Below are 72089 nucleotides of genomic sequence, written 5' to 3' on the forward strand. Positions count from 1 at the left end.
ATGATAGCATGCAAACAATGACAGGAGGGGAAAAAGTGAGTAAACCCTCTGCCTAAGGAGACCTAAAGAGCAATTGAAACCAGTTTTTACCAAACATTTTAAAGGGTATGACAACACCTGGGGAAATGCTAATATTCCATCATTTATCCATCAACGCATGCCTTTTGAATTCATATCATGCCACTTCGTGTAATTACACACATCGCAACACCAAGAAAATGATAGAAATTAGGTTGATTGATTGTCAAGCTAAAAGGACCCGCCCCCGAGATGCTGGAAATCTAGCATATTGTGTGCATGACGTCACTATAGGGAAACAACCGGCTCAGTGCTTAGTACTGAATGGCGGCGATGATGACGGACAATTTTGTTTCTATTTGCAGCGACGAATCCGACATAACGAACATTCTTCTAATGGTGACGAGGAGAGTTATGAACCTTTCTTTGGTGTTTTGGGTTATCAATTTGAGCCCAAACGAAAGCCAATGCAGCCTAATGAAAGGATCATTGAGGGGAGCAATCACACTGATGAAACACCGGCGGCAACAGAATCACCGAATGGTTTGTTTTGCATTTCTTTTTGTGAAGCTGATACACCGTGACCGCAAAATAAAGTAATGTATAGAATAATTATCATTTAATATGCTATCATCGGTTTCGCTCTGCCAACCGACACAAATATGAATGGGATTAGAGGATTTGTTCTATATATTTTACGAGCGATAATTTATACATGTGTCCAGTCCTATATCCAATGCGTGATATGTTTTTTATTATAAAAGAGTACTCACTCTGGCCATTTCCCTCCTTTGCTTTGCCTGTGGTGGTGAGGTGGTCTCATCAGAGCCAGTCATCGTCCTCTTTCACCGGGCACCGCATCTGCTTTCAGCAGCAATTTCTTAGCAAAACCTGATTTCATTTGCCCATAGTTCGTATAGCTTTCAGGTGTAAAATGCGCACCACACAAAACCGTGCCGGAGGCTGGGTCTGCAAAATTAGCCCTCTTAGCACTGACGAACTTTACTCATTGTCTGCGTAGTCCAGCTCTTTTTCTCGCGTTCGGGAACTCATGGGTACTACATTGCGACAAATGGCTATTTGTAAACCACATAGCATGACAGGTTTGAACCATTTTAGCGATTTTTTTGATAAAACACGAACGCCTCTCTCTCGTCGATAAACAACGATGGCACCTGCCTCGACCTTTTGTTTCCTTGTTATGACGTCTCCGCCCCATTCGGCTGTTTCCGGAACACTTTCGGAAATGTTTGTCATTTTCGATCTATTTTCGATAATTGCTCATTAATGTGATTGCTTTTTTTGTTAACTTTATCAATATTTGTTACCTTGGCACATAACGGTTCTATTGATGTCTCACACCCCCTTTGCGTTTTCATACCCTTTAAGTCAGGTGTGTGCCCAATCACTGATGAGTGGTTTAAAGCTGCCCTGCCCACTATAAAACACATACCTGAAAAAAATGTCTTGATGAGAAGAATTGTCTGACGTGCATCATGGCTCGGTCAAAAGAGCTTTCTGAAGACCTGCGATCAAGGATTGTTGATTTGTATAAAGCTGGGAAAGGATACAAAACCATTTAAAAAAGTCTGAATATTCATCAATTCACAGTCAGAGAAGTTGTCTACAAATGGAGAGAGTTTGGCACTGTTGCTTCTCTCCCAAGGAGTGGCCGTCCACCAAAGATTACGCGCAGAATACTCAGAGAGGTAAAAAAAGAATCCTACAATGGCTGCTATCTATGTGAACACATCAACTATATGTAAAACTGTGGCCAAGAATGGAAGAACTCCATGGAGGAAGCCACTGCTGTCTAAAAAAAACATTGTTGCTCGTTTAATGTTAGCAAAAAGGCACTTTTTGCTACACTCCACAGAAAGTTTGGCAAAATATTTTGTGGACTGATGAAACCAAAGTTAAATTGTTTGGGAGTAACACACAATGTCATGTGTTGAGGAAAAATGGAACAGCTCACCAACATCAACACCTCATCCCCACCGTGAAGCATGGTGGAGGGAGCATCATAATTTGGGGCTGTTTTACTGCCTCAGGGCCTGGAGAACTTGCAATCATTAATGGAAGAATGCGTTCAATTATCAGGGTGTTTTGCATGAAACTCTGAGGCCTCTGTCAGATAGTTGAAGCTAAAACGAGGATGACTCCTGCAACAAGACAATGATCCAAAACACAGAAGGAAATCAACTTCAGAATGGTTTCAGAAGAACAAAATACACATTCTGGAGTGATCAAGTCAAAGTCCAGACTTGAAGCCCATTGAGATGCTGTGGCATGACCGAAAGACAGCGATTCATGCCAGACATCCCAGGAATCTGACTGAACTAGAGCAGTTTTGTTGAGAAAAATGGGCCAAGATTAGTCCTGATCGATGTGCCAGACTGATCTGCAGCTACAGAAAGCGTCTGGTTGAAGTTATTGCTGCCAAAGGGCGGCCACAAAATATTAAATGTGATGGTTCACTTATTTTCCCCCTTCTGTCATTGTTTGCATACTATCCTCATTAAAATATGAAAACCTATGAATGTTTGGGTGGTTTTAATTCAAGTGGAGACTGTTTTTTCATCTGTGTGATTTTGACAAAGATCAGATCACATTTGATGGTGATTTTATGCAGAAATGTGAGAAATTCCAAAAGGTTCAGATAAGTTTTCATACCACTGTATATACAGTATATATCAGTAATAATACATAATAGTAACAATCACATATGTAACAATTATTATTAGGGCTGTCAAAATTATCGCGTTAACGCGCAGTAATTAATTTTTAAAATTAATCACGTTAAAATATTTGACGCAATTAACGCACATGTCCCGCTCAGACAGTATTCTGCCTTTTGGTAAGTTTTACAGCAAGGTTTTTTGTGCTGTCTAACAGCGAACTCTTGTAGTCGCTTTGCGACATGGTTTATTGCTTTCTTGCCAGTTCAATATGGCTGCACGACATCTCGGGCTGACGCCTACGTTGTAATGTTGTGCTTATATGATCCTTGGACAAGATTTTTCCGTAAGTATGGTTGTTGTAAAGATTGTACATATTATGTTAGTAAGCGAAATGTTATATTTTTTGTATGAGATGCTTTTTGTTTATGTTTAGTGAACCTGTATAGCGTGCTAAGCTAACGTTGTTGCTAATGCAATGCTTGTGGTCTAAAGAAGACAGTGGTTTGAGGCCATTTTATTAATAAATCAGATAAAAAAGGAAGAAGTCTGATTATTAAGGCGTCGTTCACTAGCTGTCTAGCTTTGGAAAAAGTAGACGCTTCGGAGTGAGGACAGCATAGACAGATTTAAATGACAGTAGAGTGAAATGCCCACTAGTACCGTATGTTGAATGTATATATCCATCTTGTGTCTTATCTTTCCATTCCAACAAATTATTTTACAGAATATATATATAATTTACAGAAAAATATGGCATATTTTATAGATGGTTTGAATTGCGATTATTTGCGATTAATTACGATTAATTAATTTTTAAGCTGTAATTAACTCGATAAAAAATTTTAATCGTTTGACAGCCCTAATTATTATACATAACACATGTAACATTTGCACAGTACATACAGTATACCCAAGACATTTAGAGATCTCTTTCTGTGTATCGTGACCAGACCTGATGTTTATAAAACAATTTGAATCTCTAGATACAGTACTGGCACAGCTTATATTGTAAATCCAGACTGTTCCAGAGTTTAAACCCACATACAGGCACACAGAATCCTTTACGAGTCGTATAAAATGTTGGTCGTGAAAAGTTGGCAAATCCTCTCAAATTATGAGATTGCTCTCGCACTGTAAAGATACATTGCAAGTTGAGGGCTAATGATTTATGAAATGCTTTAAAAAATATAAATTTGTTATATTCTACAAGATCATTAAGGTATTTTTTTTACAGTTTGGATTGAGTAAATAAATTATGGTTGTGATCTAAGAAAAACTTACTTTATGTATAATCCGGATTGCTTGTTTCTTTAATATAATTAATGGATTTATTGCAAGTGTTTCCCCACACTTCGACAGTACTTCGATAGTCAATGATGTATCGTCGTGAATCATTTTTATTGTCACCATCTTCAATTGAAATAGTATAGTATAAAAATAAAATAAACTCCACAATGCTGGTTTTTCGTAAATACATTACACAGAACAGCCACTATTTGTCCCAATAACAACCAACCAGGTGATAAATCACCACACAACACTAAAATATGGTGTAGAAACAATTAAATCATTGACATTTTCGCCATGAAATTAAAATATACCTAATAGTGGCATAAAATTACCCACATCATTATACATTCTGACACTTGAACGAAAGATCTAGGAAAACGTAACGTTACAAGCTGTGAAATCATGCAGCGACGTGCTCACGGTTTCTCTCGTGTGGCCAGCAGCCACGATGGCTCTATGGGAACGGAGGCGCTGCTCAGCAGCTTGTTCCTGTGCCACTGCTCCAAACAGTCAAGCGCCTCGGGCTCAAAATCGTTCTCAAACTTGTTGGCAAACATGCTCCCCTTCTTGATTAGCCACGGCAGGTCCTTCAATCCGTAGACGCATATTGATCGTACGTAACGACCTGGTAAAAAAGAGGAGGCCTTTTCTTACGTTGCATCGGCTACAGCATTATCTTCACAGACATGATCGTGACTTTTGGGTGAAAATATGAAGTTACACTACCATTGCAACCATCATGTGCCCAGCCACTCTGGTCCTTCCACTTGATTGCCCGGATGTTTCCTTCCCAGCCACCAGCGACGTTACTACCTGGTGCCTCTTCAAATAAAACACAGAAACAAGGCAGAGTGGGTGGTGTAGTCGTGTACTGTACAGTCCCTGACAAAAGTCTTGTCGCTTACCCATTTTGTAGAAACAATTGCCAATAACCTGACTTTTAATGATTCAATTGGTTTCAGAAATGGCTCATATAAAAGCTAAGACCCTCCCAAATGATGTTGAATGTACAAAAATATATTTGTTTCACTGAAAAAAGATTTATCATTCAATGAAGACATAAAGGTCAAATTTTGGCAAGACAAAAAGTTTTTTCGCCTACAGAAAGTAGTGTGAAAATTGAACAAAAAATGTACTTCAAATACAAAAATATGTTACATAACATAAGCATATTAAGTAGTGGTGCTGCGAGATACAAATTTAATATTTTGTATGACTTCCATGGGCTTGAAGGACTGCATCCATGCGGTTCGGCAAGGATTCATACAATTTATTGATGAAGTCATCAGGAACATCAAAGAAAGCAGTCTTGCAGGCCTCCCAGAGTTCATCAACATTCTTGGGTTTCCTCTTCCATGCTTCCTCTTTCATCCTACCCCAGACATGCTCAATGATGTTCATGTTTGGTGACTGGGCTGGCCAGTCCTGGAGCACCTTGATCTTCTTTGCCTTGAGGAACTTTGAGGTAGAGATTGAAGTGTGCGATGGAGCACCATCCTGCTGCAGAATTTGTCCCTTTTTATTGTTAGGAATGTAAGAGGCAGCTAAGATTTGTTGATATTTCAGACTATTTATGTTGCCTTCCACCCTGCAGATCTTTCGCACACCACCATACTGGATGTAACCCCAGACCATGATTTTGCCATCACCAAACTTCACTGTTTTCTGAGTGAATCTCGGATCCATGCAGGCTCCAGTAGGTCTCCTGCATTATTTGCGGTGACTGTGGTGTAATTCAATGGAAGATTCATCTGAAAAATCTACCTTTTGCCACAAAACAGTGAAGTTTGGGGTGGCGTGGCTCAGTGGTAGAGTAGTTGTCCCCCAACCCAGAGGTTGTGGGTTCAGTTCTCCGCCCTGATGAACTCGTGTAAGTGTCCTTGAGCAAGACACTGAACCCCACGTTGCCGGTCCCTTGCCATCATGGATGGCGAGATAGAGTAAAGCGCTTTGAGCGCCTTGAAAGGTGGAAAAGCGCTATAACACCATTTACCACCAAGTTTGGTGGTGGCAAAATCATGGTAGGGGTTCCATTAGGGTTGCCACCTTTCATAAATAAGAAATATGGGATGCCCCCCTCACGCCCAAAGCTGTACAGGCAGAGAGAAAAAGGACATCCCCAAAACTCCTAAAATGCATAGAAATGTATCTATTAATTTATACTCCGTATTAGTTCAATACTGAACGCAACATTTAATTCCGAATTTTGGATCGTTCCTTATTTCAAGGGACAGGTGGCAACTAGGGATGGGAATCGAAATCTGATTTCAATTCCGAACCGGTTCCTAGTGTTTCGAGGCCTTGACATCACGATGAAAAAGCCTTAACGATCCCTTTAACGATTCCTAAAGACGCGTACCGCGTCATCACGTGATGTGACGTGTCTTGCTGTCCAGACGCATCCTGGACGCATCAAACTAGCATGGCGCCAAAAAACACTCGCTTTGGCTACACTTCACCAGGAAAGAGGGTGAAAATGAAAGGTTACGATAGTTTAGCACGAGCATTGCAGCCGTAAACATAACAATGACAACACGTAGGTTCAAACACTCGAAAGTGTTTCTACACTTCACGAGGAAAAATAACAACAAAGTGACTTGCAGTCATTCAGGCATGAAAATCACTCACCTTTTGGCTTAATTCGCCATTTTGAAGTCAAAGAGGGTGACATCCTTGGAATTGTGTAGATCTGAGGAGAACATTTTTAAGAGGGGGGTCGTAATTCCATCTAACTAACTAATGACATGTTTTATTAAAGTTGCTAAGCCTGTCGTGATATGAAATGAGTCCATTTGTCGCAATAAAAATTAGGGCGATAATTTTCACGGCTGCGTTTCATCAATGCGTGCGTGCATGCATACATTTGTGTGCGCGTGTGGATGACTATTAGTTAATTTCACAGACGTTTATGATGATGATTATGTTTGTAATCAAAACGCCATAGAATTACAGTTCAGACATACAAAATAAGGAACCACGTGTATATTAAACACTGTTATCATTAGCATTGCTACATTGAGACTAATGTGGGAAAAAAAGACGACCTACTTTAGCCTGCTATAAAACATTGGCAGTCTTTTCCAAAACGCAAACTTGCGGTTAAAAGGTGACACTTCAAACATGAAAAATCGCTGGTTAACATCATTTGCAAATGAAAAATTGAGAAAAAAAAAACAAAAAAACTATGAGTGACAGTGACACCACAAGCAATGACGAAAAGTAATTTTTAGCGGAGTGTGAAGCTGTTAGCGGTTTAGCGAACATACTTCCAGTGTACATTTCAAAATAAAAAAATACGCCACGTTCATATACATAACGATTTCTGGAGTTAATCCCACATACTTCAGAATTAATACTATAATACTCCCTCCCCGGGCTGGCTGGGTGGGGGCTGTGGCCCTGGGTTGGCGCCCGTGCGGTTTCTCCGCCCGTCTGCGTGGCTGTCGCGCGCCCGGTGGGGCTTGCGTGCTGCTGGATGTGGTAGGGCATGCTCGGGTTGGGGGTTCCGGTGCCGGGATTGGCGATGCGGCGGCGTAGGGTTGGTTGCCAACGGGCTTACACTCATAAGAGATTCACACAATTACTGGGTTCTAGATCACAGAACTGATTTGTGTACACTCTACCCCTTTCAATCACTTAGCTTAGTCTTATAGACACCCCCACCCCCATTCTCCTCTTTCACTGGCCAATTGGCCCCCACATGGTGTAAACCGGAAATACATCTCGCTGACGATAGCACCAGCATATTAGTAACTAGTTTAGATGTTCAATGTATTTCTTGTTGTTGTTTATGTGTTTCTTTTCTTTCTTCTCTTGTATTTCTTTTCTTCTGTCCCCCCATAATCCCTTCCTGTTCGCTGCTTTGTCATAATAAAAAGGTATTTTGAAGGATCACAATGGGAGTATGTCAGACTCTCCATGTGAAACATTAAAACTGTTCAGAATCCGGGCACTTAGACTTCCATTCTCTGTGTCAAACAGCTGAACAGGACAGGTTTAAAAAAAAAAAAAAAAAAAAAGAATTAATACTATAATAATAATAATACTATAATAATAATAATACTATTATATATAGTAGTATACCATAATAATAATAATGCTAGATTTTTTTAAGAATTGTTTTGAATAATGTTGGAAAGGCTAAGTCAGTGTTCTGAATCTCTTTATATTCCATTCTTTTGCACTAGTTAATGCTATGAGCATTTGACCTCATTGTTAATGTGTGATTAATTATTGTTATTTACATGTTTATTTGTACTTCAATAAAGAATTTAAGTGTTCCAAAATGTTTCTGTGAATTAATAAGTGTCAAGAAAAATTTCATCGCTAAATTAGTAACAAAAAATGTATATAATTTTTTTTTTATTAGCCAACTGTGTAATCGGGAGAAAATTAGTCGTTTGGGACAGCCCTACCGGAACATATTTCCTCCACACCCTTGTCACCTTTTTAACCCCTGACCCATTTTCATGCCTGGTCATTGCAAGGTGGAGATAACTGCGTCGGAAGGGAATACGACCAAAATGCCAATATATAGTAATATTTTTTATTTCTATCTGAAAAATGTTTCAGTAAAATGTTACACATTCTTTGTATTTGCCACATACTGCCACAGTTAACATTGAGGCTTTGGGCCTCTTTTGACCTCGTTGTGAGTTTGTAAGGTTGCGACTTCTGATTCAACAAACTGGATGTCGATCAAAACGTTTGTTCTTCTTTTTCCCCAAATTAGAATCGATAAGAGAATCAATAAAGAATTGAATCGTTAAGCAATATCGATAATGGAATCGGAATCGGAAACCTCGTAAAAATCGGAACCTAACAATTCCCATCCCTCGTGGCAACCCTAGGTTACATCCAGTATGGGGGTGTGCGAGAGATCTGCAGGGTGGAAGGCAACATAAATAGTCGGAAATATCAACAAATCTTAGCTGCCTCTTACATTCCTAACCATAAAAAGGGACAAATTCTGCAGCAGAATGGCGCTCCATCACATACTTCAATCTCTACCTCAAAGTTCCTCAAGCCAGATCAAGATCCTCCAGGACTGGCCAGTTCAGTCAGCAGACAAGAACAGGATGAAAGAGGAAACATGGAAGACGAAACGCAAGAATGTTGATGAACGCTGGGAGGCATTCAAGACTGGTTTCTTTGATGTTCCTGATGACTTCATCAATAAATTGTATGAATCCTTGCCGAACCGCATGGATGCAGTCCTTTAAGCCATGGAATACATACAAAATACAAAATATTAAATGTGGTTCTCGCAGCACCACTACTTAATTTGTTTATGTTATGTAACATATTTTTGTATTTGAAGTACATTTTTCTTTAATTTTCACACTACTTTCTGTAGGCGACAAAACTTTTTGTCTTGCCAAAATTGGACCTTTATGTCTTCATTGAATGATAAATCTTTTTTCAGTGAAACAAATATATTTTTGTACATTCAACATCATTTGGCAGGGTCTTAGCTTTCATATGAGCCATTTCTGAAACCAACTGAATAATTAAAAGCCAGGTTATTAGCAACTGTTTCTACAAAATGGATAAGCGACAAGACTTTTGTCAGGGACTGTAGATGATGAACATAACAGTGTTACATAGAGGTATATCTACTTGATTTTTTTTTTTTTTTTTTTTTGCTAAACCCTGTGTGAAGTGTGCACTACAGTGGAATGTTATTCAAAAGTTGACACTTAAGACTTTTAACCATTTATAGCGCAAATGAAAAATGTAAATACTGGCAATTGTTATATATTTTATTATTATTATATACTTTTGCATTTTAATTTAAGATAAAAATACATTCATGAATTAATGGTGTAGCAAAGTTGGGGTTAAAAGGTATCACGGATAGAAAGACATGTAGTTCTTAAAAGATAAATGCCAGTACGAGTTATAATAATTTGATATTTGATAAAACCCCTCTTAATGATTTCGTTTTAATAAAATTTGTAAAATTTTCAATCAAAAAATAAACTTGTAGCTCGCCATTGTTGTTGACGTCGCAGGGCGGTGATGACATACCTGTCAACCCGAGGCCGTTGCCAATCTTACAAATAGTGATGTATGCCCTTACAAATTGGTAACTAATCTTACAATGTTTTATATAGCGTGCAATAAGAAACAAATATAAAACTCAATTTTAAAAATAATATTAATTTATTGGTAATATTGTCACATGTAACCTGGTGCAATCAAAGAACAAACAATATCTTCAGCTACATCATGATTACTAAAATTTAACAGTGACTTTTGTTATAATTGTATGCGGTACTTTTGGCAATTTCTATAATGTCTTTTGATGGCTGCACTTCATGGCACTTCAGCTCACTATTCAGTTTGACTTGAAGGTAGTTCATTCGTGTGTCCAATTATAAATTAAAAAGGTCAATTGATAAAATTAACTTACCGATGCAATCTTTGAGGCAGGGAACATTTCATTTGCTAATTCTGAGAGATGATCAGCAATAGTTGCAGGCAGGTTAGTAACTCAGTTACCTCAATGTAAGAGTAATTAGTTACTTAGCAAAGTAACTGGTGTTACCTTTCTTTTTTTTTCCATTCAAAAAACAAAAAAACAAACAAACAAACAAAAAACAGTAACCTTTTCTATTTTTGGAAGTCATTTCATATTGTGACTCAACGTTAAAGTTGTTCCAATTGCTCCCGTTTTTGCATTAGGTCATTTCCGTCTACCTTCGACATGTGAAAGTTTTGAAACTGTTCCATCATTTAAAGATAGATTCAAGTCAAGATTTTGCCGATTTAGAAGTATTTTAGATAAAAAGTTACTTAGGTTCGCTCTGAAGGTTGGCTACAACAGAGCCTTTCTGAGAAGTCTACTGCTTTAAGATGGCGGCTGCTTACTAAGGCCGCCGAGTCTGTCATTTGGCATCTATTTCTATATGCATGTGATATCTAGCATGGCATCAAGTGGGTGTAGATTGTAGGCTGTCGGCTACAGACAGGAAATATTGGCGCCAACTAGCCTAGCATCGCGTTTGCAACAGCGTCACAACACTTGTCCCTCCTTCCCACTCCGACTCTTCTATCTCCGTGTCTCTGACTTCGCGCGTCATTCAACCAACATAGTAACGCATAGTAACGCACACCTTTTTGGATTGGCATTGTCTCGTTGCCGAAAAGGTGACAAAATCCGAATGCACAAAAAACTTACAGATTTTAAAAGTACACATTTTAAAATCAGTGCTCTTTTGTACAAATTACGCGGAAACCATACAACTTGACAGGTATGGTGATGTCACATGGCCACACTTCGGTACTTCACAGTGTCACTCTTCAACTATGTAAGGTAGTGATTCAATTACACCACAAGGTGTCGATGGTGACTTTTCAATTAATAAGAGCTCAAGCCAATGAGTGAGTTTTGTCCCTCGACTGATGGGTTCATTGTGATTTACGTTCATTTGAGTGTTGTCTTCACACAAACAAGAGTCCTGGTAATGGCTCCCAGCATCATAGCTTGTGTATTGTGACTAAATATTGCCATCCAGTATATTTGTTGAGCTAAACGAATTGCTAAAATGTTTCAATAGAATTTGACCAAAGTCTTAGTAAGTTTCATGTGTATTTTGAATATCTATTTTGATTGTGAATTTGTGAATGCCAGTTTTCATTGTATTGTTGTTTAACTATGTGAGAATAGGGCCTCCTTAATACAGATTGAAGCACTTTTCTTTTTGTGAACATTATTTTTTGAGCGATATGATTATTATTTTTGTTGTATTTTCACTATATGATACTTATGTTTGTTGTGAAGGACTTGCTGAAGCTTATGCCAAGAGACGGGGCGGTCCGAGCTACGAATCTGAACGCCTGTGTCCACTCTCCTTTCTATCTGCCTTACACCCCACTGTGGATTAAAGGAAAACAACGGGGTCAGCCAAGGGACAAAACGCACTCATTGTCTTGATCCCTAATTAATTTAAAATTCGCCATTGACACCTTGTGGCGTATTTAAATCACTACCTTACGTAATTAAAGAGTGACACGTTTAAAAAGAAATTTTTTTTTAAAGTGACACGTGGAATTCTGGCAGCGTGGCCATGTGACTTCACCGCCCAGCGACGTCGACAAGAAGGGCGACCTACTAGTTAAAATAATTTTAGAAATTTTACTGAAACGAAAACATTAAGAGGGGTTTTATTATCAAATTATTATAACTCGTACTAACATTTATGTTTTAAGAACTACATGTCTTTCTATCCGTGGTACCCTTTAAGAAGCCTATGACACTCTTCTGTTATTGTTTTGATTTTTACGAGCTGTTTTTGGTTATTAAATGCAGCCTCGGCATATGACTAGCGTTGTATCCCGAGACTCATCCCGGAAGACGGCAGCATGACAATACTAACTAATAGTGTATTGCACAAATGCTATTTTTAGACCGTGACGTCGCCATCATAACGCGGAAGTGGGACATTATAAACATGCCCTCGCATACAACGCATATTATTTCTGCTCGTTTTCTCCGGTAATCTTTCAAAAAAGAACATGCCGATCAAACACTGCTGCTATGGAACTTGTAGAAACTAGACATTAGGACATATGAAGGATGTTTTATTCATATATTTCCCGAAACCAAAAACTCGGAAGAAAAAATGTGAAGAATGGATGAACTTGCACAGACGTCCAAAAGAGCAGCTTAACGCCAGCAAGGTGAAGCCATTCACATTTCATATGCAGTAAACATTTTATTGGAGGCCATGGTCCTTCAGAGTACGAAGAGGTAAGCCATTTTTATATTTTTACTTATTTTTTAGTGTGGCGTTTTGCCGTGCTGCTTCTGTCTGACAATGAATGACCTGAAAAAAATTAAAATGGTATCTGACCGCCACTGTTACCTTTCCTTTTGTAAAAAAAACAACTTTAGCAAGGGGTAAGTGTAAATAAATTGTTAGAATTAAGATTTGTTATTAATGAAAAAATTAAAAGTGTTCGTTGGCTGTCACTGAGTAGCATTTGCGATCACTACACAAAACTGACAATATAAATTACCCCCAAGAACGGTCAGAGACGTAAGACAACCAGAGGATATAATATATAAGAAAGACAGGGCATATGGTGGTAAAGGATAGCTTGAAACAGGAGAACGTCATTGTCAGTGGCGTAAGGACAAAGGTGTGGTTCAAGTCGGCTCTTTTTCAGCCCTTGACACTCAAGCCATCTCTTTAACTGAACATTTGTATGTTCTTCCACATCTTTGCTAATGAATTTGGCACCAGAGACATAATTTTCGGACAGAATTGGTAGGTTTAGGTCAGTAAACATCTTGTTCGTACACTATTTACATGCATCTAGCATTAGGGACAAACGCGAGCGTGCCCACCCCCCCTTAGCAACAGTTGCTAATATCAATATTAATGAGTGGAAGTAACGTGAAGCGTGCAGTACGCTGTTGAAACAGCCCTGGTTTACCTGGGAGGTGGTTGAGTGTCACCCAGTAGTGCTCATCCGGACTGTACGTGTCTCTGGACCACTCAAGGAGATCGCGGGCTTGAGGACTCTCCAAAACAAAGTCAACAAAGTCTCTTGTGAGCGCATAGTACGCTGTACCGAAATAGATTTGCATGTTATGAGGAGGCGGGGCTTTCTTCACTTTAGACTTGACAAAATCTACATGGGTCTCATTGTGTTGAAACTGGGTCCGCCACCTGATATAGTCAGGCTGCTTTATCCCCGGAGTCATGTTCAGTTCCTGCCATATTTTGTCTTGCAAGTGGCGTACCAGCTCTAGGCTGCTCATAAGCGGGAACTCCTGCCCGCTTAGATTGACCACCTTCCTCCAGCTGACTTTAGATGTGACCAAATCTCTCATGCAGTTCAAGTCCGCCTTCAGGCGCGAGAAGCCCCCGTAGATGACTGTCTCACTTCGGCTGGACAGGAAAACATTCTCAAAGCAGCTCACCACATTCTGCACGGAGGCTTTGTACTCCGGTGGAGACTTTTCATCCACATGAATGCAGTAAACGTTTTGTGGTGTGTAAATGGCCCGCAGCAGCCGGACTAAAACCTCTAGCTCTTTGTGGACAGTCAGGATGAACGCCAACGGGTAGGCCTCCTCCTCAGCGCTCAAAGGTCTTGTGATGAAATGAAGGTCTCTCATCAATTTGGAGCACTGAAGTGTGTCTTTAGTAATGTAGCTTTTGATCTATTGAGAGAGAAAATGTGTGGCATGTTCATCAGGTTAAAACAATCAAACCAAGATCTTAAAGTGCCTATGACACCAAAAGCATGCTTATTTCATATTTCACAAAGAATTTTATGCTCCTGAATGAAATGGACCACTTGGATGTGTGTGACTTCCGGCTCCAGTCTCGGGTGGAGGACTTGTGCGAATGTGACGTCACCCGGGTCAGCATCTCACAAAACAGCAGTGCTTTATAGTTGAATCTTTTTAATGGTTTTATCATAACAAAGCAACATACAATAGCATGTATACGAACAAACAAAAACATAATATTAATGCTATCCAAAGATCGACATGGAGGCAGAAGTCAGTGCACACACTCACTGACAAAAAAATCCAACAACAACATGGACACACCGTACATAGTCTGGGATACAAAACGGCTACTTGGTTTGGAGTTTCCACTCCAAAGACTCAGGGGAAACACAGGCTCTGTGGGTAGGTAGGTAAGCAAAACTGGACCGGAGTGCATTTCATAGGGGGTATAGACCCTACTCACATGACGTCACAACCACGCCTCCGCGACATATTGTCCGTCAACTCGTCGTGTTGACGCATTACCGCTACGTAAATTCCTCCTATTATGGCGTGTTTTTCTGCTCGTTAACATTAATAATCAAAATGGGGAAGGTGTGTGTGGCGGTTGGTTGCAATAACAGAGAAGATAGACGGTGAGACTTGAAGTTCTACCGTATTCCGAGAGACCCGGAGAGGAGAGCGAGATGGACTGCTGCAATTCGACGAGAAAACTGGGCTCCAAATGATTAACACAGATTATGTAGTAGTCATTTTATATCTGGTAAAATGCATTTAATATATATTTAGAGGGTTTTGGGCTGACAACCACAATCAGGGCCGGAGTGGGACTCATTTTCGGCCCTGGAATTTCATGTCTCAGACCGGCCCACTCATTTAAAATAATGTCATTATGCATACACGTGTTAAGTTCAGTGTTCTCTAAAGCCGTGTACTGTAATTCTGTGTATTCCAATTCAGTGCAGGTAATGGTTGTTTAACAAGGTGGCTTTATTTTAACAAGTGCAACAGAACATCATTTTGAACAAATTTAAAAATGAATTTTTAAAAAACTATATTAAATGATACATTTGAAAAATAAATAAATATGACCTTTTCTGCAACATCAAATATTATAAAAATGAGTGCTTACAGATAAAACATAGCAACATAACAATATGAAAAATAAAGAATACGTATTGCATATTGTAACAACTTCTATGGATACTATTATCCATTTTCCATTTCCACTTTAAAAACGCCACGTAACAGATTATATTAATTCTAATGTTCACTCACTGACTGGCAATCCTACCTATGGAGATAGAATAGTGCCAAAAGAAGTGAGGTTGTAAAATGAAAATTATCCCTGTAAAATGACCAATTTTACCTAAAAAACACTTGTATTTCCAAATTTTGCGTTGTGTAATAAACATGAAAAAAACACAATGAAAAAAAAATTCTACAAGTGTTTTTTTTCCAATTACAAGTGATTTTTTTTGTTCTACTGGTGTTTTTTTCTTCGCTACGGGTTAAAACTTACCAATTACAAGTGCACAGGTTTTGTCACATTCTTGTCGAGTTTTATGAGCCAAAAAAGATACTATTAACCTAGTTTTAAAATAAATAAAAATACCTGTAAAATGACTAATTTTAACTTGTAAAACAAAAACAACAACTTGTATTTCCAAATTTTGCGTTGTGAAATAAACATGAAAAAAAACACAATATAAAAAAAATTCTACAAGTGTTTTTTTTTTCATTTACAAGTGATTTTTTTGTTCTCCGGGTGTTTTTTCTTTGCTTACAACCTCGCGAGTTTTGTCTCCCCCTTGTCGCGTTTTCAGAGACAAAAGTCACTTGTAACCAAAGATGAAAAAATCTACTTGTACATCGAAATAATCTGTTGTAAAACACAAACACAAAAATATCATTCCGAGTCGTGGTCAAAAGAAGACGTTAAGAACACAATCTAGTGAATAGTTCTTCGGGTGTTTTTTCTTTAATGATCTACAAGTGTTTTCTGAGCATGTACAACTAAATTTCGGGGTAAGCATGTGAGCCAAAATTCTTACCAATCAGAACGGCGATTGATCAGGAGGAGGGCGGGACACACCATTGCCGACCTGCTGGCTTCTGCTTCCTCTTCCATATGACGGCAGATGATAGAAATATCGAAACACCTTAGGTAAGGAGTTTACTTTATTTTCTCTTGGGTGTCATGTACTAAAAGGATTTTTCAAGCTAATGTAATCCCTATTTAAATATCAGTTGGTTTTGCATTTAAAATAGGGACGAACATCGATGGCGAGCCAATTACCTACGGTTAGCAATGTTGACTTCGAGTGTTGAGTTGATACGGTGTTACAAGCATAGGAAGAACTCGAAAGACATGACAGGAAAAACGCCAATTAACGACGGCGCGTACCGTCGCCCGTGTGATAGATTCCAGAAAACTAGAGATATTATCGTTTTAATTTGATAGTGTATATATATATATATATATATATATATATATATATATATATATATATATATATATATATATATATATTGTGCATGAGTGATCAGTACAGGGCATTAACGCGATTGGAACGGGGCGCCATTAATATAAGGCAAGTCGGAATTGGCTAATTTGGTTTTATTTTTTTGGCTTAAAATGGTAATATAATAGATCATTGTGCAAGCATATTTCATATAGATGGCGTTGTGCTGAGAAAGTATAGCAAGCAAGACACGCAGGGCATGGTAGATTTTTACATGGTAGAGATTGTAATAGGGAATGGGACGTACTACGTCACTGTTTGGACGCGCCTCCATGCTGGCAATATGATTTACTTCCGGTTCGGCAGAGTCAATGCGGATTGTAACGTGTGGTAGTGCTAAGCTAACTCTTTCGGTGTTTTAGAAAGAAAATATGGGTGCTTATTGTTGCGTTACCGGGTGCAACAGCATCTCCTACGACAAAAAAAGGGGTTAGGAAAAATGGACTCACTTTTCACCGTTTTCCTGCATGGAGGACCAAATATCAGATCACGAAGGTACGACGGATGGCTGGATTGCAGCGGTTCATCGGAAAAGCATTTCTTATGATCATATTTCTGCTGGAATGAGAGTGTGTTCCTGTCATCTCTACTCTTGTAAGTTGAACGATTTATCCACTTTTGGTTTCAATACGTTTTTCTTTTTTTACACCGTTGTGTAAATCTGCCTCGGTAGCAATGCTCGCCTACTACGACTCACCTACCTGTTGTGTTCCTAGGTAAACCTGCTGACAACACATCCCGATTTGTCACCATCTCTCTTCTTGGATCATTTGACAAAGAAAATTTGTTCAATGGAGTGGTTCCATTTGTCCTGTGTCGGACTCAAACAAGCCCCTGCTGCAGACGCCATCTGGGTCTGCCCTTCTCGTCGATGAACTGCGGGCTTTTAACTTGTGAAAATGCAAGAACTGTAATGCACATATTTATTCTGCCTGGCTATTTAACTATGGCCAGTGACGTATTATTATTATTATTATTTTTTAAACCACTTTGACAAAGACACGTTTCATTGTAATGTTGAATTTATATATTCTATTATTATTTTTAAATTATAATATTCTTATTTGCACTTATGGAGACTTTAGACTGTCAATTCAAATAGTGTTGGAAAAGTTGCAATACCTAAAATAGAAATGCAAGAACTGTAAAGTACATATTTTTACACCTTTATTTACCTAAGGCCACTGGATGTTTTTTAACTGCTTTGAAAAAATACAGGTTTTGTTGTGATCTTGTATTTATATAGTATATAGCTTTTTATAATGTATTATGTATTATAATATTTGCTGCCCCCTGCCAGAGTGTGGGCCATTTTGTACTAAAAGGATTTTAAACTGTCAGTTCAAATACTGTGTTGGAGACTAGTACTTGCAATACTTAAAATGGAAATGCAAGAACTTTAAAGCACATATTTATCCTGTCTGGCAATTTACCCAAGGCCAGTAAATAGTGTTTTAAACTGCTTTGACAAAGACACGTTTATTGTGATCTTGTATTTGTGTATTACTTATAATTATATAATATTTGCTGCCACCGTCAGAGGGTGGGCCTTGTTTGCACTAATTTAAAGATTTTAAACTGTCAATTAAAATATCGTATTGGAGAAATTGCATTACTTGAAATAAATCTATTGCAACTTATCAGTCCCAGTTCTTGTCTACAACACTGTCCAAAAATTGTCAATGCATATTCCAAATAGAATAACAAAATTAAGTCACCTGACTTTGTAATTATTACACCTGTTTATTATGAAGACCTGAAGTAAACAACAAGCAGTTACAGTTTGTCAAGAAGTTGTTCAAGTCATGTTTTGGTATTCATATTTTATTGACTTTTCACAACAACACTTGGGATCGTGTTTGTAAGAGCAGAGCAAACTGAAGTTTCAGCGTGCACTCTTCGCCTTTCCAACCTCTCATAACGCTCCGATGTGGTGCGCTTGACCTTAGAATAGCCCAAGAAGAGATATGGTGACCAATCGGGATGTGTTGTCAGCATTTTATATGCAGGTTTTCCTAGTAACACAACAGGTAGGGGAGGAGGAGTAGGTTAGCATTGCTACCGAGGCAGATTTACACAACAGTAAAAAAAAACACACAAAAAAAACCGTATTGAAACCAAAACGGATAAATCGTTCAACTTACAAGAGTAGAGATGAGGGGAATACTCTCATTCCAGCAGAAATATGATCATAAGAAATGCTTTTCCGACGAACCGCTGCAATCCAGCCATCAGTCGTGCCTTCGTGATCTGATATTTGGTCCTCCATGCAGGAAAACGGTGAAAAGTGAGTCCAGTTTTCCTCGCCCTTTTTTTAGTCGTAGGAGAAGCTGTTGCACCCGGTAACACAACAATACACACCCATAATTTCTTTCTAAAACACCGAAAGAGTTAGCTTAGCACGACCACACGTTACAATCCGCATTGAGTCTGCCGACCCGGAAGTGAATCATATTGCCAGCATGGAGGCGCGTCCAAACAATGACGTAGTACGTCCCATTCCCTATACAGGATGACCCAAAAAAAAGTTTACACTCAGTTGACTGCTTGTTTAAAAGCCATTGAAACATATCTAAATAGGTTGTCATGCTTAAGTGATTCATTAAGGTCACTCAATGCAGCTGGTAATCTCTCGTCTCTACAATTCCTGTGCTTCTGCTGAAAATGAAGAAAACTTTAGCTGTACCTGAATTGCTGCGTGCCGGTCTGACACCTACTGAGATTGCAGCAAATCTGAGAATATCCAGATGTGCAGTCTACAAAGTTAAAAAGAAGCTGAATTGAAAATTGCCCATTTTTGCTGTCATTTTGCCTGATTTCAAAAAATTGATTTTAAAAAATCTGGCTGATATCCCGGGACGGTTCCACTTCTGAGGTATACTAGACTACCCCAAGACTCAAACTAAAGTACTCTGATAAAATTCTGATATTTCATTTCAAAATAAAAGTACTTTGAAAATTGCCCATTTTTGCTGTCGTTTCGCCTGATTTCAAAAATTAATTAAAAAATATCTGGTAGATATCCAATTTTCAAAGTACTTTTATTTTGAAATGATACATAAGAATTTTATCAGAGTACTTTAGTTCGAGTCTTGGGGTAGTGTAGTATACCTCAGAAGTAGAACCGTCCCGGGATATCAGCCAGATTTTTTAAAATCAATTTTTGAAATCAGGCAAAATGACAGCAAAAATGGGCAATTTTCAAAGTTTTTTTAATTTTTTTTAAATTTTTTTTTATTTAGAAATGATGCATCAGAATTTTATCAGAATACTTTAGTTCGAGTCTTGGGGTCATCTAGTATACCCCAGAAATGGAACCGTCCTGGGATATCTACCAGATATTTTTTAATTAATTTTTGAAATCAGGCGAAATGACAGCAAAAATGGGCAATTTTCAAAGTACTTTTATTTAGAAATGATACATCAGAATTTTATTAGATTACTTTAGTTCGAGTCAAGGGGTTGTCTAATATACCTCAGAAGTGGAACAGTCTTTGGATAACGTCCAAATTTTTTAAAATTAATATTTAAAATGAGGCTAAATGACAGAAATAGCTAGCAATTTTCCAAGTAGTTTTACTCTGAATTCCTTACTTATTTTTATATCATAACGCTTTAGTTTATGTCTAGGGGTGCTCGAGTACCTACTCAAGTGAGAGGAGTCTGGCTGCAGCCCGCCTCTCTCAGTACCCTGCGCCGCTCTTCTCAGTACCCATCCCGCAGACAGGAAATGATGCAATACCGCCGCTCTCAGTCCCCTCAGACCGGAAATCTCGTCAACCCTTGCGACGAAAACAAGTTACGTTATTTCACCTCTCGCGAAGAAAACACGGTAAGTGGCCGCACTGAAAAAAAGTTTTTAAAAGCGTATGCATGTTTAAAAATGTTAAATAGTTAAACAACACTTGCGGTGAAAATATGAAGTGTTTATTCTGAGTTCAAAAGACCGTACTTATATCTAGTATTCTTAATGTAATTTAAATAATGTATTCCTTTACTAACTGCATGTGACTTTGCTCTACTTATATTGTTTAATACGTACTGATGAATTCAGCAGCGAATTGGCTAATGCTGCTAATGCTTTTTACATTTTTTTTTCACAATGAACAGTCTTCTTTGTGTAGTTTTCATTATATTGCACTCTTATTTTTCATTATGTACATGCCTGCAATTCGCAGCTCGCTGTTTTTGTTGTTGTATGGTGTTGTTGTTTTGCCTTCATTTGTTTTGTCTGGTCCTTTGTCGTTTGAATGTTGTCACATGATCCAAATAGGACAAGGTTGTAATTTTTTCTTGATATTGTTACTCTGCTTAGCTATATATTTTTTCATTATTTTGTTTTTTTTTACTAGCTCCAAGATCACCACCCCATTGGGAAGAAACTAAATCACGACCCCCAAATGGTAGTCTTCCCATGCAGATACAGGGATGTCACACAGATCCAAATGGAAGTAAGTAGCATAAGTAGTAATGTACTTTAGATTTTGGACTGTGCTTAACACTTTTTTTTTGATAGACATCGAACACAGTAAAACCCACGTGGCAGACAGGACCAATGGTGACAATATAAGACCATGCCGAGCTTCATGGACGGTTCAAACTCATCCTGCCCAGGAACGGCTGGTATGTTTTTATGTCTGAGACAAATGTTGTGCTCAGTGGAAATCTGGATAGGCTTATTATTCCTTATATTAGTTAACAATTGGACATAATTGATTATTTACTCTTTGTTTATTTAACCAATCAACATTCTCATTAGCTTATGCAAATCTTGAATATAAAGAGGCCAGAAATGGTGTTGATTGTCTAAAAAAAGAAAGTTTGATTGACACGTGCTGACTTTTGGAACGTTGGCCTGAACAATGAAATGGAATCAACTGTGAATTTTGAGGATTTAGTTTCTCTAAAGAACATAATGTCACTTGTACAATTAAGTAAAATGTAACTTTTTGTGTTTGTTTTTTGCAGATATGAAATGCATATTTATAACTTGTCTAACAAGTAGCTCATTCAAAGGTATAAAAAAGTATTTTTTGGCGTGTGTAGGGTATTTTAACTATGTAGCCTACAGAATGCTTGTATGGGCTCATGTAGGTGTCTGCGTACGTTTGTATTTATATAACATATGTCCGTGTGTATAGATTATGTATTTTTCAGGGAAGGACCATATTTGTGGCTGACCCCTATGTTGTTGCAACATGGTGAAAGCCTACAGGATGTGACCCACACATGCATTTGCCTGTAAGGCTGATTAGTAACAACTACAACTTGGAGCATTGGTTCATTTTCAAAGAACAGTCAAATCATAACAAATTAAATGACCCAAATTCCAATTTTTTGTGGGAAGAAAAACAGATCCAATCATGAGATCAGGGAACTATTGTTATCTCTAATGAAATTCAGTATCCATTCATATTGGCATGGCGTTTCCATGATGATCCAGAATAGCCTTGTTTGGTTTTGAAGGTATGTTCCAGTCGATCCTTTTATGTTGCCCCTTCAATTAAAGCAGAATTGCACTCCAGATGATTCATCCAATCATTTGAAGCAAAATTCTAAAATTGTGAATGTTTTGTTTCAAGGACGTTGGCCCGGTCTCAACATTGGTAGGGACGAATATAATGCAAATAAGGTTGCTGAAAAGTTGGTGGGGACAACTTTAGCATCCTGAAAAGTTGGTCGTGTTATGTCCCTACCGTCCCTATGCAAACCTACGCCCTTGTTTTGTTTGCATGAATCATTTAAACCTGACTGGTTGGTGTTCTTATGCATGGAAACATGTTTGTAATTGTTTAACTACTGTATTTAATATGAACCTATATTTTCAATTGCAGAAAACGTTGACAGTCAATCAACAGGGGGACATGGAAAAAGAGGATTGGAAGTGAAATAGAGGTATTTGTAAAAGTGTGTATATTCATTGATTCAAAACTTGAAGGAAGTGACTCGGTTAAATTCTTACGTTAGGGTTTTCCGGGACAGCCATAGGGGAAGGACTGTGGCATCTTCATGTTGATGGTAGGTGAGTTTAACTGTCCAATTTTGTCCTCTGTGATATTTGTATTCATTTATCCATTTGTAGTATGCTCTTTGCACTGTTCTGGATGCTCTCTTTGAGTTTAACCATTGTAAAATGAAGTTCACCGAATCATTCAAATTGGGCTACAAAATATCCTTGTCGTTATTCTTTATTTACACTTGTTTTTAATTTTTGTTAGACTGATATGCCAACTCTGAGGAAGTGGTGGTGTATATTGCTAGCGGACAATTTCAAACTTGGGTGCATGGTAAGTCTTTGAAACTGTTGATATGGCATTCATAGGAAAGTAGGTGCACAGCACCTTAATTCTTTGTTGGAAAATGTGGAATACTTATTTTTGTATTTTTTCAACTTATGTGAGCCACAGGAAAGAGTTTGCCCATTGGACAGATGAGGCAAAAGCATTACTGCAGGGTGAAGTGCCACCAGTCTATCAGTTACAGAAGAGAAATTTGAATATAATTGGTGAGGTCAGCTTTTAAAGACTTTTTAGTGTCCATTACTCTGACGCACTTTTGAACATGCCCCCCTTTATTCACTGATTTATTTTTAGGAAGAGGTGCAACCACAGCTCCTTCAAGTTAGTGGTGGCCCACTCCAAAAAGATATGGCGGGAAAAAATGGTAAGATTGTTTATATACCTAGTTTAATGCAATGCCTGAAAAGAAAAATCAAGTATAAAATTAACAAAGCATCATTTTTATTTTACTTATGTAATATTCAAATAGCTCTTTTCTTTCTCTTTTCCAATGAACAGTTTTGGTAAAAGGATTGTGCAAGACAGCACAAAAGCCTCGGACAGGGCTAGGGGGAAAAAAAAAATCAATGCAGTAGGAGTTCCCAAGCATCCTGCAGATGGAAGAGGATGAGCACGAACTACAATGTCTTGGAGCCATTCAAGTTCTGTTTCAACCATCTGGAAGATGGATTTACCTTTTTTGAGGAGATTGTTGACTAAAGAAAAGATCTATTCTCTCAATAATAATAAAAAATAATAAAACTAAAAAAAATAAAGTTTACCACACCAGAACTGGTTGTATTGAGTTCATTTTTCTACACTTATAAATTAGTTTTTTTTTTTTTCTTTTATCCCAGATGTTAGTTGTAGGTAGTTTTAATTACCTGTGATGAAGGCGGGAGTGCTTGCCGAAAAATGTCAGGTAATTAAAACAACCTACAACTATTGTCTGGGATAAAAGAAAAAAACAACTAACACATGACAACTTTTGTCATTTCTGTTTGAAATAAAGGTGCCTTTCCTGGAGCAGAAAGTTTAATATAGTTTCTGAATTAGTTAATTAGGATCTTCACCCACATGAATGAATTTAAGTAGCAAAATGAAAGACAAAATTGGTTTGGTTGCAACATTGAGAGAATATTACGTTTTAGATACATTAAATTGTAATGAAGCTATATTAATGTCTCCGTTCATAAAAATGTAAGGATGACAGCAATTTTGTAATGATTCTCAATTGGAGTATATTTTACAATTGACAAACTAAAGTACACACTGTGATAGGTCACAGGCGATCTTTCAGTCACTAATTAAACCTTTATTGCAGTAGTGTGTATTTTAATTTTGATGTACTGTAACCGTGTTTTTCATTTTGGTAAAATCAGCAGGCTTTAACAAACTGACCGCGCTTAAAGAGTTAATCTCCCGATTACACCAAATCAATTTAAGGAGCATGTAAATAAATTATTATTTAAATAATAATGAGTGATGCTGAAACCGAAAATAAAAGACGTGCGAAAAGAAAAGTAAACTAGTATTTACGTTCGAATGGACGCTAACTATTACGATAAAACCGGAAGCTCGGAGCTCGAGCGCTGCTTCATGTTGTCATTTCCGGTCTGAGAGCTGCGATATTGCGTCACTTCCTGTCTGCGGGATGGGTACTGAGACGAGCGGCGCAGGGTACTGAGAGAGGCGGGCTGCAGCCAGACTCTCTTGACTCAAGTGGACCCGTTCTTGGATGGATTCCCCTTTTTTTTTTGTTTTTTGTTTTTGTTTAATTCATATTTATTTCTGTCAATAAAGGGACTTGCGCTGTGAAGCCACCACGTTCCATTATGAATCCAGCAAGTTGCACCATTAGGAAGCCAGCGCGTTGCATTATGCACACAGTGCAAACAATGATCCAAATGAGGGGCGGCTAGCTTGACTTCGTTTTAACGAGTGGAGGGTGGCTTGACCGCAATGCCTTGACCGCAGTGCCACATCCGCGAAGCAGCTTCCTTATCTAGGTGAATGCAGCGCGTTGTTTGCTCACAGCCTGGGTGTAGTCGGGCAGGATACGGATATGGTCACCATCGTGGGTAGTGATTGTTCCAAATTCATCTGCCTTCTTCATGAGTAGCTCCTTTTCAGTGAAGTAGTGGCATTTCACGACAAAAGCTCGAGGTGGCATGTCACCTTGTGGTCTGGAGCGAACATGGCGGCTTCTCCAAACCCAGCGCGTCTTTTAGCATGTTAGCAACATACTGAGAGGGTTGTTGACAGTTTTCTCTTCCCTGTCTTATTCCAGTGATCCTCACATTACAACGACGGGAGCGCCCCTCTAAGTCGTTGCATTTCGCTTTCACCAAAGCTAGCTCCTTCATCAAAAAAGAGACGGCGATCGCGTCCGAGTGGACGTTGACACCAGTTTCCAGCGCTGTTGTGCGAGTTTCGGACTTGTCTAGCCTCTGATTGATAAGACCGATCGCGCTGCGCACCTCTGCTTGAGTTTCGACTGCTTTCTCCTCCAGTTTGTCCAACAACTGTCGTTTAAGTCCGTTTATTGCCTCCAAGATTTGTCGGTCTCCCGAGGTGCTTCCCATTGGCTCCAAAGCGATTTGGCTAGGGAAGCTAGCGTTTGGGGCGGGTCTAGGATCTTGTTCACTTCTTGTATTGGGCTTTTTTGGAGCCATTGTGCCCCCGATTTTATTTGAAGTGAGCAAATGTGCTTTCAGGCGAGAGTAGGAAGCTGTTTTATGTTCCTGATTGTCGATTAAATCATTGAGTTAGAAGTGAAGTATTCTCGTGGGAGCTCGACTGACACACGTCTTTACATGGCGCTGGCCCAATGGGAAGTCCCAACAGCAGTGCTTTATAGCATGCAGATGGACTGCAGATTCAGCTGGCTTTGCGGATTCATTCATTTATTTTTCGCATCATGCCAGCCAAATGTGCTGCAGGGTTTTGTTGCTGCACCATGGAGAGGCGTGTGAGCCTTTATGGGTTTAAAAAAGTTCCTGTTCACCGTTCAATGGCCAAAACAAGTCCGACAACTGTGGGACCATTGAACTTACAAGTTAGTGAGTAAACATCGTATTTTGTGTTATGTCAAATACTGGAATCATGGCACATGTTTTAAAAGGGAGGTGGCTTGCATTTTGTGGGTGAACTGAAAATACTCCCTGTCCACCGAGATGGTTAACGACCGGCGGCTTGTCCCACACCATGGTCACCGGCCGATAAAGGCGTGCCCGCCGAGAATGCTCTTTTCTTGGCTCGGCCACGAGCATCACACCGCTCCGACGTCAGCCGTTTTGGCTGGCCGATCCAGCCCGGTCGGTCATATTAGTGAGCCCGCCGAGACCACTCTGACGTCGGCCGGTTTGTCCACTGAGAATGGGCTATTTTCGGCGTTCATTCCCGGCGCTGAGCACTGCCGCCACCGCAGCAGGGCGACGCTCTTCGTTCCGCTCTCCTCCGTCTCCGAAGCCGGGGCAGGGAAATGACAAAAGTCGGACTAACTCCGGTAGCATAAGATACCGTTCGGGAGAGGAAGAAGTTGCCAGTTTTAACCATTACGCAGTAATTTTGCCCTGTCGTGCTGAATACATGCATTTAATTTCATATTCCATTTAGCACAAGACTGTTTTTTTGTCATAACCATACCATTTGTTTAGCAACTGGAAAAAAATACTTAGATTGAAAATAATATCCTGTAAAAATATTGTGAGTAGAGAGATTGAAACATTCATGACATTTTGCTCCTCTGTCGTATTTTCCTCGTTCTGAATCTTCCCCCTTCAATGGGCTGAATTCTAAATCAAATGAAATGGTAACCCTGCCGATGTCATCATCCAGCTGGGGACGCTAGAACGCTATAATGACAGGCGGGTCAAAACGGCAGATTAAAAGACTAATTTCTCGTCATCTGCGCTTTGCTAAATTGTTGCATATAGTCAAATCATGCCAAAATATGATTCTAATTCACATAATAATGCTATTTAAGATTTTTTATGCTGCCACAGGCACTTTAATCTCAATGAGTGAGAGTAGTGCCGGTGTTCTGTCGATTTGGTCTCCCCGTTGAATTGATATCCAAAGCGCTACTGAGCACGGGCATGGCAACCACAACCACCAAAGGTTATCACAGGTCAAACTTCCCTCGAGTTAGTCAACCATTTAAACTATGACGTCCTTGCTGTTGCTAGTAATATTTTTAAAGTACAGTGGGGCAAATAAGTATTTAGTCAACCACCAATTGTGCATGTTCTCCTACTTGAAAAGATTAGAGAGGCCTGTAATTGTCAACATGGGTAAACCTCAACCATGAGAGACAGAATGTGGAAAAAAAAAAAAAACAGAAAATCAGATTGTTTGATTTTTAAAGAATTTATTTCCAAATTAGGTCTGAAGCTCTGGTCAACTCCATGCTCAGGAGAGTAAAGGCAGTTCTGGATAATAGACGTGGCCACACAAAATATTGACAGTTGACATTATGTACGTATGTTAATATTGACAACTTTCACTAAGGGGTGCACTCACTTTTGTTGCCAGGGGTTTGGATATTAATGGCTATATTTTGAGTTATTTTAAGGGGAAAATAAATTAACTCTATTATATAAACTGCAAACAGACTACTTTTCATTGTGACAAAGTATCATTTTGTCAGTGTTGTCCCATGAAAAGATATACAGTGGGGCAAATAAGTATTTAGTCAACCACCAATTGTGCAAGTTCTACTTGAAAAGATTAGAGAGGCCTGTAATTGGCAACATGGGTAAACCTCAACCACGAGAGACAGAATGTGGAAAAAACAAACAAACAAAAAAAAAACAGAAACTCACATTGTTTGATATTAAAAGAATTTATTTCCAAATTAGAGTGGAAAATAAGTATTTGGTCACCTACAAGCAAGCGAGATTTCTGGCTGTCAAAGAGGTCTAACTTCTTCTAATGAGGTCTAACGAGGTCTAACGAGGCTCCACTCGTTACCTGCATCAATGGCACATGTTTTAACTCATTATCAGCATAAAAGACACCTGTCCACAATCTCAGTCAGTCACACTCCAAACACCACTATGGCCAAGACCAAAGAGCTGTCGAAGGACACCAGAGACAAAATTGTAGACCTGCACCAGGCTGGGAAGACTGAATCTGCAATAGGAAACACGCTTGGTGTAAAGAATTTCAACTGTGGGAGCAATTATCAGAAAATGGAAGACATACAAGACCACTGATAATCTCCCTCAATCTGGGGCTCCATGCAAGATCTCACCCTGTGGCGTCAAAATGATAACAAGAACGGTGAGCAAAAAACCCAGAACCACACGGGGGGACCTAGTGAATGACCTACAGAGAGCTGGGACCACAGTAACAAAAGCTACTATCAGTAACACAATGCGCCACCAGGGACTCAAATCCTGCACTGCCAGACGTGTCCCCCTGCTGAAGAAAGTACACGTCCGGGCCCGTCTGCGGTTCGCTAGAGAGCATTTGGATGATCCAGAAGAGGACTGGGAGAATGTGTTATGGTCAGATGAAACCAAAATAGAACTTTTTGGTAGAAACACAGGTTCTCGTGTTTGGAGGAGAAAGAATACTGAATTGTATCCGAAGAACACCATACCCACTGTGAAGCATGGGGGTGGAAACATCATGCTTTGGGGCTGTTTTTCTGCAAAGGGACCAGGACGACTGATCTGTGTATAGGAAAGAATAAATGGGGTCATGTATCGAGAGATTTTGAGTGAAAATCTCCTTCCATCAGCAAGGGAATTGAAGATGAGACGTGGCTGGGTCTTTCAGCATGACAATGATCCCAAACACACAGCCAGGGCAACAAAGGAGTGGCTTTGTAAGAAGCATTTCAAGGTCCTGGAGTGGCCTAACCATTCTCCAGATCTCAACCCCATAGAAAATCTGTGGAGGGAGTTGAAAGTCTGTGTTGCCCAACGACAGCCCCAAAACATCACTGCTCTAGAGGAGATCTGCATGGAGGAATGGGCCAAAATACCAGCAACAGTGTGTGAAAAGATTGTGATGAGTTACAGAAAACGTTTGGCCTCTGTTATTGCCAACAAAGGGTACATAACAAAGTCTTGAGAGGAACTTTTGGTATTGACCAAATACTTATTTTCCACCATGATTTGCAAATAAATTCTTTAAAAATCAAACAATGTGATTTTCTGTTTTTTTTTTCCACATTCTGTCTCCCATGGTTGAGGTTTACCCTTGTTGACGATTACAGGCCTCTCTAATATTTTCAAGTGGGAAAACTTGCACAATTAGTGGTTGACTAAATTCTTATTTGCCCCACTGTATATATTTATTTTATTGTGCCTTTTGACCACTAAGCCTATTAAAAATGCTAATCATAGTAGAATATTATTTACAGTAACTTAAAAACTTACTAAAATATGCTACATCTAGCAACAGTCTTATTTTAAGGACATTATAAGCCTGTTGAAATACCTACACCTATGCTACCGAATATTATTTAAAAGACGTTATATGGCTGATAAACTGTCCCACCACTACCCATTATCTTATTATTGTTTAGATAGTGGAAGCATCTAATATAAACGTGTCAAAACTGAAGGTAGATTTGTTCGACGGAACAGCTTGCATCAATTAACCCCGAGTTAAGCTGCTGCCAAACATGGGGAGTTCATCATTCCCTTCCCTCCTACCCCCTCTTGCTTTGCTGTATCCAGGCAGGAGCCAGCTCATGTGTGACAACATCAACTGTCGACAACTCGCGCTTCGTCCAACCAAATTGTACTAACGCACCTCTTCACATCCTCAGTAACGGTAATGGCATTGCAGAAATGGAAAAAGTAATAATTAGATTACTCACTACTGAAAAATAGCGCCGTAAGAAACGCTGTTATAGACCCTACCCACGTGACGTCACAACTCCTTCCTCCTGACTGGTGCCGCCCACTTGTCCGTCAACACATCATGTTTCCCTGTTACGGCTACGTACATTCCTCCTATTTACGACGTGTTTTTCTGCTCGTTAACATTAATAATCAAAATGGTGAAGGCGTTTGTGGCGGTCGGTTGCAATAACAGAGAAGATAGACGGAGAAGACGGAGAGACTTGAAGTTCTACCGGATTCCGAGAGACCCGGAGAGAAGAGAGCGAGATGGCCTGCAGCAATTCGACGAGAAAACTGGCCTCCAAATGATTACCACAGATTATGTAGTAGTCATTTTATATCTGGTAAGATGCATTTAATATATATTTAGAGGGTTTTGGGCTGACAACCACAATTAAGATCATTGCTAGGCTAATCGCCGACAACATACACGTATGTATGTAGTGAGAGTGCTATCGCTAAACCATATAAACATTAAAAGCCCTAACTCCATTGACAAACGACATGAAATACATTAGACTTGACAGTGGATGTTAGCAATAACAAAAGATTTTGAATTGAAAATTTCGTAACTCACCTTTCCAAGCACAAGATAGATTCCTGCCGAATTTTCGTGAACGAGGACCTGTTTCACCCAACCAGCAACGAAGTATTTATAAGCCTCCAAGCTCTTAAAGTTTTTCAAACTTTCATGAGAATAGGCTGATTTTGTGTGGACAAGATAGTTGTACAATTCAGGGTAGTTAGCAGATGTCAGGCAAATACGGCGGAGACAGCGGGGCGAAAAACATCGATTTAGGCATCAAATATGGATCTGGCGAATGGATAAACTGAAGCTTTTCCACATAACGCCTTTAATGCAACGCATCAAGTGAGTTTACGGCATCCGAAAGCACCAGGTCTTCCATGAAATGCATTATAAATTGCTCGATCAATTGAGACCATTGATAATACAGACACAAAATGACGGACAAGTGGGCGGAACCATACAGCGAGCACGTGATTTTGTGACGTCGGTGGGTAGGGTCTATAGTATGACGCTGTTATTCTCGAACGCCGTTATTACCAACACTGATTATGAATGTAATGAAGTTATTTTTTGTCTTACCTGACAGTCCCGTCGACGCCACTCGGTCTGATTGTCAGTTGCAGGAAGAAAAGCTTGACACATAGCGTGAAAAGGACGGCACGGTTGTAGCACGGTAGTAGTTTTCGTTGACCAAGTCATCCAAAAGAATATGGTGCTTATCCCCAAACACAACAGGAAGAGAAGTCTTTTCCACCGGAGGTTGCACTTAATAGGCCTTATTGTCATGCTGCTTGGGCTCATTGAAGCTGCAAAGGAGACAACCCACAAAGCTAAGTTGTAACTGGCCTCATGGGGGCTTTTGAAAAGGGTGAAGTTTAGCGGATGGCGTGAATTGATGTAGCTGCCACTAAGGCAGAATAAAGAAATAAATAATTGACACTTTGATCTGGGGGTGTAATGTTAAGCATTTAGTTTCTTTGATATGGGGTGGGAACTAAAGTTCACTGTCGCAAGTTGACAGGGGCACTATTAAGCGTTACATCGGCTTATTATCTGATGAACGCTACTACTGTAGAGTACAGACAACTTTTCAGTACCTCTGATTAAGATCAACAAGGAAACATCTGAAGTGCATAGTGCATCGAAGAATTGAAGCTGAACTAATTTCCTCTGGAGTAAAGCGGCCAATGAGGTAATTTAGTTTGTGTTATTTGTTATTTTGCGTTAATTGACTTAGTTTCTGTTCGTGTAGTTATGTATTCATGTTGTTTAATGTTTCTGTGTGAATATAATTTGACTTCATGTATATATTTATCTGTGCTGTATGAAAATGATCTGACAATGTATATATTTGTCTGAACTGACTTTATGTATGTTTTTATCTGTATTGTTCAGTTCTCACGGCATTGTCACGGCAAATCAAGGCATTGTCAAGGCAAATCAAGTTCTGTGATTAAAGCCCGTAAAAGAGAAACAGCTTGGTTCGTGATTTCGACTCGAGAGGGAATTACAATTGATAAGAAGACAATCTCTGTCAAGGGCGTAGGTTTGGTCTCAACATCGGTAGGGCGAAATAACAGCATAACCTGCATGTACACTTTTTGCTGGGGACGGGAAATTATTAAGACCAAACAGATTGGGTGAATGGTGATCAGCATCGGTTTGACTTTAGTGGGACAGCGGCAAAACATGTTGATGACACCAAAGCATATACGAGACAGTGCTGGCCAAAAGTATTGGCACCCTTGCAATTCTGTCAGATAATGCTCAATTTCTCCCAGTAAATGATTGCAGTTACAAATGCTTTGGTAGTAATATATTCATTCATTTTGCTTGCAATGGAAAAAAAAAGAGAATGGAAAAAAACATAAATAAATCGTTATTGTTTTACACAAAACTCCCAAAATGGGTCGGAAAAAAGTATTGGCACCCTTTGAAAAATCATGTGCTTCTTCTTTAATTTTTGTAATTAAAAGCACCTGTTACTTACCTTAGGTACATAACAGGTGGTGGCAATAACTAAATCACACTTGCAGCCAGTTAAAATGGATTAAAGTTGACTCAACCTCTGTCCTGTGTCCTTGTGTTTATCACATTGAGCATGGAGAAAAGAAAGAAGACCAAAGAACTGTCTGAGGACTTGAGAAGCGAAATTGTGAGGAGGCATGGGCAATCTCAAGGCTGCAAGTCCATCTCCAAAGACCTGAATGTTCCTGTGTCTAACGTGATCGATGAGTGTAAAGCCCATCGCACTGTGGCTAACCTCCATGGATGTGGACAGAAAATACAATTTGACGGGAGATATCAACGAAAGATGATGCGGATGGTGGATAAAGAACCTCGACTAACATCCATGTTCACACTGTCCTGCACTACTCTGAGGGCACAACCGTGTAAGTCCATACTATCCGTCAACGTCTCAATGTAAAGGGATTCTATTGTAGCATACCCAGGAAGACCCCACTTCTGACCCAGAGACATATACGGTGCCCTCCATAATTATTGGCACCCCTGGTTAAGATGTGTTTTTTAGCTTCTAATAATTTTTTAAAAATTCAAATAATATGGGACTTTAATGGAAAAAAAGAGAAAAATCCAACCTTCAATACAAGTGCATTTATTTAGTGGGGAAAAATCCCACATAAAGAAATAATTATTTGACATCAAATAATGTGTGTCACAATTATTCGCACCCCTGGTGTTAATACTTTGTACAGCCCCCTTTTGCCAACAAAACAGCACATAATCTTCACCTATAATGTTTCACAAGCTTGATTTTGTGTCTGGTGAACCATTTCTGTGTAGATTTGGCCATATGTTTAGGGGTCATTTTCTAGTTGAAAGACCGGGTGACGACCCATCTTCAGCTTTCGGGCAGAGGGCAACAGATTTTGATTTAAAATGTCCTGGTATTTCAAAGCATTCATGATGCCATGCACCCTAACAAGGTTCCCAGGGCCTTTGGAAGCGAAACAGCCCCACAGCATCACTGACCCACCCCCATACTTCACAATGGGTATGAAGCCTGGGACCGTGTGCTTTGGTCAGATGAGACCAAGATTGAGCTTTTTGGCAACAAACACTCTAAGTGGGTCTGGCGTGCCACGAAAGATGCGCATGTTGAAAAGCACCTCATACATACATACACATATACAGTATATATATATTCATATATGACGGAAAACGGAGACAAGGCTGAAAAAGTAAAACAATAATAAAATAAACCGCTGTATTTTAAGCCAAAAGAACTGTTGTGTTTGATAGAACAATATGTCTATATGCTGCCATAGCAGTTTCATGGCGCATTAAGCCCCCAAACTGTTTCAATTTTGTCCGTTTTACCCTGAAGACCCCCGTTTACAGACACTGCGCAATCGCTTTTGTTTCAACCCAGCCATAAAAAGGAGCTAAGTAATTTTAATTATTTGAAATGTCTGTCATATTTAGCTTAGAATCATTAATTGATGTCTAATATTTAGTTTAAAAAAAAAAAAAAAAAAACGACTTAAAAAAATTATTCTTTCGCATATTTCAAAGGGATCCTCTATTTTTAAGACAAGTAATTCTTAAAACATAAATGTTTGTATGAGTTATAATAATTTGATATTAAAACCCCTCTTAATGTTTTTGTTTTAATAAAGTTTGTAAAATTATTTTAAGTGATAGGTCGCCATTCTTGTTACGTCGCAGTGGGTGACGTCACTGGCCCCGAGAGCCCAAATTCCAGCTTGTCACTCGTGAGCTTTCCCAACATGTCGTCAGTTCTACCCTTCCTATTTGAAGCAGATCTGAAAAGTGAAGAGCAGGACAGCACTGTCGGTCGTTCACAAGACGAGTTTCAGGGAAAAATGCGTGCAGCAAATACCTGATAAGACAAAAGTTGGGCAAAACTGGTGATGCGAGAGAGTCCTGTTGGGAACCCCGGTTGGGAGCTAGAGTGCATGCTGGTGGGATTCGGGAACTCCGGTTTTATTAGCAGATATTCAAGGTAAGCATATTGCATTTTCAAACGTTTTCCCAATATACAGTAATTATATAGATTGTTAGCATCCAGAGCTGTCGTGTGCTTTACATACAGTATCGGCCAAAGAGCACACCTTGGGTAATCCAAGTCTTGTACATTGTAACGCGTGGTAGCTAGGATACGTGTATAAAAGTACCAGAAAGGGGAGAAGCTTCCACTTATGCACATTTATTCACAAAAAATAAAATTTCCACCTTGACCACTCTTCACTCGGGAGCTCAGCAGTACGCAAAAACGCATTCCCTTACGAACTCCAACATTGTTGTAAGGTCCACGTCAGAGTCACTGTCGTCACTGTAGCGTGCCATAGTGCTTTATTTAGTATGATTTGGGGAAAACTCCCACGAAGAATAGTCAACAAAAAAGATAGCAATACTAAGCCAAATCCGCGTTTTTTACTCACTCGAAGATCCAGGAATTAGACCGATCCCATGGCAATATCGCAGCCGCGATTAGGCCGTCGATTCCACAAAATAGACTGATCCGAAAAGCCGCTGTGGGACCAACGAATAAAAATAAATGGACAGATCCAAAACCATTATTGCAGACGTGATGGGACCCTTACTTGACTGAGGATCCAGGAAAAATGATCGGGCGCCAGTTGTAACGCGTGGTGGGTAGGATACATGCATACAGGGACCAAAAAGGGGGAGAAGTGTCCACTTATGCACATTTATTCACTAAAAATAATAATTCCACCTTGACCACTCACTTCACTCCCCTTGTTTCCATTTGACTGGAAATTGCATCCAAAAGAAGCACATCGTGGCATTTTACTTCGCGAGTTTAGGCAGCAATAAGCAATTGTTGAACACGCTACACATTCGGAAAGATACCAATTACGTCATCACTGCGAGCCCGCAAACCATGGCGCCAACGAACGGTCAAAATATGGACTAAATATTATAAAATATTGCCATTGATTTAACATTTTATGTGTTTCTAACAACATATTTTAGTACAAGAGAACAGTTGTGGTTTATTAGAGCCTACATGGATTTAAATCAGAGGATCACTTTAAACTTTTTACGTCACAATGAAAAAAATAGTGTCTGTAAATCAGTAACAAATATCTAACTCATAACTATTGCTTAATTGTATATATATTTTTTTTTTGGTCAAATTTTTCCCGATATTTTAGATGATAAATAATCGATCCAAACAAAGAAAAATTGGGGGAAAAAAACATTTAAAAGGGTAAATATATGAAAAAGAAAAATCTCGACCACTTCTTGATGTCTGCGATTTCTGCATCGCGACTCTTGTTATATTACCATGTTTCACCCATAAAATCCCCCCCAAAATCAGGCTATGGCCATTCACAGCTGTGTTTTGACACTCGGTGATACATGCAGTTTTGGGATCGAAACAAGGTAATTATGCGATAATATCTCGTTAAATTCATGACGTGTTTAATTATGCTCTCTCAAGCTCTCACCTACATTCCCCAGAAAATTGAGATATTAAGCTTTCCAATGATATACTGTATCACACAAGCATATCGGACAATTTTGAAATTTGGCCAAATTGGGGGTCTCAGAGCAGAACTTCAAGTCACCTGAGTGTTTTCCGCCATACGCAAATGTAGATTGTCTCTCACAGTGGACAAGCACCTCCCTTCAAAATTTCAATGGGAGAACTTGCAAAATGTTCAAATACTTAATTTCCTCACTGTACGTCGTAATTTCGAAGTGCAATCGCATGCTTACGAAACAAACTTGATTGTGGGCACACTGCAAATTTATAACGTCTTAGTAAGATTACATTTCTCAAATCTAGTCACATAATTTTCTCCATCTCCTCTTGAGTGTAAGACTAGTTAACAGATTAATGTGTAAGATTATTCTATTTACTTTAAGTAAATATTACTATTTGTTCATATTAAGCCCCGTACATCTAAAGTTGGTAATTTTTTTTAACTAAATCAAGAAAAAATTGCTTTCAAATAAGGTTTTGGACAGTATCTGTTCTTGAATTAAAAGCCATTCTGACATTTCAAAGCTTTTTTAAGATTAAATATAGTAATTTATTGCTTACCCTTTAACACCGAACGTGACGGCAGCGATGCGTTTACGCATGTCGCCTTTGAAGCTTCGTCACGCTGTAATTATTGTTTACCCATTAATGTAACCCACGTGCCGCTGGTTGGTCTTTGAAGTCAATCGACCAAGAAAAACGGGAGATAATGTCATTTGAGTTTTATAGTTTTATTGCACTCATAAATATGCATTAAAACGCTGCATGGACCATGTATCTATCTCTATCTCCATATTTCCATCATTTCTTGTACTTTTTCAAAACCGAAAGCAGCACAAAAGACTACATATCCCAAGAGCCGTTGTGATGTCAAGAAGGGCGAACCGAATGTGGACATTTTTAATACATTTCCGAGCGAGGCGCCAACTAAGGAAAAGGAGGCATTCGAAGCAAGCAACGGCCGGTTGGATTGAGCAAGCGATTTTGAAATTTGCAGAATGAATCTAAAACTAAATTTAGCCCAAGCTAATGCATTATTTCATTAACTCAAGGAAGAAGAGGAGCCGTATTTGTCGTTGTTTTCCTGGGATGAGTCGGCGCCTCGGCGAGTAGAAGTGACAGCAGCGCGCAAACAGCGAAAGAGTAGGCTGTGTTACATTGTGTGTGACGCAACTCCGTGATCTGTTCATGCAGAAGCTTTGAGTGTGCAAAAATAAATAAATAAATAAAAAAAACTTTATTGGGTCGTATGCCAGAAAAATAGAATTGAACTGAACTACTTGTCAATATTTTTGAAAATACTTTTTTTCAATGTTATGTATATTTTTTCTTCACTATAATCTTTTCAATTTTTATAAAAATGAGTGTTCGAGAAGCTTGATTGCATGTACGTATATACTTTAGATAAGGTGATGGGTATAATACCTAACTCCACAAAGAGATATCCTCCAAACCCTTTTTGTGTTAGATGATGTATATTATTTTTTTTCTCACTATTTTGCACTATATATAACCTGTTTTGACCATAGTATGTGTAAAGGCCAAAAACGCCTATGACCATACTTGCTGTTTGTGTTGAATTGTCAAACATAAAACTATTCAATCTTATTTTTTTCTATTGAATGTTTATCCTAACAAGTTGAATAAATATTATCAAGCTTCAAAACGGTTGGTCGAGCATGTTTGGTTGTCAATGGGACATCAACATTACAAATTTTGAAAAAATATTTTGGGATTTTTTCATCTTTTTGGGTCCAAAATATGGCTTATAATTGGTCAGTGAAGAAAAAAACAGTTTGGACATGAAGCTCAAGGTGTCCTGAAAAAAGGGACCCAACTTGGACATTGTGAACAATTTTTTCTTTGAAATATAAAGGCAACATCAAATGCATGCAAATTCGGCCAAAATAGGCTTAGGTGTTAAAGGGTTAAGATAGGTCTGTTAAGCTTATTTTCAGCTAGCTATTTGTCTTATTTCAAGAAATCTGAGAAAAATTTACTTGAAGCACTGACAGATAATTCTACTTATTTCTAGTTGATTTATGCTGAAAACAAGGGAATTAAACTAGTTTTAGGCATGTGTGTTTTTGCAGTGTATATAGTGAACCCCCCCTCCCCCCTTTTTTAAGCAAGATTAAACAAATACAACATAAGTTTTTCACATAAAAGATTTTCAGTATAAAAAGAACTTACCTTAACGCAAAATTCTATCTTGAAATCACCTTCAAGCAGAAAGTTGAATTTTTTCCCTCGCAATGAAGCTTTCTTGATGATAGATGTGTGTATTGTAGTGCTTTCACAGTTGAGCCAAAGCAAAATATCAGTTGTGCCACTGTGCGTCGAGCACGCTAGTAGAGGACGAGGAGAAGGAAGGGGAAGGGTGCGCTCACACGTCACCTTTTCAGTAGAGCACCCTTCCCCTTTTCAGTACCCGAAGAGTAACTTCACATAAAAATGATGTGCCCTTTATCTTGTCACCGCTGAAGGTTAACGTGTTTATCAATTTCCCCACACAATTACAATAATTCTCTCAAGATACAAATTGTTTGAGCATCTCTACCACTGTAGTCTTGAATGGAAATGTTTTGCAATTGGGAATAAAAGCGTCAAGGTGTTAACCTAAACTAAAATCGGAATATTTATCTTAGAACTGTACTAAAGTGCTACTGTGTATCAATCGTATCTTTCATTTGACCTTCTTCTCCAGTAACTTTAGTGCTAGTATTAAATTCCCTTCGATTTTTGTTCATCCTTTATAGAGTAAGTAAATACATGACCCAAAAATGCGATGTCTACATATGTGGACGGCAGGTCTCAAATAGTTATTCAAAAATGTAATAAATTACATTTCTGTAAGAACAAAGCTAATAAAATAAAAAAATGAACAAACATTTCAAACACACTGGTTATGACTCAGGAGGGATTTGTTGGAAGATTCAAGGTAAATATTTTATTTTTCGTACCATGTATGCATTTTGAAACGTTATGAAAAAACTCAATGGGAAAATGGGAACCACTACGGTCATTCTTCGACATATACAGTGGGGAGAACAAGTGTTTGATACACTGCCAGTGTATCAAATACTTGTTCTCCCCACTGTATACACCCCAAACCTTTGAACTTTTGAATGCGTAACTGCCCGTTTTTTTTGCTCTTTTAACAAAGAATCGAGACAGTTTTACGTCCATATCTACATAATTCAGTGATTGAAGCATTCATTCACAAGAATGAATGCTTAATCAAAGGGTTTCCATTTGGGGGGGGGGGGGGGGGGGTCTATTATTTAAATAGTACTAAAAAAAAAAACAACAACAACATTTCCATGTTTAACAAAAATTGTAATAATTGATAATAATATTATAATAAAAATATATAATCTATTTTATAATAATAATAATGATAATTCTGAGGATCAAATTAATTAAAAAAAACTTCTAAAAATAAACATTGTAATAAAGGATAAAAAAAAGAAAGAACAAAATCTCAAACTTCTAAAGAAAACAAATGGTAATAAAGAAAAGAATAAAGAAGAACAAAGTCATACATTCAATGTAAGTGGCACGTGGTGATTTTGCTATATGAGTTTTAGTTTTTGTTTTGTTTCAGAAATGAGACCGAACTGGAACTTTTTGGGCCATTGGATCAACGGAACGTGTGGAAGAGAAAGAATGGTGCCTATAAAGAAAAGAACACCCAATCTACTGTGAAGCACGGTGGGGGGTCAGTCATGCTCTGGGGTTGTTCTGCTTCTTCAGGTACAGGGAATCTTCAGCGTGTGTAAGGTATTATGAATTCAGTTCAATTCCAGGAGATCTTGGATGCAAATGTCATCCAGTCATTTACAAAGCTGAGGTTTGGGTGAGGTTGGACCTTCCAACAGGAAAATGATCCTAAGCATACTTCAACATCTACCACATCCTGGTTGCAAAAGAAGTGCTGGAAGATTCTGGAGTGAAATTCTGGTCCTTGGGGAAGCCTTACATACTACAGCCTTTTTTGGACCGAAAGGTGCGTCCAAATGCTGCACAACTAACCATCACAGCCCACTGATTTATAAAATGTTACCTGTAAACAATGAAGCTTGACACCAATTTCACCAATTGTTCAATAAAAAAATGTCAGTTTCTTTATCAAAGGGTAATGAGTTCTTATTGCTATACATTACACCATGTAACAGAATATAAATAATAATTTTGTTCCTATCTTGTTTTTATTTGTAAACTAAATGAATAAAGCCTCTAAAGAGGCACAGGTTTGGTTTTGCTAAAACTAGAGGCGATATATTAAAATTTCTGATTTTACATCCTAGCGATGAAGAAAATATTTGTTAACTTAAAATATAATTTCTTTGTGTTTCGGGTCAAACTAAGTATAAAATAAGGCAAGGCAAGGCAAATTCATTTATATAGCACAATTCAACACAAGGCAATTCAAAGTGCTCTACATCACATGAAGATCATAAAAATCACATTTAAATCAATACAACGTAAAAACCAAGACAAAAGATCGCATTTAATCACAAATAGAATAAAAATAAATAAAAATAAAAAACTACTACTACTAATAATAATTGAAATCAGCAATTGAGATAAGCACAAGAGGAATAGAAAACAAGAAGATTGAAATATATAGACAGTTATGGATATGCAGTGCTAAACAAAAGCGTTTTTAGCCCTGATTTAAGAGAGCTAACAGTTTGCGCATACTTCAGACGTTCAGGTAACTTGTTCCAGAGGTGAGGAGCATAATAACTAAATGCTGCCTCACCCTGCTTGGTTCTTGTTCTTGGAACATGCAGAAGACCGGTTCCAGATGACCTTAGGGGTCTCGATGTCTCATAGGAATCTAACAAGTCAAGCATGTATTTTGGTCCAAGGCCATTAAGTGTTTTGTAGACAAGCAGTAGTATTTTATAGTCTATCCTTTGACTCACTGGAAGCCAGTGTAGCGATTTCAAAACCGGTGTAATGTGGTCCAGCTTACTTGTATTTGTGAGGACTCTGGCTGCAGCATTCTGTACTAGCTGCAGCTTCCTGACTGATTTTTTATCAAGACCCGTAAATATACCGTTACAATAGTCCAATCTGCTGAAAATGAATGCATGCATACATTTTTCCATGTCTTGTTGAGTCAGAAGCCCCATAATTCTGGTTATATTTTTTAGGTGGTAATAAGCGGATTTAGTGACGGACTTTAGATGGCTATATAATTTTAGGTCTGAGTCAATAATTACGCCAAGGTTTCTGACTTGATTTCTAGCTGTAAGTGACATTGTGCTAAGTTGCCTGCTTATCTTTGACCTTTCCTTTTTTGGCCCAAAAATGATCACCTCTGTCTTCTCCACATTTAACTGGAGAAAATTCTGGCACATCCATTCATTGATTTGATGAATGCATTTACTCAGGGAGACTAAACTATAATCATGTGGGGACACAGAAACGTGCAGTTGTGTGTCATCTGCATAGGCGTGATAAGAGATGTCATACTGTTCCATTATCTGAGCTAACGGAAGCATATAGATGTTAAATAAGAGTGGTCCAAGAATTGACCCTTGAGGGACTCCACACGTGAATAAGGAGGAAAATGTACACACACCCACAGATATAAATAACACAGGCAAGACTGAAAAAGCAGTTTCTGCTCTTGCTGTAAGAAAATGGTGTATGTTAAGTCAAAACAACTGTTGTGTTTGATAGAACAATATGTCTATATGCTGCCATTGCAGATTCATGGCGCATTAAGCCGCCGAACTATTTTTAATTTGTCCGTTTCACCCTGGAAACCCCCGTTTACAGACGTCGCGCAACCGCTTTCGTTTCAACCCAGCCATATAACAAAGGTAATTAATTATATTTAATATTCAAAATGTCATTTTTAGCTTAGAATCATTAATTGATGTCTAATATTTTGTTAAAAAAAAAAAAAACGACTTAAAAAAAATATTCAGTCGCATATTTTAAACTTTTAAACAAATTACGTCATAGTGAAAAAAATGGTGTCCGTAAAAGAGTCGTGGATATCTACCTCATAACTATCGCTTAATTTTATTTCTTTTTGTTACTGTCACATTTCCTCTGATATTTTAGATGATAAATAATGAATCTAAACAAAGAAAAATTGAAAAAAAAAAAAAAAAACGTTTAAAATATGAAATATATATATATATAAAAAAAAAAGAAAAAAAGAAAAAGAAAATCTCGACCACTCCTTGATGTCTGCGATTTCTGCGTCGCAACCCTTGTTATAGTACCATGTTTCACCCATAAAATCCGGAATAAAAATCCAGCTGTGGCCATTCACAGCTGTGTTTTGACACTCAGTGATACATGCTCCATGGAGTTTTTGGATCGAAACAAGGAAAGTACGGAAATAATATCATGTTAAAGTTATGGTGTCTGTAATTCTGCTCTCGCATGCTCTCATTTCCAGATAGCGTTTTGCTGTTTTAAAAACATTTTTTTTTTTTTTTTTAAATGTCCTCCTGTTCAAAAATCTTCTTCCCCCAGAAAATTGAGATTTTAAGCTTTCCCATGTTGTATCACACATGCATATCGTACAATTTGAAATTTGGCCAAATTGGGGGTCTCAGAGCGGAACTTCAAGTCACCTGAGTGTTTTCCGCCATATATACAGTGGGGCAAATAAGTATTTAGTCAACCACTAATTGTGCAAGTTCTCCCACTTGAAAATATTAGAGAGGCCTGTATTTGTCAACATGGGTAAACCTCAACCATGAGAGACAGAATGTGGGAAAAAAAAAAAAAAACAGAAACTCACATTGTTTGATTTTTAAAGAATTTATTTGCAAATCATGGTGGAAAATAAGTATTTGGTCAATACCAAAAGCTCATCTCAATACTTTGTTGGCAATAACGGAGGCCAAACATTTTCTGTAACTCTTCACAAGCTTTTCACACACTGTTGCTGGTATTTTGGCCCATTCCTCCATGCAGATCTCCTCTAGAGGAGTGATGTTCTGGGGCTGTCGTTGGGCAACACAGACTTTCAACTCCCTCCAAGGATTTTCGATGGGGTTGAGATCTGGAGACTGGCTAGGTCACTCAGGACCTTGACATGCTTCTTACGAAGCCACTCCGTTGTTACCCTGGCTGTGTGTTTGGGATCATTGTCATGCTGAAAGACCCAGCCAGGTCTCATCGTCAATGCCCCTGCTGATGGAAGGAGATTTTCACTCAAAATCTCTCGATACATGGCGCCATTCATTCTTTCCTTTACACAGATCAGTCGTCCTGGTCCCTTTGCAGAAAAACAGCCCCAAAGCATGATGTTTCCACCCCCATGCTTCACAGTGGGTATGGTGGTCTTCACATGATATTCAGTATTCTTTCTCCTCCAAACACGAGAACTTGTTTTTCTACCAAAAAGTTCTATTTTGGTTTCATCTGACCATAACACATTCTCCCAGTCCTCCTCTGGATCATCCAAATGCCCTCTAGCGAACCGCAGACAGGCCTGGACCTGTAGTGGCTTCAGCAGGGGGACACGTCTGGCAGTGCAGGATTTGAGTCCCTTGCGGCGCATTGTGTTACTGATAGTTGCCTTTGTTACTGTGGTCCTCGTTCTCTGTAGGTCATTCACTAGGTCCCCCCGTGTGGTTCTGGGATTTTTACTCACGGTTCTTGTTGTCATTTTGACGCCACGGGGTGAGATCTTGCATGGAGCCCAGATCGAGGGAGATTATCAGTCAGTCTTGTATGTCTTCCATTTTCTAATAATTGCTCCCATAGTTGATTTCTTTACACCATGCATTTTACCTATTGCAGATTCAGTCTTCCCAGCCTGGTGCAGGTCTACAATTTTGTCTCTGGTGTGCTCCGACAGCTCTTTGGTCTTGGCCATAGTGGAGTTTGGAGTTTGACAGACTGAGGTTGTGGACAGGTGTCTTTCATACCGATAATGAGTTAAAACCGGTGCCATTAATGCAGGTAACGAGTGGAGCCTCGTTAGACCTCGTTAGAAGAAATTAGACCTCTTTGACAGCCAGAAATCTTGCTTGTTTGCAGGTGACCAAATACTTATTATCCACTCTAATTTGGAAATAAATGCTTTAAAAATCAAACAATGTGATTTTCAGTTTTTTTTCCCACATTCTGTCTTTCATGGTTGACGTTTACCCATGTTGACAATGGCGTACCGTACGCAGGCTATTTTTAGACCGTGACGTCGCATCGTAAAGTGGAAGTAAAGCCGAAGTGGGACATTATAGACCCGCCCTCGCATAGACCCAACGTAAAAAGTGCTACTTTTCTCCGGTAATCTTTCAAAAACGAACATGCCGATCACGCATTGCTTTTTTGGAACTTGTAGAAACGACTGTAGACATTACGACACATGAAGGATGTTTTCTTCATACGTTTCCGGAAACAAAAACTCGGGAGGAAAAAATGTGAAGACCAAATCAACTTGCGCGGACTTTAACACCAGCTCGGTGAATCCATTCACATTTCATATGCAGTAAACATTATGTTGGGTTGGCATGGTCTTTCAGAGGACAAAGAGGTAAGCCATTTTCATATTTTTAACTTATTTTTTTAGCGTAACGTTGTGCCGTACTGCCTCTGTCTGACAATGAATGACCTGAAAAGAATTACAATGGTATCTGACTGCCACTGTTACCGTTTCTGTTATATATGTAAAAAAAAATAACTTAAGTAAGGGGGAAGTGTAAATAAATTATAGGATTAAGATGTGTTATCAATGAAAAAATTTAAAGTGTTCGTTGGCTGTCACTGAGTAGCATTTGCGATCGCTACACAAAGCTAACTAAATTACCCCCCAGAACGGTAAGAGACGTAGGACAACCAGAGGGTATATAAGAAAGACAGGGCTGATGGTAAAGGATAGCTTGTTGAAACAGGAGAATGTCATTGTCAGTCGTGTCGATAAAAAAGCTAAAGCTATGCTTAGGTCGGCTCGTTTTTTTTTCGTCTTTTTTAGCCTTCGACACTAAAGCCATCTCTTTAACTGAACATTTTTATGTTCTTCCACATCTTTGCCAGTCAATTTGGCACCAGGGACATCATTTTCGGAGAGAATTGGTAGGTTTAGCTCTGTAAGCATCTCCTTTGTACACGATTTCCATTCATTTCCTATTAGGGGCAAACGGTGGCTACCTTAGCAACAGTAGCCAATGTCATGAATATTAATGAGCGGAAGTGACGTGTTGCTTGCTGTACGCCATTACAATGAGTCTAATCCTTTCAAATAGGAGAACTTGCACAATGGTTGGTTGACTAAATACTTATTTGCCCCTCTGTAAATTATCGCCTACTAAAATGTGTTATCGCGACAGGCCTAATATTACCAATAAATTCATATTATTTTAAAAATTTAGTTTTATTTTTGTTTCATATTGCACACTATATAAAACGTAAGATTAGTCACCAATTTGCAAGTGCATTCCATTCATCACTATTTGTATGATTGCCAACGGGCTCGGGTTGACAGGTAAGAACACGTGACCACTCGCGGCGAGATCAAAGAGTGTCGCAGCCCTCTTTATACACGGCTCTGGCTCAGCATCACTCAAAGATACAATATATCGCGTCATATAGTTGTGTGTGGCGTGGGGGCGAGTTAACATCATTTCAAAGATAACCCCGCTGCTGTAGCGCAGACCAGGTCGCTCCACCTCCAAGTCGAACAGTAGAAGCCTCTAAATCTCATTTACTCATCTTGGCCACTTCCACTTTTGTGGTGTTCGGATTAAACGCCGGTGTCCCCACACTTAAGTGTGATCTCCTTCCTATCTCGTCGTACCAGCGGAGACATTTCATTTGTCAAGACATGTGGCGACTGTACATGTGTCTCCTCCTGATGTGGATGATGCATTGTTCAGCGGTGACAGGTGAGAGGTGCACTCTCAAAACGTGCTTGGTTTTATGCTTTAAATGTGTTTTTGTATTTAACTACTTAGTAGGAAAGCTCATCTGTTCTCCGACTTCGAAGTTGAAGCTAACTTTAAAGCTATGACCGCCGGTTTCTTGGCTTTCGGTAAACTGAAGTAAGTAGTTTGCTGCATCATGATTGACAAAATCTGTATTGGTCATGTTTCATTGTTACATGTTTTAACTGTTAAAACACGTTAATGTTAATAACAATACATTTAATAATATAGGTACCCCTGCTAATCTATCATATAATAGTGTTGTATCGGTCGCGAACGATTCGTTCTTTTTGAACGAATTGTTTGGGTGAACGAGACCAAACTAATCACCATCTGCACTGATTCGTTCTATGAAGTTGGTGCTTGTCCGCTGCGTGGGAGGGCGTTGAGCAAGCGGCAGCGTCTTCTGACATCGCACACGACCAATCAGACGCCAGCCTCATCGCGGGCATCGTGGGGTGAAATGGCTCAACAATACATCTCCATGGTCCTCCGACGACCATCGTTCGCCAGTCTTTATAAGTTAAGCTGACAATTCTTATTGTGGTAACATCTCCAGAGAAATCGCCAGCTTCGCCACGTTTTCATCATTTCTTTCACAACTTATTCAACACAAAACGCCTGCTGTCTGCCGCAATTGACGATGTTCTCAAGAAAGCATTGAAAGCGAAAGTAAACTCTCACCCGCTCCCCTCCCTCTTTGTCACGTCAGCCCCGCGGTGCCTTCAGGTACAGAAAAAAACGTCCGCCTGATTAGAACGCGTTTCGTTACACTATTACAGGAATTATTATTATTATTATATTATTAATCCGATTTTTATTTATTATTTATTTGTTTTGCTATATGTAATTGCCATTTGTAATAGTACCAGCAGTATTTTTTAAGGATTTAGTGCAGGTTTTTGGGCTGTGGAACGAATTAATGGAATTATAATGTATTCCTATGGGAAAATCCTGCTCGACATACGACCATTTCGACTTACAAACAAGGTCCTGGAACGGATTAACTTCGTCTGTAGAGGTACCACTGTATTTGTTAACGTGGAGCCTATCAAATGCTGCTCAAACAGACAAAAACACCACACAAATCTAGCGAGCGTGGTTTAGTGTACTACTTTTCTCAACAGACACGGGTCTACCTATGACGACATACTATCAAATTTACAGTAATTTAAAACACAGGTAGCTACGAGGCAAGTAAAAGCTGAGCGGCGGTCGCGTGACGGCAGTGAAGGGGGCAGAGAACTGTCACTATATGGAGGTTTCATGGCATGGCAGCGATATTTACCTCATATGTGCACAGAAAAAAAGAATATTTAGTATGATCACCATAATACTGATTTGCAATGAAACTGTATATACATGTCATTTTTTCCGAGTGGTTTTTTTTTCATGTCAGAGCGTGTCGGGTGTTGGTTGGTTTGACAAATTATGTCAATCCGTCCATCATGTGTTACTCAAGCGCCCAAAAACAACGCACGCGGACACGGGAGATGTCGCAATATGTCTACATTTTTCTTAACAGACTAATGAGAGTAGAAAGGCGACATCGTAAAGAGCAAACAATTATTTCTCATCAGCATTTGACGATCTGAGATGCGGGAACGACAGGGGAGCTGACCGGATTATTTTATTTACTAATACCAGTGCAAAAATTCAATACGATCACCATAATACTGATTTGCAATGAAACTGTATATACATGTCATTTTTTTCCGAGTGTTTTATTATTTTTTTCGTGTCAGAGCGTGTCGGGTGTTGGTTAGTTTGACAAATTATGTCAATCCGTCCATCATGTGCTACTCAAGCGCCCAAAAACAACGCACGCGGACACGGGAGATGTCGCAATATGTCTACATTTTTCATAACAGACTAACGAGAGTAGAAAGGCGATATCGTAAAGAGCAAACAATTATTTCTCTTCAGCATTTGACGATCTGAGATGCGGGGACAACAGGGGAGCTGACCGGATTATTTTATTTATACCAGTGCAAAAATTCAATACGATCATCTTAATACTGATTAGCAATTAAACTGTCAAATATCAAAATGTAGTATTGTTTTTATTTCAGAGCAGCACATTTTACAACTAGCTATTTACACTTTAGTTTTAACAATAGTGACCAAAAATAATAGTGATGAGCATAAAAACAAAAATACAACAGAGCGAGAGGTAAATATGATGTGTTGGTCGTTCCATATTTAGAAATTAAACTTTCGATTTATTTTTACTTTCGTGACAGCAAGCATGCTGCGTTGGCTGGTAGCAGCAGCATTGTATATGTGATCAAGAACATGCTAAAGAAAGTCCGTGCGCCCCCGACCCCAAACCCCCACCCCCCCACAAAAGGAAAATGTTTAACCGTGTCCTAAATCGAAATGCAAGCACGAGCCATGACTTTGAGCCCATAGAACTAGAACAGACGACGCAGAAGTTCTCCTTCGCTTTTGCAGCAGCAGGAGGGAGACGAGGCTGTCTGTGAAAGCAGAATGATACCGCCTGTCACTCATTTCTGAAACTATGACGAGCGGTCAATGAGGAGCCTGTGTGCACGAGAGGGAGGGACCAAGCAATGTCACTTCCCGTTCAGTTAAACTGCGAAGCGGTCTTTGGTCATTCGTTCGGCAACGTCACTTCCCGATTCGTTTGGGCGGGGAGGGAGATGAGGGGGGCGAACGATTCGTTGAACGCTTTGTTTGAACGAATCTTTTTACTGAACGAACCGGAATGGATTCGTTTACTCAAGTGAACGACAGATCCCGTCACTATCATATAATGCTTTGAAGTGGTTTCTGCACTTGCAAGACAAGTATCAAAGCACAAATAAAGCAAGGTTGTGTTTTGGTACTGGTTTGTTCCATAAACCAGTGTATGATGGATTTTTTTTTTTTAGATAGCAGGGGCCAATTGGTTAATCTGCATAATATTTGGAGGTGATTTAAATTTTACAACCAAATACTAGATCATAAGCGGATTTTAAGGGGGGACCAGGGGGGGCGAGACCCCCCCGGTAGCTGAAAAGTTTCATTGCATGAAATTCACTTTCCTATATATATAAGTTGTAAAGCAATAAAACTGCAACAAAAAAGAATGAAATGAACAAAACATTTTTTTTTATAATGGGTCAGAATTATTTTCTGAACGGATCATGTGTATAGAACCTTAAACGGTCATTTGCTTTGCATATAATTAAAAATAAAAATAGGGGAGGGCAATTTTATTCTTCAAAAGATTTTTTTTTTTTTTTGATCGACGCAACTTTTTGGGGGATCGAATGATTTCGAAACAAATGTGCTACAAGTAATATGGCCCAAACACAAAAAGGATTGCTTCAATCAAACTTTTCCAATGAAAAATTAGGTGTTCAAATTAGGACTGTCAAAATTATCGCGTTAACAGGCGTTGATTTTTTTAATTAATCACGTTAAAATATTTGACGCAATTAACGCACATGCCCCACTCAAACGTATTGACACTAGGGGTGCTAATAATTGTGACGCACATTTTATGATGTCAAATAATTATTTCTTTATGTGGGATTTTTTCCCCACTGAATAAATGCACTTGTATTGAAGGTTGGATTTCCCCCCTTTTTTTCCATTAAGGTCCCATATTATTTGAATAAAAGAAAAATATTAGAAGCTAAAAAACACATCTTAACCAGGGGTGCCTATAATCATGGAGGGCACTGTATGTTTGTCATTTTCCAAGATGACAATGGATCATGCCTCAGAGCTAAAACTGTTAAAGCATTCCTCGGAGAAAGACTCATCCAGTCAATGTCATGGCCTGCAAATAGCCCAGATCTCAATCCTATTGAAAACCTGCGGTGGAAATTGAAAATAATGGTCCACAGCAAGGCTCTGACCTGCAAGGATGATGTGGCAATTGTAATCAAAGAGAGTTGGCACCAAATTGATGAAGAATACTCAAGTCCATGCCACAGACTGCAAGCTATCATAAAAGCCAGAGTTGGTGCTACTAAATACTAGAGATGTGTTTTGATTGTTGTTTGATTCCATATTTTTTTCCTCAGAATGGAGTGATTCCATATATATTTCCCTGCATTTGCTCTATAAACGTAACACCTACTGACCACCACAATGTTTTTTATTCATTTCTTTTAGGGTTTCTGAATGCTAAAAGATTTGCACTTTTGAACTTTTTTTTTTTTTTTTTCAAGCTTTTTATCTGAATTTGTTCTACATGATAAAATGTCTGAGTGATTGCTCGTCTGAGACTGGTGAATCCATACTTTTTGCTAGGGGTTGTACGCGGGACAAGTTTTTTCTTCAAATCTTTGAAGCATTTCAGTTTGTCTCAAAATCTTAGAGATACAGCTTTGGTGTCCAGTCAAACCTCTCTTCAGTCCTCCCTTAAAAGACACAACTAAAACATTGTAACATTCTGAAGTCAGTAAATTACTATTACTTTGATTTCAACTCTATATTTCTCACAGGTCATTTTGAGCGGAAGACCACATTTGTACTTTTTTTGTACAGCTAAGTTAGAAAAGTATTGTTTACAGTAATTTTATTTTTAAAAAATTTCGGTTTTGACACAGTGGCGGGTCATTTTGACCCGAGGACAACAGGAGTGTTAAACTCTCGGACAACTTTTTTGTACATACAGTTGGTGAAGTTGGTGTTGTCCTTGGAGAAGCTACAATGTATGTGCTCGTCTGACAATGTTCATTAAAAATAGTTTGAAACCTTTAGTTTGGGAGTAATTCTTTTTTATTTTACCGACTAAAACATTTTGAGTAAACTTTGACTAAAACTAGACGGAGTAGTATCTGAGTTTTCGTCAATAAATACTAGACAAATTCCAGTGAACTCAGCGACCAGTTCACAATATTCTAATTTCCTGACTGTCTCAGTATTCTGTCTCAATATTGTGTATTCTAATTTCCTGAGACAGTCCTGTATATATACACAGGACTGTCTCAAAAAATTAGAATATTGTGTATTCTAATTTCCTGAGACAGTCGTATTTCCTTTTAAAGGCTGCCAGTGACCCTATGCTGGTCAGTGCTGGGTCAATAGCATTCCAGAGGCGAGCGCCAATTTTAGTAACCGAAAATGATTTTAAGGTAGTTCTACCTGCTCCCTCTCAAATCATAGTTGGATTCCCTCGCTTGGAATCGAATTTGTAAGTTAGACGGAAGACATTGGGAGTGGGCCTTGTACATCATCTCAACAGTTTTGAAGTATATCAAATCATAAAATTTTAAAAGGTTGGATTTGATGTAGAGCTCATTTGTGTGCGATCTGAATGGCGCGTTGTGGATGATCCGAATCGCTTTCTTTTGAAAGATCAGTAGAGGATGAAGATGCACCTTATGTGTGTGTCCCCATATTTCTGAACAATAGTTGAGATGTGGCAAGATCAGTGCACTGTAGCGAGTTTGGAGAGCCTTCTCATCTAGCATATTTTGGGCTCTAAAGAGAATAGAAATGCTTCTGGCAAGCTTATTACGCAGATGGCTTACATGGGCCTTCCATGTTAATAAATCATCAATTACTACTCTTAAGATTTTGTGCTCCCTTACTCTTTGTATTGTCACATGGTTTATTTGTATGTTTAAGTGCTCCTTGAGACCTTTTCTGCTAAATAGCATGTATTTTGTTTTTTCTAGATTCTACTTACTATCTGTCTAATTTATTAGCATTGAACCATTGCTGCAATCTTAATGGTTCGACATTTATTAGCTTAGTTAGACCTATCAAGTCCTTCCCTGAACAAAAAAAATATTGGTGTCATCCGCAAAAAGTAGCATTTTTAGTAGTTCAGAAACTTTATATAAGTCATTTATGTATATGATAAACAGTTTAGGTCCCAGGACGGAGCCTTGAGGCACGCCGCATGTGATTTGATGTGTTGTTGATCTGCCCCCATCAAATGTTGCATATTACGATCGATTATTTAAATAACTATGTACCCAGTTCAGCACAACACCTCAAATTCCAAATCTCTCTAGTTTGTCCAGTAAGATATTGTGTTATATGGGATTCAGGTCTGGACTCGTTGCTGGCCACTTTAGAAGTCTCCAGTGTTTCCTCTCAAACCATTTTGTCGTGCTTTATGAAGTATGTTTTGGGTCATTGTCCTGCTGGAAGACTCATGACCTCTGAGGGAGGCCCAGCTTTCTCACACTGGGCCCTACATTATGCTGCAAAATTTGTTGGTTGTCTTCAGACTTCAAGCAAAGCAAGCCCAAAACATCAGCGAACCTCTGCCATGTTTGACTGTGGGGACCGTGTTCTATTCTTTGAAGGCCTTGTTCTTTTCCTGTAAACTCTGTTGATGCCTTTTCCCAAACAGCTCTACTTTGGTCTCATCCACCATTAACGCAATCTTTCGTTGAAATCTCTCGTAAATTTTTCTTTTCCGTCCACATCTAGGGAGGTTAGCCACAGTGCCATGGGCTTTACACTTATTGATGACACTGCGCACTATAAACAGAGGAACATTCAGATCTTTGGAGATGGACTTGTAGCCTTTTGATTGCCCATGCTTCCTCACGATTGTGCTTCTCAAGTCCTCAGACTGTTCTTTGGTCTCTTTCTTTTCTCCATGCCCAATGTGGTACACACAAGGACATAGGACAGAGGTTGAGTCAACTTTAATCCATTTTAACTGGCTGCAAGTGTGATTTAGTTATTGCCACCACATACCTGTCAACCCGAGGCTGTTGGCAATCTTACAAATAGTGACGTATGCCCTTACAAAATGGTGACTAATCTTACAATGTTTTATATAGTGTGCAATATGAAACAAAAATAAAACTCAATTTTTTGAAGGTAGTAGTAGTGTGTCCAATTATAAATGAAAAAGGTCAATTGATAAAATTAATTCACCGATGCAATCTTTGAGTCAGGGAACATTTCTTTTGCTAATTCTGAGAAGTGGTCAGCAATAGTTGCAGGCAAATTGTGTTCGGCAACAAATTGGCAGAATGAAATCTCGGCTTTCGTCACTTTTCATTCTGCAGACTTCATCTTTATGACCAGTGTTGGTAATCGTACTTTATGAAGTAATTAATTAGTTACAAATTACTTCTCCCAAAAAGTATTTGAGTTAGTAACTCCGTTACCTGAAGGTAAGAGTAATTAGTTACTTGGCAAGTAACGGGTGTACCTTTCATGTTCTATAAGCATTTGATATCTAGGTGTAGATTGTAGGCTGTCGGCTACAGTCAGGAAATATTGGAGCCACCTTGCCAAGCATCGCGTTTGCTACAGCGTCAAAACATAAACACTCCTCTCTCAGTGTCTCTGACTTTTCTCGCGTCATTCAACCAACGTAGTAACGAGGACACACATTGTCTCGGTGCCGTAACGGTGACAAAATCCGGAGAAAAAAAAAATGCACGGAAAACGTTCAGATTTTGAACGTACGGCGCACACATTCAAAAAACTGTGCTCACTTGTGCAAATTACGCCGAAACCGTACAATGTGACAGGTAAGCCACCACCTGTTATGTGCCGCAGGTAAGTAACAGGTGCTGTTATTTACACAAATTAGAGACGCATCACAGGATTTTTCAAAGGGTGCCAATACTTTTGTACGGCCCATTTTTAAACTTGTGTAAAAAGATGATGATTTGAATTTTTTTCCCCATTCTCTTTTGTGAAGATATTACTACCAAAGCATTTGTAATTGCAATCATTTTCTGGGAGAAATTGGGCATTATCTGATAGAATTACCGGTGTGCCAGTAGTGTACTGGTATATTTCAAAGAATAAAATATTTGCAATGGCCTGGCTGGGTTCCTCGGTTCAGGATACGATAACATTCACGTCCGACTGTTGTTTTCTTCACTGAACAATTATATCCAACATTTTGGACCTAAAAAGTGTGCCTCATATGCTCCGAAACAATGGAGTTAGAATTATGCCAAAACTGAAAAGAGAAAACTCGTCATTTGCAAATGAAGTGCATTTGAAAAAAGAAAAAGGTGTGGTTTGCGAATAAAAATCGTTCAAAAGAGAAATAAGTGTAGTTCGCAAATGAAATGTGTTAATAAAAAAAGAAAAATGTGAGGTTTGTAAATGTAAACAATCATTTATGAAAGAATTAGTTTTGACTTGCTTTTGACTTGATTCAAAAAAGAAAAAAGTGTGGTTTGCAAATAATAGTTTTGACTTGCTTACAGATCAAACTGCTTTCTGTTTTTTGCCTATCGAAATGCCTTCTTTTCACTCGGCCTACATGATATGAGACTACCAAAAATCCTCTCCCTGACAGCAAATGGCGCTTTTCACTACTCAAAGGCAACTAGGACTAGACACGTCAAAACCGGAAGTTGCACACTAGTTTTATCATTGCGATACAGGGGTGCCTTCACCCTTACAATCTACACATAAATTTAATGTCAAGAATTTAAACAGTGCCATTTAAATGGTACGAAGGCTAACGTATTTACAATTCTCATTGCAAATCACTCACACAAAACAAGTTTTTTTTTTTGGCAGCCCTTTTAATTTGTGCCAAAAATACTTCTTAGTCATAGTTAGTAATTTCAAAATGCGTTTGTCTTCATCCAGTGTCAGTCAACAAAATGACAAATTTCGTCTAGTTTTTGTTGACAATTCTCAAATAAGCATGGGCCGGTTTCAAGGTTTACCTTGTTATGAAAATAACACTGTTTGAAAACATTTTTTGCTCTGTCTTGTGTCTGTCGGTGACACTACACCTGAGCTTTATACCGCCTCAAAAAGGAAAAAGTCGCGAGTATGGAAGTACTTCGGCTAACTAAAAGAAACAGACGGCCTTGGCTTACAGGAGGAAAGACAGCTGACATGCTTGCAGAGGGTGGTTGCCAGGGGAAGCAACACCTCCAACATGATTTCTCATTTACATGACCATCACCCGTCACTTTATACAAATTTAGGCTAAGTTAATGCTGTCATGAACGTTTTTCACCAGCTACGGGAGTTCACTCCAGCGTGTTTAGTGTGTCTAGCGATGGTAAAACATACTATAATATAAGCTTGTTAACGAGGCAGATAACGCGGCTAGTTAGCATGCCAAGAGGGCTGACCAGTTTCAGCTCTATCATTAGGCTTCTTTTGGAAAGTCTTCCGCCATTGTAAACATCTGTTGGAAATAAGTTTCATAATACAATAATTTCTCTCTGGTAACTTGTGTTGAGAGAGAGAGGGTGTTTGTGTGTATATAATGTGTAAATAATGATAAGAGTCATACACAGGCGCGCTGTCTCTTGCTCGCCATTGATTTTCAACTAATAGTATTACTCTATAAGTTCTATTTATTTCAATTTTATTAAAAATATTTCAGTTATTTTTTGTTATTCTATTCATTTCAATATTATATTCATACGGGGCGCTGTAGGGTCGGTTGCCAATGGGCTTACAGTCACAAGGGATTCACACGATTACTGGGTTCTAGGTCAGTGCTGATTTGTGTACACTCTACACCTCCGAATCACCTAGCTTATAGTCTCCCCCTACCCCTCTCGCCTTCTTTCCCTGGTCAACAGGCCCCCCACATGGTGTCAACCGGAAATACATCTAGCTGACGATAGCACCAACATATTAATAGTTAGTGTTGGCGTTCAATGTATTTCTTGTTGTTGCTTTTCTTGTGTTTCTTTTTTTCTGTTCCCCCATAACCCCTTCCTGTTCGCTGCTTTGTCATAATAAATGAGGTATGTCGAATGATCACAATGGGAGTATGTCATACTCCCAATGTGAAACATTAAAACTGTTCAGACCAACCGGACAATTAGACTTCCATTCTCCGTGTCAAAAAAACAACAACAAAAAAACCAAAACATTATATTCATGTTGATGTTCCAATTTGCTAATATGTTGTGAAAAACATTCCTGTTCAATGGAAAAAAAATTTTTTTAACCCATACATCTCAAAATAACACATTTTAGAGCTATAATTGCAGTACCATGAAACCGCAGTATTTTTGCTTGAGGTTAAAATACTGTCAAAATCTCATACCAGCACATGCCTATTCTCAAAATGTTTGGGTCTATGAATTTCAAAAGTTTTAGTCCATGAATAAATAAAGGTTTCCAAAAATTTCGAATGGACATTGACAGGCCAGCACATAATAGTCTACAAGGACATCACCATCTTCATGATGACAATACACACTCAGCAGTAAAACAGCACATCATTTGTAATTAATTAAACGCACCTGGATGCCACGCACTGTAAGCAAAAAGTTTAAGGCACTCACGGAGTCACTACTTACTAAGTACTAACGCGAACGCTATGCTATCGCTACAAGTTAGTTTGGTGTGTGATGATCACTCAGTACAGACCCTTAAAGCAACATGGCATAGCCAGGGGTGAAAGTGGGCCGGAACTGTCCGGAACGCTGTTCCGGTAAAAGATTCGGGGCGGAATGGGCTTTGATCCATAAAAATTATAACGCAAATGTCAAACCTCCATGTTAAAAAAAACAAAAAAAAAACTGCCAGGCTGCCACACATGCATCTCAAAGTAGAAAAACAATCTATTAACATCAGGTTTACAGCAAGCCTAATAAAGAACCTGTGTACGATCGTCCGTTTTCACCGATATTTTTTATTTATATATTCCACGGACTATTCCCAGCTTGTGCATCTGAGTTCGACGAGACAGTCGACTCGCGTCGATGTGCGCATGCGCACAAGGAAGCCTGGGTAATTTCTGACATATTTGGTCATATGGATATTTAATATCAATTTTAACAATCTTGAGAGATTCAAGTAATACAACTGAACAATTAAAACTGAATAAAACGTTTTTTTTTTAGAGCTTTCTGTAAAATGTAACTTTAAATAATGCAATTTCTGTTGAGTAGCTCCAGTGGAAGAACTTGTAAATAGTTTCAGTTCCGGTGTGATGACTGTAATGGACACTATTGCCCCGATTAAGACAAAAACTTTGTCAAGAAAGAAGAGGTCACCCTGGAGAAATGCCATACTAGCTATAAAACAAAAGCAAGTTTGTAGACGAGCAGAACGCAGATGGCGAAAAAACAAACTCCTAGTTTTTTATGATATCTACAAAGAGAGTCTTCGCAAATACAACCAGGAACTGAAAAATGCTAGACAATCATATTTTTCAGAGATCATTAGTAGAAACACCGACAATACTCGCACACTATTTTCTGTTGTTGACAAACTCCAAACAGGAGAGTTTCCTCAGACTTTAAAAACTGCAGTAATAAAACCTCTCCTAAAAAAACCTAATCTGGATGCCTCAACCATTAGTAATTACAGGCCAATATCAAATCTGACATTCCTGGGGAAAATTATCGAAAGGGTTGTGTTTGAACAGATCCAGACTTTTATGATCCAAAACAATCTTTTTAACTCATTTCAGTCTGGATTTCGGCCACAACACAGCACCGAGACTGTGCTTATCTTTTTTTTTTTTTTTTTTTTTTTTTTTTTAAACCTGTCCTGTTCAGCTGTTTGACACAGAGAATGGAAGTCTAAGTGCCCGGATTCTGAACAGTTTTAATGTTTCACATTGAGAGTCTGACATACTCCCATTGTGATCATTCAAAATACCTTTTTATTATGACAAAGCAGCGAACAGGAAGGGATTATGGGGGGACAGAAGAAAAGAAATGCAAGAGAAGAAAGAAAAGAAACACATACACAAACAACAACAAGAAATACATTGAACATCTAAACTAGCTACTAATATGCTGGTGCTATCGTCAGCGAGATGTATTTCCGGTTTACACCATGTGGGGGCCTATTGGCCAGTGAAAGAGGAGAATGGGGGTGTCTATAAGACTATAAACTAAGTGATTGAAAGGGGTAGAGTGTACACAAATCAGTTCTGTGATCTAGAACCCAGTAATCGTGTGAATCTCTTATGAGTGAAAGCCCGTTGGCGACCAACCCTACGCCGCCGCATCGCCAATCCCGGCACCGGAACCCCCAACCCGAGCATGCCCTACCACATCCAGCAGCACGCAAGCCCCACCGGGCGCGCGACAGCCACGCAGACGGGCGGAGAGACCGCGCGGGCACCAACCCAGGGCCACGGCCCACACCCAGCCAGCCCGGGGAGGGAGGGCGGGCGGGGGGGCGGGGGGATCCACGCGCAGCCCATCCCTCCTCCAACCGCCCAGCAAAGGAGCCACCGTCACCCCCCCCCGGGACCCAGGGTGGTCCCCCGGGCCACCCGCGCGCCCATCAACCGGCCTTCAGGGATGGCAGGAGGGGACGCATCACCAACCCCACGCCTACACCCACCCCCGCCCACCCACCCGGACCACGAGCCACAGCCCCCCAACCGGCACGGCACGCCACGGGACCCCCAGCGGCCCACCAAGCCCCAGGCAAGGCAGGGTCCCCCGCCGGTGCAGGCGACACCCCGCTGATACACCGGCGCCCAGCCAGCGACCCGCGACGGAGCGCAGGGCGGACGCCCAGCCAGAGAAGAGAGGGGAAGGTGGAGGCAGGAGAACGCCCAGGGACTGCCATGGGGCGACGCAAGATCGGAGACCCGACCCCCCAACCCACTCCCGCGGCCGGCAGCCGAGGCAGAGGGGAGGCCACACCCCGGGAGCCACGCCATATAGAAAAAGTGTGGGACCCACCTACCACCCTATTACTGTGGCTGCCAGGTTCCCGACTGGCAGCCATCACCCAGCACCGTGATGGGGGTGTGAGGGGAGGGTAGTGCAATGTATGCATTAAAATAGGAGAGCTTGGCTTGGGGCAGTGGGACCGCAGCATGGAGTTTCTGTCCAGCCGCCCGTCCCACCGCCCTTTGCCAGAGCTCTCCTGTGGAGTATGATGTGTGTGGTGCATTTAAAAAAGGTGCAGGGATGGCGGGGCCTGTGGTGAGGAGGCAGCCGTGAGGCCCCCCCCCCCCCAGCAGGTCCCAACCATCCCACAACCTTGGTGTGTGGTGCATTAAAAACAGGGGGGAGTCGGGCTGGGACTGTAAAGCCCCGTCCCAACTCTCCCCGGAGAAATGAATGAGCATGTAAGTGCCAGGGTGAGAAATATTTACAGTGCCGAAGTGAGAAGTGCGTGAGTTAAGAGGCAGGCTCCCGCGGGCGTGGCCCCGTCCACCAGAACCACCGGCCCCAGGGCGGAAGAAGCGTCAGGGCCCCGATCAATCCCCGCCCCAGAACACCCACGGCGCCTCCGCGACCGCCCACCCCCCTCCCACCCACCGAGCACCCACCCCGCACCCCGAGCAGGCGCCACACCAAGCGCCGGCGACCAGGGGACGTCCACCCCACCGGCAAGGGACAACAAGCCTCACCCTAGGCCCCGCGGGCCCCAAGAGGCCCCGCTAACGACCCCGCCGGCCGGGGGGCAGCCGCGGCCGCCGCGGCCCAGGGAGGCGGACAGGGCCGGAAACAGACCAAGGGGAGAGAAGCGCACCCCCCACAACCCACCCCCGGGCCAAGAGGGGCGCGCGGTATGGCACCAGAGGGCACCTCCCCGGCACCCGGTACAGGGAGACGCGGCTCCGGCCGGGCGGACCTGGGAGGGAACCATGACTGCCGCATACACCCCCCGGCCCCCACCCCAACCCCAACCCCACCCCGGCCGGCCGGGGAAGGGCCGCGGCCCCGGACCGGCACCCGCACGGCCCCCCCACCCGCCCACGACACCAGCGCGCGCCCGACGGGACCCCCCGCACAGCCAGACGCAACCGGACAAGCCCCGGCCGAAAATCCCGGGGGCCAAGACCGGCGGCGGGACGGCCCAGGGCAGGACGCCAACAAACTCCACCTGTAAAGCTGATAGAAGAAGAGGTTTATCAAACACCATTAGATGTATGCCAAGGACCAGTGAAGTGTATTATTTACGCATAGTTCCTTAATTGTTCCAAGTCTGATAAGTAATATATAGGGTGTTCCAAAAAAAGTTGCATATGATCCCCAGCAGCTGGAAACCAAATTGTCCATGAGTATCCTTGTAAAATAAGCCCATTGACCGACTAAACTGTGAAGGAAGAAAAATTATTTATTACATGCTGTTGGGAGTGTATAAAACAGTTCGGATTTAAACATGTCCAGTTTCCAGCTGCAGAAGGATGCATACAACTTCCCTGGACACCCCGCATACATCCATTTATGTATACAATTTTATTATTTTTGTGGCATTCCTTCGCAGGTGAGAGAGAATCCTTAGTCTATGTTCATCATTCTTGCGACCGTTTCCCACTGTTGTTCGTATTTGTCCATTTTATTTGTCTGTTTGGCAGATATTTTCTCTAATGTTATATATTCAATGATTAGATTTAGCCATTGGTTAATGCTAATGTTTTGTTTGTTTTTCCAATTCAACAATATTGTTTTTTTGGCTATCGTTAGACTTGCTAGTAGTGGACGGGTTTGATGGATAGAGATATTCACTGTATTCAGATCGCCAAGCAGACAAAGAGTTGGAGACAATGGAATCCTGCAGTTCAATAGGAAAGAGAGTTTCTTCGTTACCTGTGCCCAGAAATCTTGTATTGGTTTACATTGCCAAAGAGCATGAAAGTATGTATCTGAAATATCTTCGTTGCAGCTTATACATTTATCGGATTGGGAGAACCCCATTTTGTGCATTTTAGATTGAGTAATATGCCATCTGTGCAGTATTTTGAACTGTATAAGCTGAAGGTTCTTATTCTTTGTCATTATAAATGCATTTTTACAGATGTTGGACCAATAGTTATTATCTAATGTTACCGAAAGTTCGTTATTCCATTTTTCGATTGGTAGGCAAGTAGAGTTGTTACATGAGAGGGCTTTATATACTTTTGAAAGTATTTTTTTTTGTTGAGGATGTATATTTATTATTTTATTTACGAAAGGTGGTGGGTCTAACGTACCCGTTAGTGATGGAAATTTGCTTCTGATGGCTGCCCTGATTTGATTGAGACTGTGCTTATCAAAGTCCTAAATGATATTCGTCGGAATACCGATGCAGGCAAATCATCTGTTCTGCTACTATTGGATCTCAGCACCGCATTTGACACGGTTGATCACAACATACTACTCAGCAGATTGGAACAGTGGGTAGGGCTTACTGACACTATTCTTCAGTGGTTCACATCCTATTTACATGATAGGGATTTCTTTGTGTCAATCAGAAATTATCAGTCAGAATGAACCAAATTCACTTGTGGAGTCCCTCAAGGGTCAATTCTTGGACCACTCTTATTTAACATCTATATGCTTCCGTTAGCTCAGATAATGGAACAGTATGACATCTCCTATCACGCCTATGCAGATGACACACAACTGTACATTTCTGTGTCCCCACATGATTATAGTCCCTTAGTCTCCCTGAGTAAATGCATTCATCAAATCAATGAATGGATGTGCCAGAATTTTCTCCAGTTAAATGTGGAGAAAACAGAGGTGATCATTTTTGGGCCAAAAAAGGAAAGGTCAAAGATAAGCAGTCAACTTAGCACAATGTCACTTACAGCTACAAATCAAGTCAGAAACCTTGGCGTAATTATTGACTCAGACCTAAAATTTGATAGCCATCTAAAGTCCGTCACTAAATCCGCTTATTACCACCTAAAAAATATAACCAGAATTAAGGGGCTTCTGACTCAACAAGACATGGAAAAACTTATGCATGCATTCGTTTTCAGCAGATTGGACTACTGCAACGGTATATTTACAGGTCTTGATAAAAAATCAGTCAGGAAGCTGCAGCTAGTACAGAATGCTGCAGCCAGAGTCCTCACAAATACAAGGAAGCTGGACCACATTACACCGGTTTTGAAATCGCTACACTGGCTTCCAGTGAGTCAAAGGATAGACTATAAAATACTACTGCTCGTCTACAAAACACTTAATGGCCTTGGACCAAAATACATGCTTGACTTGTTAGATTCCTATGAGACATCTAGACCCCTAAGGTCGTCTGGAACGGGTCTTCTGCATGTTCCAAGAACAAGAACCAAGCAGTGTGAGGCAGCATTTAGTTATTATGCTCCTCACCTCTGGAACAAGTTACCCGAACGTCTGAAGTATGCTCAAACTGTTAGCTCCTTTAAATCAGGGCTAAAAACGCTTTTGTTTAGCACTGCATATCCATAACTGTCTATATATTTCAATCTACCTGCCTTCTGTTCCTCTTGTGCTTATCTCCATTGCTGATTTCAATGATTATTAGTAGTAGTAGTTTTTGCTTTATTTCTATTTTTGTTTTATTTTTATTTATTTATTTTTTATTCTGTGATTAAATGCGATCTTTTGTCTTGGTTTTTACGTTGTGTTGATTTAAATGTGATTTTTATGGTTTTCATGTGATGTAAAGCACTTTGAATTGCCTTGTGTTGAATTGTGCTATATAAATAAATTTGCCTTGCCTTGCCTTGCCTTGCCTTGAGAAATAAATTAGGACACCCCCACATTCAATCCCACTTAAAATGGCTAAAATCACACTCAGGGGTATCACATCAGGTGCAAATGATTAGAACATCATTACCGATTGTTTTGAAGGAGGCTTATCTTCTTGAAACCACACATATCAGTTTGGTGTGCCCCTGACTGTTGAAGTGAGAGAAAACGCCATGGTGAGCTCAAAGGAGCTGCCTGAGGCCTTCAGAAAGAAGATTGTAGACACTTATGAATGTGGTAAGGGGTTTCAAAAGATCTCAAAAGATAAAATCAGCCATTCCACTGTCCGCAAAATAGTCTACAAGTGGAGGACATTCAAAACAACTGCCAACATGCCCAGGTCTGGACATCCAAGCAAGTTCACCCTGAGAGCAGAACGCAAGATGCTAAAAGAAGTCTCCAAAAACCTTAAAATCTCATCAAAGGACCTACAACAGGCTCTTACTACCGTTAATGTAAAAGTGCATGTCCCTAAAATCAGAACAAGACTTCACAAGTTTAACCTTCATGAGAGATGTGCAAAGAAGAAACCTTTGCTCTCCAAGTGTAACATGAAGGCCCGACTGAAGTTTGCTGGAGTGAATTTGGACAAAAACCAGGACTTCTGGAATAATTTTCTTTGGACAGATGAATCTAAAAGAATTATTTGGACACCAGAACATGGCGTAAACCCAATACAGCATTCGAGGAATAGAACCTCATACCAACTGTGAAGCATGGAGGTGTGTCATGGTTTGAGGATGCTATGCTAAAGCAGGACCTGGCAAGCTCACCATCATAGAGTCCACCATGAATTTTATCGTGTATCAGAGGGTGCTTAAGGAACATGTGAGATCTGTGTAAAAATTAAAGCTGAAGCGAAACTGGACCCTGCAACATGACAGTAACCCAGTGACATATATTAAGAGAGTCGCTAGGGATCCATTATACGATTTTACTTCGGGTTATTCCGGGAAGTGGAGCCTCGGGTGGTTCCAAACATGGCTATGACGAGGGCGTACTGCATTCGTATGAATGGCTGGCTGTCAAGTATATTCGGAGGTAAATTGATGATAAAAACGGTCCCTTTTGAATTTTCAAGTATATATTCCATAAGAGGTGCTTTATAATGTATACAGTGGGGAAAATAAGTATTTAGTCAACCACTAATTGTGCAAGTTCTCCCACTTGAAAATATTAGAGAGGCCTGTAATTGTGAACATGGATAAACCTCAACCATGAGAGACAGAATGTGGAAAAAAAACAGAAAATCACATTGTTTGATTTTTAAAGAATTTATTTGCAAATCATGGTGGACAATAAGTATTTGGTCAATACCAAAAGTTCATCTCAATACTTTATGTACCCTTTGTTGGCAATAACAGAGGCCAAACGTTGGCTCCACTCATTACCTGTATTAATGGCACCTGCTTCAACCCATTATCGATATACAAGACACCTGTTCACAATCAGTCGCACTTCAAACGCCACTATGGCCAAGGCCAAAGAGCTGTCGAAGGACACCAGAAAACAAAATTGTAGACCTGCACCAGGCTGGGAAGACTGAATCTGCTATAGGTAAAACGTTTGGTGTAAAGAAATCAACTGTGGGAGCAATTATTAGAAAATGGAAGATATACAAGACCACTGATAATCTCCCTCAATCTGGGGCTCCATGCAAGATCTCACCCCGTGGTGTCAAAATGATAACAAGAACGGTGAGCAAAAATCCCACAACCACACGGGGGGGGACCTAGTGAATGACCCACAGAGAGCTGGGACCACAGTAACAAAGGCTACTATCAGTAACACAATGCGCCGCCAGGGACTCAAATCCTGCACTGCCAGACGTGTCCCCCTGCTGAAGCCAGTACACGTCCAGGCCCATCTGCGGTTCGCTCGAGAGCATTTGGATGATCCAGAAGAAGACTGGGAGAATGTGTTATGGTCAGATGAAACCAAAATAGAACTTTTTGGTAGAAACACAGGTTCTCGTGCTTGGAGGAGAAAGAATACTAAATTGCATCCGAAGAACACCATACCCACTGTGAAACATGGGGGTGGAAAAATCATGCTTTGGGGCTGTTTTTCTGCAAAGGGACCAGGACGACTGATCTGTGTAAAGGAAAGAATGAATGGGGCCATGTGTTGAGAAATTTTGAGAGAAAATCTCCTTCCATCAGCAAGGGCATTGAAGATGAGACATTGCTGGGTCTTTCAGCATGACAATCATCCCAAACACACAGCCAGGGCAACAAAAGAGTGGCTTCGTAAGAAGCATTTCAAGGTCCTGGAGTGGCCTAACCAGTCTCCAGATCTCAACCCCATAGAAAATCTGTGGAGGGAGTTTAAAGTCCGTGTTGCCCAACAACAGCCCCAAACATCACTGCTCTAGAGGAGATCTGCATGGATGAATGGGCCAAAATACCAGCAACAGTGTATGAAAACAGTTATAGAAAACATTTAGCCTCAATAAACATAAACAGTTGTTCTCTATTGTATTTTCATATTAAATTGCCTTTCATATCTGTTCTATGTGTTGGATTGTATCAAGTAAATTTAGCCCAAAAATGCAACTTACACTCCGGTCCAACTTATATATGGCGGAAAACAATCAGATGACTTGAAGTTCCGCTCTGAGACCCCCAATTTACCAACTTTCATAATTGTCCGCTTTGCATGTGTGATACATCATTGGAAAGCTTAAAATCTCAATTTTCTGGGGAAAAAAAACTTTGAACAGGAGGGCATTTTTGAAAACATTTTTTTTAAAGGGTGTGAAAACGCAAAAGGGTGTGAGACATCAATGGAACCGTTATGTGCCAAGATAACAAATATTGATAAAGTTAACAAAAAAATCAATCACATTAATGAGCAATTACCGAAAATAGATCAAGAATGATGAACATTTCCGAAAGTGTTCCGGAAACAGCCGAATGGGGCGGGGACGTACCTACAAGTGAATGAAAGTCGAGGCGGAGCCAGGTGCCATTGTTTTTTATCGACGAGAGAGTAGCGTTCGGGTTTGTTTGACCAAAACATCACTAAAATGGTTCAAAACTGCTGTGCTATGTGGTGTACAAATAGCTATTTATCGGAATATAGTATCCATGAGTTCCCGAACACGAAAAAAAAAGCTGGACTACGCAGACAATGGGTAAAGTTCGTCCGTGCAAAGAGGGCTAATTTTCTAGACCCAGCGGAGCCTCCGGCACGGTTTTCTGTGGTGCGCATTTTCCACCTGAAAGCTTCTCGAACTATGGACAAGTGAAATCGGGTTTTGCTAAAAGATTGCTGCTCAAAGCAGATGCAGTGCCCACGATACACGCGCAACCACCTAAATGTCCCGGGATATCAAGAAAGAGGACGATGACTGGCAAAGGAGGCTAAGGCTAAGCAAAGGAGGGGAGCAGCCAAGCTTGAAATGGCCAGAGTGAGTACTCTTTTATAATAAAAAAATATCACGCATTGGATACAGGACTGGACACATGTATAAATTATCGCTCGTAAAATATATAGAACAAATTCTCTGATCCAATTCATATTTGTGTCTGTTGGCAGAGCGAAAAACTATGATAGCGCAATAAATGATAATTATTCTATACATTACTTTATTTTGCGGTCACGGTGTATCAGCTTCACAAAAAGAAATGCAAAACAAATCATTCGGTGTTTCCCGCACGATCTGCTGCCGATGTTTCATCAGTGTCATTGCTCCCCTTAATGACCGTTTCATTACGCTGCATTGGCGTTCGTTTGGGCTCAAATTGGTAACCTAAAACACCAATTGAAGCTTCGTAACTCTCCTCGTCACCATTAGATGAACATTCGTTACGTGCTACGTCGGATTCGTCGCTGAAACTAGAAACGAAATTGTCTGCCATCATCGCCGCCATTCAGTATTAAAGTACTGAGCCTTTTTCTTGTTGAAGAAACACTCCTCACTGTCAATTCTGAATTCTCTTTTATTGACAACAAGGGGTGTTTCTTCATGAGGGAACCTGGAATATGTGCAGGACGAACACAATGCAACAGCATTAACAGCTCAAAACACCCCTAATTCTCCCCTCACTAGAAGGAATTATATTGATGCAGACAGGCGCTGCCCCCCTAGTGGCCGGTGGCACTCTCTTCACTTGTAATGACGTCATGCACACAATCTGCCAGATTTCAGGCGCCGGTCGTTTTAGCTTGACAATCAATCCAAATTTCTCTCATTTTCTTGTGTGTAATTACACGAAGTGGCATGATATGAATACAAAAGGCATGCGTTTATGGATAAATGATGGAATATTAACATTTCCCCAGGGGTTGACATACCCTTTAAACAGCAAAACCCTATCTGGAGGTGAGAGCACGCAAGAACAGAATTACAGACGCCATGACTTTAACGAGATATTATCGCGTACTTACTTTGTTTCGATCCAAAAACTCCATGTAGCATGAATCACTGAGTGTCAAGACACAGCTGTGAATGGCCACAGCTGAATTTTATGGGTGAAACATGGTAATACAACAAGGGTCGCGAAGCAGAAATCGCAGACATCAAGGAGTGGTCGAGATTTTCTTTTTCATATATTTACCCTTTTAAACTTTTTTTTTTCAACTTTTTTTTTGTTTGGATAGATAATTTATCATCTAACATATCGGAGAAAATGCAACAGTTACAAAAAAAAAAAATACAATTAAGTGATAGTTATGGGGTAGATATCCATGACTTTTTTACAGACCCCATTTTTTTAATTGTGACATAATTTGTTTAAAAGTTTAAAATATGTGAGTGAATCATTTTTTTTTTTTTAAATGGACTTGATGAGTATTCTTCATCAATTTGGTGCCAACTCTCTTTGATTGCAGTTGCCAGATCATCCGTGCAGGTCAGAGCCTTGCTGTGGACCATTTTTTTCAACTTACACTCCGGTCCGACTTACGGTATATATGGCGGAAAAATATACGTTTTTTTTTTTTTTTTTAATGGAATATGAGACATCAATTAATGATTCTAAGCTAAAAACGACAAGGCATTTTAAATGATAAATATAATTGATTACCTTCGTTTTATGGCTGGGTTGAAACAAAGTGGTTGCGCGACGTCTATAAACGGGAGTTTTCAGGGTAAAACGGACAAATTTAAAATAGTTCGGGGGCTTAATGCGCCATGAATCTGCTATTGCAGCATATAGACATATTGTTCTATCAAACACAACAGTTGTTTTAGCTTAAAATACAGCAGTTTCTTTTAAAGAGGAGTCCAAGAGCAGAAACTGCTTTTTCAGTTTTGTCTGTGTTTTCCGCCATTTGTTTTTTTCCTCTTCGTTGGGCATTTTATGGCTGGTGCGACTTATACTCAGGTGTGACTTATTGTCCCAAAAATACGGTACTACTTTACATAATGATTGTTTTATATCTTTAGACAAAACGAGGACGTTTTTCTCAAGAGATAAAAAAAAACACTGTTAAATGACTAACCTATTGTTCTCCTATTAGTTACACGACATGAATGACCAGAACAAGTTTGACACTAGAATGGATTGATATGAGAACATTTCACACTATTGTTGCATCCATCAAACTAACTGTGCGTGTCATAAAGATGGAAGATGGGGAGGTTGGTTCTGGTGGGAGGGAGGATTTACTCTTAAAATCAAAGCCAATGTGTCTGGGGACATTGGCCCATACCCGGCCAATCTTCAAATTCCTGTTTTTCACAAGAACTCATACAGTGCTTTTGTCAACTCACTTCCAGTGTGGTCCATTCATGCTTTTAAAACTTCCCACTGTGAAGTCATAAAGTGGGGGAAAGTTAATGACCTAATCACTAAATAAAAAAATGAAACCAAAATCGCCTTAAGAATCATCGCAAGTTATATAAACAATTTATCCACCAGTAATGTTTAATCCATAGACTTCATAACTATTGACCTGACACTTCGTCATTCTTTGCGTCACGCATTACGATAGGGGGCCGAGCATCATTTAGTAATAGCCGAAAACAGCACACACTCATGTCAAAGCCCAATTTAAGTTTGGATTTTTGAGAACTACGAAAGCTGTACCGCATACAAACAGGAAGGATTGTCTCAGGAGTGATTTGTTTGAGGATTCAAGGTAAATATCATATTTTTCGTACCATGCATGCATTTTGAAACGTTGTGAAAAAAACTAATGGGAGAATGGGAACCGCTACGGCAGTGGCGTCATTGTTCGACATATATACGTAAAATAGATGCGTAACTGCCCGTTTTTTTTCTCTTTTAATAAAAAATTGAGACAGTTTTACATCCATATCCATGAAGAATTCGAGGATTTAAGCATTTATTAACAAGAATTTTCGTCAGAAAAGCTCTGTTTAGGTCAGGCGGCCGCTAGCCTCATTCGCTAACAGAGTAGCATTGAACATAACATATTTACGTAAAATAAATGCTAAATGCACTTTTGTTTTTTTGCCTTTAACAAAGAATCGAGACTGTTTTACGTCCATATCTATGAAGAATTCGGGGATTTAAGCATTTATTCACAAGAATTTTCACCAGAAAAGCTCTGTTTACGTCAGGCGGCCGCTAGCCTCATTCGGTAAAAGAGTAGCATTGTACTTCGACATATTTACGTAAAATAAACGCTAAATGCACGTTTTTTTTTGCTCTTGACCAAGAATCGAGACTGTTTTACGTCCATATCTATGAAGAATTCGGGGATATAAGCATTTATTCACAAGAATTTTCGCCAGAAAAGCTCTGTGTACGTCAGGCAGCCGCTAGCCTCATTCGGTAACAGTAGGGTGGCCAAACGTCCTCTTTTGCCCGGACAAGTCCTACTTTCACGTAGTATCCTCGTTGTCCGGGCGGGTTTTATAAATTCATAAAAATGTCCGGTTTTTATAATTTTTCACGGGACCAATTTGAAGAGAATCCCTCCGGCCACTGGGTGGCAGCAGTTGACATGGCTCCTACTAGAAGGGAGGGAAGGAGTAGCTCTTCTTGTTTTTGTTGGCAGTTTACCCCTATCATGAGGCATTACCGCCATCTACTGGGTTGACAATTTTGGGCCAATTTTGACCAAGAATCGAGACTGTTTTACGTCCATATCTATGAAGAATTCGGCGATTTAAGCATTTATTCGCAAGAATTTTCGCCAGAAAAGCTCTGTTTACGTAAGGTAGCCGCTAGCCTCATTCACTACAACTATCTATTGTATTGACCACTACCTCATAACAGAATTCACCTAGCCGTGCACGTTTCTGGCCGAGTCACAAGACACTAGAGAGCCACGAGCGGCCGAACACGGCAACACAGACTCAACAACATCATCGGCTACACTATAGAACTTTATAATTACAATAAAGGGCTATTTTATTCTATAATAAGATGTGATTGCATATAGAATTTATGAGTAATCTATTTATAAATTATTTATAATTGATTCAGCTTTTTTTCCTCAAGTAATACCTTTCTGATGTGAAAATTGAGTGATTTATTAGCTGTTGAAAAAAAATTATAAAGTTGCTATTTTGGGCAAAAACTTGCCATTCATCCTGAAAATATAGGTAATTATGTCTGCATTTGGTGATTTTTGTGTATCTAGTGTAAAATCTGACAATTTTATAGCCATTTTAAGTTTTGTAATATAAAAAATAATGGGATTTTACAAGGGAACGGCTGCTCATGGAGACTCATATATGGCTAAGGTAGGTGCCTGTTTTGGTTTTAGGTCGGTAGCAGCTTTGGTTTTGAAAATATTTGAATTTGAAGTTTTTGAAAATGGGCCCCCTACGAATCGGCCCAGTTTCCCGTGTCAATAGGTTACGAAGTCAATGGTTTAACCTAAACTCTGAAATGTAGATATTGCCAATTTTTCCATTTGCAAAAAAGTCATGTCTTATACAGAAAAGCAGAATAAAATGCTTCATATTTCTTCGTGAAAAACAGTTGTGTGAGTCATTTTGTTTTGTAAAAGGTGAAGTCAAAACAAACGTAGAACCAAAGGCAGAATCAAAAGAAACGGTTTCATCATGCATTCAGTACTGGCAAGTAAATGAGGAAAATATACAAGAACAGAAATATAACAATAGTATATAATTGCATTCTAATAAAGTGGCAACATACAGTAAATGCTAATTAGCAGTAAATTACTTGTCAAGTATTGACCTTACTGTATATACAAGGTTATTTAATAAACCTACAGATTACAGTAAAAATAATGAAAATAAAGTACTACAATATGTAACATTAGCATTTATACTATCTACTGTACATATTAAAAACTGTACACACTTGAATTGAGTACTGTATGGTGAGCATCCTTGCCCGCAATGTTCCTAAAATGAACAGCAGGGGGTAGTAACACACAAGTTACCCGACTCAAATACAAGCTCAGCTCGTTATAGAATTAAAAAAAAAAAAAAAAAAAATTGCACTCAATATATACATTATATAGACAATATGGTAGCTCTCATGCATCTAAAAAATTCCCTTCATTTATATGGGAGATGGTAAAAGACACAATACATTTGCTTTGTATTAGTATTTATTAATTCAGTTAAGTCAGTGGGTCATCATTGTATGATTGCTTCTATTTTTTGTCTTTGACATCATACATTCACTGAAGCTGTCCAGGGCTCACCAAAAAGAGTCCCTCATTTTTGCTGGGAAAAATACATGGGAGGTATTTATTTATTAATATTAAAGTTGGAAAAGCCTGAGTTTCTTCTCTATCACAACAAATATAATCCCCACAGCATCCTTCACCTCTGAGGAGGTCCCCGTTGGCTCCTACCGGCAGGTGCAGGTATCCACAGACATTCCCGGATATACTTTCAGGACCATATTCCTTCCCGGGTCCAGGAAAAGCACGCTAAGAGGACTCATCTTTTCCGGCACGCAGCACGGTTCCGGAATACCAGGCACGATTCCAACGGCTCGTACTATGCTCTGGATGGTGGCGTGATTTGAAGGACGTACCACCTTGAGAAATTGAACGGGAATATGTGGGTTAGTAATGCTAGATTGCCTGAAAATGTACTTAAGTAAAATATATTCAATGAAAATAATACATTAGTACGATTTTTGTTTCTGTCACGGAGCCAAAAACCGCTTAGAATTTTTTTTTTTTTTTTTTTAAGCAATATTTTTTTTCTCCGCACAAAGTCATCTACAGTGAAGAATATAAGTATTTGAACACCCTGCTATTTTCCAAGTTCTCCCACTCAGAAATCATGGAGTCTGACTGAGAGAGAATCTAAAAAGAAAAATCCAGAATTCACTGCATTATTTTTTAAATGATTTATTTGTGTGATACAGCTGCAAATAAGTATTTGAACACCTGTCTACAGTATCGGCTAGAATTCTGACCATGAAAGACCTGTTAGTCTGCCTTTTAAAAGTCCACCTCCATTACACTACCATTACCCCTGGCAAAAAAGTATGGAATCACCAGTCTCGGACGAGCACTCACTCAGACATTTTATCATGTAGAACAAACTCAGATAAAAAGCTTGAAAAAAAAAATTGTTTCATCTTAGTAAATCTCACTGGAACAGCACCAAACCAAAGTTCCAGCATCATCACCTTTTCCAATGCAGATTCTTGACTCTTGACACCTTGTCCAATGCAGATTCTTGACTCTTGACAAGGTGATGTGGACAAGAATGCAGATTCTTGACTCTTGACAAGGTGATGTGGACAAGGTGTCAAGAGTCAAGAATCTGCATTGGACAAGGTGATGATGCTGGAACTTGTGTTTGGTGCTGTTCCAGTGAGATTCACAAAAATGACTGCCTGAAGAAGAGATCAAAATTCCCACTGTCCTTGATAATATGGGGCTGCATGTCAGGCAAAGGTACTGGGGAGATGGCTGTGGTTAAATCTTCAATAAATGCACAAGTTTACATTGAAATTTTAGACAGCTTTCTG

At 39.6% G+C, this 72089-nt stretch overlaps 2 protein-coding genes and 1 long non-coding RNA gene across 9 annotated transcripts in view; 1 reads left to right on the plus strand and 2 right to left on the minus strand.

Moving 5' to 3' along the window:
* Positions 1-3037: 3037 nt before the first annotated feature.
* Positions 3038-38278, minus strand: LOC130909922 (beta-1,3-galactosyl-O-glycosyl-glycoprotein beta-1,6-N-acetylglucosaminyltransferase 7-like). Of its 3 annotated transcripts, XM_057826872.1 has the most exons (5): positions 38130-38278; positions 31016-31242; positions 13434-14166; positions 4716-4811; positions 3038-4614 (listed from the first exon to the last, which is right to left on the minus strand). In XM_057826872.1, the coding sequence occupies exons 2-5, from the start codon at positions 31235-31237 to the stop codon at positions 4406-4408; spliced, it is 1260 nt and encodes a 419-aa protein (XP_057682855.1). In that variant the 5' UTR covers positions 31238-31242; positions 38130-38278; the 3' UTR covers positions 3038-4405. The 3 variants fall into 3 exon arrangements, with proteins under 3 accessions (XP_057682855.1, XP_057682858.1, XP_057682857.1); XM_057826875.1 differs by lacking the exons at positions 31016-31242; positions 38130-38278 and adding an exon at positions 20415-20487; XM_057826874.1 differs by lacking the exons at positions 31016-31242; positions 38130-38278 and adding an exon at positions 16296-16602.
* LOC130909923 (uncharacterized) lies at positions 20455-24729 on the plus strand. Of its 5 annotated transcripts, none has more exons than XR_009061807.1 (9): positions 20455-20598; positions 21119-21217; positions 21283-21389; positions 22601-22661; positions 22734-22788; positions 22985-23053; positions 23168-23271; positions 23360-23429; positions 23564-24729. It is a non-coding gene; the product is annotated as an uncharacterized LOC130909923 (long non-coding RNA). The 5 variants fall into 5 exon arrangements; XR_009061808.1 differs by having other exon boundaries at positions 23174-23271; XR_009061805.1 differs by having other exon boundaries at positions 20456-20598; positions 22734-22784.
* A 32374-nt stretch (positions 38279-70652) lies between the features above and the next one.
* The window catches only part of gdf10b (growth differentiation factor 10b), an 11895-nt gene continuing 10458 nt past the window's right edge, over positions 70653-72089 (minus strand). The window contains exon 3 of the mRNA XM_057826473.1: positions 70653-71141. Within this exon, the coding sequence (XP_057682456.1) occupies positions 70950-71141 (192 nt within the window). The 3' untranslated portion in view covers positions 70653-70949. The remainder of the gene's footprint in view (positions 71142-72089) is intronic.

Source organism: Corythoichthys intestinalis, chromosome 21 (assembly GCF_030265065.1).
Source record: "Corythoichthys intestinalis isolate RoL2023-P3 chromosome 21, ASM3026506v1, whole genome shotgun sequence".
NCBI lineage: Eukaryota > Metazoa > Chordata > Actinopteri > Syngnathiformes > Syngnathidae > Corythoichthys > Corythoichthys intestinalis.

What these genes read in the sequence shown, in the direction of transcription:
- LOC130909922 (XM_057826872.1), bottom strand. Translation starts at nt 31,237, where the DNA reads ATGAGCCCAAGCAGCATGACAATAAGGCCTATTAAGTGCAACCTCCGG. An exon ending in GACACTCAACCACCTCCCAG is followed by an intron (nt 4,812 to 13,433) that starts GTAAACCAGGGC and finishes TTTTATTTGAAG; the next exon opens with AGGCACCAGGTAGTAACGTC. An exon ending in GGCACATGATGGTTGCAATG is followed by an intron (nt 4,615 to 4,715) that starts GTAGTGTAACTT and finishes CTTTTTTACCAG; the next exon opens with GTCGTTACGTACGATCAATA.